The 72089-nt window shown below is 28.1% G+C and overlaps 1 protein-coding gene across 3 annotated transcripts; it reads right to left on the bottom strand.

Moving 5' to 3' along the window:
- Positions 1 to 18661: 18661 nt before the first annotated feature.
- On the bottom strand, positions 18662 to 48641 carry LOC145837723 (mediator of RNA polymerase II transcription subunit 12-like). 3 transcript variants are annotated; one of them, XM_082945149.1, is made up of 42 exons: positions 48501 to 48641; positions 48090 to 48248; positions 45868 to 46086; positions 44920 to 45046; positions 43752 to 43996; positions 43149 to 43351; positions 42341 to 42673; positions 41165 to 41253; positions 40282 to 40400; positions 39854 to 39970; positions 39494 to 39605; positions 38760 to 38894; positions 38547 to 38668; positions 38190 to 38311; positions 37786 to 37963; positions 36983 to 37139; positions 36539 to 36698; positions 35685 to 35888; positions 35182 to 35292; positions 34883 to 35023; positions 34167 to 34349; positions 33638 to 33773; positions 31699 to 31855; positions 31146 to 31349; positions 30633 to 30760; positions 30008 to 30144; positions 29325 to 29442; positions 28609 to 28757; positions 28125 to 28278; positions 27460 to 27705; positions 27052 to 27213; positions 26557 to 26658; positions 26235 to 26354; positions 25723 to 25905; positions 24906 to 25069; positions 24295 to 24556; positions 23854 to 24043; positions 21088 to 21170; positions 20439 to 20583; positions 19563 to 19770; positions 19215 to 19371; positions 18662 to 18931 (listed from the first exon to the last, which is right to left on the bottom strand). In XM_082945149.1, exons 1-42 carry the CDS (start codon positions 48585 to 48587, stop codon positions 18854 to 18856), a joined length of 6606 nt encoding a protein of 2201 aa, XP_082801275.1. In that variant the 5' UTR covers positions 48588 to 48641; the 3' UTR covers positions 18662 to 18853. The 3 variants fall into 3 exon arrangements, with proteins under 3 accessions (XP_082801275.1, XP_082801276.1, XP_082801277.1); XM_082945150.1 differs by having other exon boundaries at positions 19215 to 19368; XM_082945151.1 differs by having other exon boundaries at positions 36539 to 36695.
- Positions 48642 to 72089: the final 23448 nt, after the last annotated feature.

Genomic DNA, 72089 nt, shown 5'->3' with positions numbered 1-72089 from the left:
AAACCTTAAATAAAATGTTTACATATTTAATATTTTTATTAAACTTCTTTATTTCGTTTATAACTTTTTTGATATCAAGTAACAATGATAACAAAAAAGGTTAAAAAAGTTTTTAACTGTATATGTAAAATGCGATATTATTCATTCTTATAAAAATTATATAGTAAGAATAAAATAATATTTAAATTTTTAAATCGTTCTAAGGTATGTCAACTATTTATTGTGATCATTTTGTCTTATCCTTGTTACTACATATATAAACAATTATGTTTAGAAAATAATCTACAAAGTTATTTTTTAATCCAAACAACATGAGTATAAAATAAAAACTTTGTTTTTTTTTGTTTGAAATATAATTGTTTTCATATATAGAATAAAAATTCTATAGGTAATTAAAAAAAGTAATCTCAGGTTTCTACAATAGTTTTATTAAAGATAATATTTTATTGTTGCTGCCTTAAAAAAGTATGCAAAATAAAAACTGACTTTCTTGATTTAATTTTCAGATCTACTGAAAGAACTTGCACTTAAACTGACGGAGAAGGCGCTTAAAGGTGAACTAAAACTTGATGATGAATTTCGACTGCCGGAAGATACTTGTAAACAAGTAAAAGATGAGCTAAGAAATCTCATCGAACAAGGCCGTAAAGAACAGAATCAAGCTACTAAATACCAATACCAAAAGAATGAAGATCAGAATCAAGAAACAGAAGACAAAAATCAAAATACAGAAGGTCATATTAAGGATACTGGTGTTCATAATGATACTATTAAAGCCAAAAATAATGAAGTTAAAAGTAAAAATAGTGATATTGAAAACACTAATAATGATATTGAAGATAACATTATAAATATTGAAGATAAGAATGCTGATATTAAAGATAATGATAGTGATACTGAACATAACGAAATGGATATTGAAGATAAGAATAATGATTTTGAAGATAATAATAGTGATACTGAACATAACAAAATGGATATTGAAGATAAGAATAATGATATTGAAGATAAGAAAAATGATATCGAAGTTAAAAATAATGACATTGAAGATAATAATAGTGATATTGAAGATAAGAATAATTATAGTAAAGATAATAATAGTGATATTGAAGATTATAATATAGAAATTGAAGACCAGTATTATGAAAAAGACGGAAGTGGTAAAAGTTATTTACGTTTTAACATTTATTTTTTAGTAATGCTATTACAATTAGTTATGGTTTTTAGAATTTTTTTAATCAGTTTTTAAGCTTTACATTTAGTCTTTTTTGGCCTTCAAAAAAATTATCTACTAATATTCCTAATTAGTATAGTTTATGTTTTATTAGAAATTTTAAAACAAAATATAATCAACTAATTATAATCAACTGCTCTTATTGATTTAAATACATATGTGTAGATAATAAGTACACTAAAAACTATAATTTACCAAAAAAATGTAAAACATTAACTACATAATAACACTGATATATTTAAAACTTAAAACATTTCGAAATATATATCGCCGCTTACTGTAAAGAGCTAAAATTATAATTTTTAGGAGTATTTGTTTAACTACTATGTAGGTGTAAAATAATGTTAAGATTCTTTATTTATAGTGACAAATTAATATAATTAAGTTAATTATTTGTATTTACTCTCCTAAAGTTTTTTTTCTAGTATTTTAATAGATACCTAAATAAAATAGTATATTTATTAAAAACACATTTAAGTTAAAAAAGCATTCTAGTTTGCATGGCAATTAAGTAATTTGATGAGTTCCATTTAGTTTCAACATATCTAGAATAAGCGTTTAAATTCATATTAAATTTTAAAGCAGGGTTTCCCAAACTTTTTTCCAAATGGCTCCCTTTAAAGAAATTAAAAAAGCTATTGCATCCTTCAACAAACTTACTTAAAAAACTACCATTAAAAGCACCCAAAACCTTTTTTTTTCTTTACAACAACAATTTTAGAATATCTAAGTTTCAAATTATGACCTTATGATCCCCTGTGCCTCCTTAACTACATGGCTCCCCTTTGGCCCCTTTGCTGCTCATGGCCCGCTGAGTATCTGTCATGGCCCATAACTTTGGAAACCCTGCTTTGAAGAATTTGTCGTAAAATTGTATTTAGATAATTCTCTATTCAAAAATAACCTACCAGTTGGTAAGCATATTAAAGATTTAAATACTTCCTAGAACTACTCTCGTCTTTAATAGACTAAAAATTATTTCAAAATTTAAGTATTTAAAAGTTGTATTTGTATCCTATTTATCAACATCTTTAATACCTGTATTTATTATTAGGCTGTAAACACTTATGATATATCCAAACGAAAAAAACCAAATATTTTGTTTCTATTTACTGTTTTCATTTAGATACAAAATCAAGCAAGAGATGTCTGATGGAAACAATGATACAAAACATCTGTAATAAAAGTTTTGATGGTTAGTAGCTTTTTTTTTTGTATTAAGTAATTTACGTACTCTTTTGTAAATCTTGTCGCAAACGATCGATGTTAAAGTTTTACATTCGTAAAAAGTAATCGTAATAGTAATCGTAATAATTTGTTTCTGTACTAGAAACAACGAAAACATCAATTGACTACTAGTTATTTTTAAAGGCATAAGGGTATGAGGGTTTGTTTTACAAAAACTAACATTGGTTCTTATGTTAAACCATAGAGTTTCAACTATAAGTCAGTTTTTAGAAATGTGACATAATTTAGATGTATAGTCGTTCTTGTAAAAAGTTGCAGATATGAACGTATCGACCAAATTTTTTATGGTTAATATACTAGAAAATTAAAATTCAACCATATTTTTTTTTAAGTTATTGACCTTAAGTTTTTAGAAATTTTTCTTCCATCATACAAAAAAAATTCTATTGTTACGATTTAAAAAAAACAAAATGACTTAATATTTTTTTTTTTATTAAGAAAAAACATATTTTTACTATAGTATTCAAAACTGCAAGCTAATCGTTTGTTAATAAAGGCCCTATCAAAACAATCTCGCTGGAATATGTAAAAAAAACAATTTGCACAGTACTTTTTCTTAATTAAACTGACGTATGTTTTTTCTGTGATAAACAAGTTAACTTAGCTCCATAGAGTCGTAAATAAAAAAATAATACTTACTGCAATAAAAGAATAGAAGATAACGTAGATGAAAATAGATCTTCACTAAAGATAATCTATAAGCATTATAAACTAACATAAAATAGTATACAATACAATATATGTTGTTTAATTCGACTCCTATTTTGTATAACTTTAAACATGTTTAACTACAATAACATGTTTTTCATGATAATTGTATGGCATTTTATAGTACTTTAGTATCTAAACTTATTAACTAAATCATATTGATCTTTTGATTCACTTTTTTAGTTCCATAGTATTTATTGTATCTAGTACTGACGATTAATCTAAAGTAATTTTAGTTTTTCTAAAGTGAACGCACGTATTCACCTAATTTTACTCCTTTTTTTTCTTGCAGTACTTACTTTTTTTTTACAGGACTCTGCTGAACTGTGTTAACTTGTTTAAAACAGTCCAAGAAAGCCCTGTAAAAACAAATGACAGGTTAATATTGTAATAACATCAAAAAAGCGCTTTAAATAATTGGTCTTGGGACCTGGTGCACGAAAAACCTTTCGGTTATCGAGTCGCACACCACTTGTGTACTTTTAAGTCTTGTCTAGGAGGACAATAAAGAAAATTAGTGTGCAAATTGTTTCACCCAGTGCTTTTTTAGTCCTACATTAGTATTATTTATTAAAAGTTAAGATTACATTTTAAAAATTTAATACAGAGTGCATAAAAATTGTAGGAGACGATATTTTTTAACTTAATATAATTTTTTTTACCATTTTAACTTAGACCTCCATAAAGATCCTATTGAACTGTTAGCGAAAATGAAAATCATTATATTACATCATCACGTAAAAAGTGTCTAATCTCCTATGCCCTTATAGTATGTTTAAGTTAAGGCATTTATACGTGTTTACTGATAATTTTTGTGAAAAAAATTATTTTTAAACTGAAGCTTAATTTTTATATTTAATAGATTTATGTAAGTAAGAACAAACAAAAAGTCAAAATAAACTAAGTTAAAAATTTTCGTTAATGATATTTGTCTGGTGTTTGATGTTGTTTTATAGTTTAGTTTTAGTTTCGAGTTTATAATTTTTTTTTATGACTTTAAAGAAAAAATGTATGTTTATTTACTGTAATTATAACAATTTTTGCACATTCAAGTGCTTTAAAAGTTTCAAATATACAGGTTTTGTTTAGAAACATTTATTAATTTGCTAAATAAAACCCGAATACAACATTTATAAATGAATTAGCTAAGAAAGTTTCAAAGATAAAAACTACTGAGGAAAATTCAAGTAACCAAGACCAAGAAACAAGAAAAGTTTTCTCTAAATTACCTCAAGAAAAAAGCAGTAGTCCTACAATTAAGTCGAAGAAAAAAACAAAACTTAAGAGTAAGAAATACTTTTAGACACTATGCTTTACGAGATACATTGTTCATAATTAGTAGTAGAAATAATTAAATATTTAAAAAAATTATCTTGATTAATTGTTTTTAAGAAACTACAAATGACTCTAAAAGTAATGGAAAATGTAGTCTTCCTAACGAAACATTTGAAGCAAAAACTGACACAGAGGAAAATCAAAGTAAAACTTTATTTATGTAACCGTAATCTACCTAAAATTTGCAAAAATTTATTAAACTTTAGATAAAACTTAAGCAGTATATGACTATTATAAATCAGATTAGTCTATCTTTTGTAAAGAAACAGATGTGAAAATTTAAAAATCAAGTTTAATTTTTGTGTTTAATCAACACTCTTAGCAGAATGATTGACTCAAAGCAAAGTGCATATAAGTTCGAGTGTTTTTTTATAATTAATAAATATATAATGCATTTTCCTTTTTTAATTTATCTAAGCAATTTTTTCTGTATATGTATTAATTTTGTTTATCAAAGTATAATTTTTACAAAGGCGTTAAGTAGGTGTTTACAACTGAGAAAAAATGATCAGTTTTAAAAGTGTAAAATTGCTTTTTTACATATTTCGTACCTAGTAATAGTTTTATACCTATCATTGAAATTATAACAGATTTAATTATCAATAAAAAAAACTCTGTTTTTATAATATTCTTAGTTTTTTTACCAAAAAATAAATAAATATACTGTTGCTGCTTAGTATAAAACGATAAAACATATGGCTAGTTTAAAAATTTAAAACTTTTATTGTAAGTATAAATGACTTTTTAGATAAACAACTCAGTAGTACTTCAATCGAAACCGAAGACTATCAAATATTAAAGCAGTCAATAAAAGGTACCTTTTAATCTGACTACATTATTAAAAATGTTTAGATATTTTGTAATCTTCAGTTTTTATTTTTAATTATAATTTTGAAATATTTAAAACTCATAATTTGAATTTAATTTCTAGCAAAATTTATTATTTTTTACTAGCTTTCTATGAATTATAGCTTAAAAGGTTTCGTTCAATTATTTTAAAATGTTTTGCTTGTGTACTATATAATCTTTAATTTATATAATGTATTATTAAAGTCTCTTAAATAATAAATCACCGTTTGTATTTTTCGCCGCCTAACTAAATAACGCTCCCTTTTAAACTAAATTTCCCTAAAATAGATATCATTATTAATGTTGTTTTTTTAAAGTCGGTTTGATAAAATAAATTGGGAACGTCTTGCTTACGTATTATATATTTAAAAAAATATGTTATCATAAGTTTTTTTTTACAAACTTCAATTTAAAAAAAATAATTTTAATTAGTATTGTCCATTTTAGGAAAATTCTTGTTAAAAGGGGGCGTTGTTTATAAGGCAGCAAAAAATATAAATGGTAATTTACTAATAAAGAGGCTACAATTTTTAAATTTCCGTCAAAGTTACGTTTGTGAAAATGAGTTTTTGAGACCTTCGTTTAAATATATAGTACATTAAACAAAAAGTTTATGTACTTATGTTACTAAAGAGTGTCTCGCAAAAATAGCAACTACCTCTCTATTCTGAATATTTTTTTTATTTAAGAGCGTGATGTGTGAACTAAATTTCAAATATGTGTTTATAAATACAACTAATTATTTGTTTTGAAAAGGAATAGCTGCTAATTAAAGTTTTCATAGTATCAATTTTGGACTTTTATAAATATATAGGTTGTTACACAGTTTATATTTATAGTTTAGAATATTTGTTAATTAAACCCTTTCTATTAAAAAAGTACTTTTAACAGATAAAATTAAAGAAAAAAGAGAGTCAAGGATGAAGAAGCAAAGTCAGTTTTGTTACTAAAAATAAATATATATATATATAAATTTTGACTTATTTAGCTACAAAGAACAACATATAGAAGTTCAAATTTATCTTAGCCAAACTATTTCCTCTACCGTCCAAAAAATGCATGTTTTAGGTTTTACCTATTTTATTTTACAATTAAAAAAAGCGCTTTTTATATTAGCTACACAACTAGAAAAGCAGTTGTATGAAATTTTTTGTTTTTAAATTATCAGTTATCAAAATATTTGCCTAACTTTCATTCCTATTGACAAGTCTTTCACAACAGAACAACGTGCTAAAGAAACTAAAAGACCTGAAACTGAAGTATTTAGTGGCAACACACCAGGTTAAAATGTATTTTAGTTGCATAATGTGAAAACACTTTACTATTACTTTACCTTTTTGTTACACAACCTGTTGATATGTATTTAGCATAAAGAAACTAGCCTAACTGTGGTAGATATGAACATGTTTGTCGAACTAAACCGTTTTAAACATGGGTTTTTGTTTTAGTTCCTTTAACACAACCAAATCACTTTTATTACAGATGAATTTTTCACATGGCTAGCTGACCATAAGAAAAACGTAATTGTAAGTTAAAAATATCATTACTTTGTTGAAAACAGTTTACGCGAGCTTAAAAAACACATTGTTTTCTATCAGTTTCAAGCTAGCCACCCAGACGAGCTGGAGTTGCAATTGTTCGTGGATAATAAAACTCGAGTTATTTTAAGCACTGAGGATTTTGATTCTTTGTATACAAATCCAACTCTAGCTTTGGTTGGTTATTATCATCAATTTCTTAAGAAGTGCTACCCAGAACACAAAGACTTTGAAATTAGTTTGCTTGGTGAAGACGATGAAACGTTGCACGAATTTCGTATAAAAGTAAGTTTGCTTTTTATATAGTTATATAACAATGACTAATTTAAATGAAGGTTTTGCTGGTACCTGTTTTTTTTTTTCTTTCTCAATGTCACTTATTATTTTTTCAGGTCAGTCACTCTAGTCGTATTTTTTTTGATGAGTTCGTTTTCAGCAAGAAACAGTTCGAACCAGCAAGATTCACGTACATTCAGGTGTTTAAACCAGTTGAAACTATATTTGTTTTAGTTTACCCTCAGTAACTGAGGTTATAGAAACTTTCTGATTGTCAGTAACTATTACTGCTAACTTAATAAAGACCTAGTATTCTAAACCAGGGTTTCCTAAACTCATTTTTGCAATTGCTTACTTAACAAAGTAAAAAAAAATGTATAGCCCTCTTTGTTAGATTTAGACCCTTTTTTTACTTAACTTTATATTTGCATGTTTACCTCCTTTCTAATTAATGCCTGTTAGTCAAAAACCACCCACATCGGGGAAATATTGCCTGTTTTTGGGAAACCCTGTTCTCTAGTTTTTCTCCTAATTATTCTCTTTCTAGTAAATAGATGTACATTGTATAATAGCTTAGTACAAACGAATACTTAATAAAACAATAACGCATTGCAGTTTTTGGGTCAGTTGTATGAAAATTATTTAAAAGAACTTTTGATGCCTGTTGGTGATTATGAATATTCTATGAAATATATTTTTGAACACGTGTACCTGAATGGACCAAAAGCAACACATTCTCATATTGCTTGTAGAATCAAAGCTTCCCAATTTTTAGGTTGAATTTCGAAATTATTTGTTGCCGGTTTATAATTAACAAAATTCAATACCTTTAAAAATTTAAAAGACTTAACTCCTACAATCTACTTGTCCGAGAAAAAAGTGATTTTGTAAATGCTTTAAACCCTTTTCTACTTTAGCTAAGAGTTTTTCTTTTGCTTTAATTATACTTTTGATTTAAATTCATGAGCTTAAAGAAATTGAAAATGTATTAATTTCTGCAAAATAGGTTATAAAAACTTATTATCAAAGTAAAGTGAGCTAAATATAGTACATGTAAGTTAAACTATAACCAACATTAGCAAAAAAAGAAACAATCAAAACATAACCATCAACATTGTATTGTGTCTTCTTAATAAATAAAATACTTTTTAAAGATTTAAAAAATTTTGTTTTGTTTTTATTTCTTAATTAAAGTTTAAAATAAATATTTACCATATAACTCATCTTAATGATATAAAAAAACACTTTAATTTAGTTTTTATTCTATCAAAATCAATTTTTAGAATTTAAATTTTAAACTAATTTATTTAAAGTTTATAACTAAAAATTTTAGCCTGTCTGATCTATGAAGTTCTCAAAATATAACTTACTTTCATATTTATTTATAGGATGCAAAACGTTTATGCTAGTATAACTTTGACTTCGAGCTACATAAAAAAAAATTGGTACAGTAATAAAGAACTATGATATTTACCTTTAATGTCACCGAACTATCTATTTAATAATTTTTAGGATAACACTCTAAGTTTAAATACATGTGGTTTACTAACTTGTGTAATTAAGGATATTATTGAATTAAAAATAAAGGTTTTATCTATCTTTATACATAAGTTTACTTTTTTGTTGACCTTAATAATAAGTTACACAGTAAAGTTTTCTTTTCAAAAATTTATCTTTTTTTTTTTTAACTCATGTCTTTATGCGTTTAAACAGTTTTCACCGAATTAAGAATGGTGTTTTATATATAATAAGTATAACAACATTTATGTATATATATCTTGAATGAAAACGAGACTTGCAATAATCATGATATGAGTAAAAATAAAAATTTTGTAAAACACTAAATTTTAGGTTAAAAAGTAGTTGGTATTTTTTAATGAAACCATGAAATATAGGTATTAAACAATAACTTTATTTTTATTACAAAAGGTCCTAATCAACTGAAGAAAACGTTTCCTTTCTTAGTTAAACCAAAAGATTTCGACGACAGTAAAGCAGATGAAGTTTTAGTTAGCTTGAACTTTAAATATTAGTTTAAATAAACTTTAAAATATAAATTATAAAAAAAAAACTTTTTATCTGAAGCTCTTTAAACTGTTTTAAATGGAGCAGAGTTATATTAGTTTATTTTAAAGTGGATAAAATAAATATAAATTATAAAATTTAAAAATGCTTTGAAGATATTTTGATAACTCTAAATTGTTTTTTTAAAGCTTTGCTGTTGTGTTAATACATTTAATCCTGTAAATTAATTAGTTCAACATTAAAAAAAAACAGGCAGACGATATGAAACTACCCGCAGTCACTGAAAAAAGTCGGTTTAACTAGAGTATTAAGTTATTTGATGCTTTAAGTATTTGTCTTGTTGAAAATTTATTTGTCGATAAAAAAAGTAGCTACAAAAATAACTTGTTTTACAAAAGTCACAGTTTCATTGTGCTGTGTTTATCAATGTATTAGAAATAAAATTTATCTTAGACCACCTTTTTGCACACATCCAAAACAGAGAATATAAGTGAAGATAAACTGTTTAATGGTAGCTATCCAGGTTAAATTTATACGAGAACTAAAAACACTGTATCTTAAAACTTGATAATTTTTGCGATGAAAATTTGTTATTGAAATAATTTTAAAGTATTATTTCTATTGAGCTCGCGCTATTAAGACTAAATGTTTGTGCTCGAAATGCAGTTTTTCATTTAGAATGATAGTTTTTAGCTACATACTACCTGTTGGCTGTTCAAAATGCGTTCTTAAGAGGAAGATTACTTTATATAAATACGAGTATCAATCTATTAAGATATCTACGAGCATATGCAAAAAAAAAAAATTTTTTAACTTTACTTTAGAAAGTTTAATAATAAATATACACTGTACACTGTTTATGCTTATTTATTTTTTATGCTTGTAACAAATAAAAGTAAAAAGTTTTTCATTTCTTGAATCATTTTTTTTATATTTAGATTTTTATACATGTGTACCGGAAAAATTAAACTTACCTAAAGAACTTTTGCTTTATACCTACTATTTAAAATCATTACTGTAAAAAAATGTATTATCAAGTATGCAAGAAGAAACTTTTGTACAGCGTCAATTTCGCACAGGTTATTCTTACTTGCTTATTTTACTGTTTTTAAAATTATTTTTTTACTTTTTTGTATTTTTACCATCACTGTTACCTCTGAACCTTAACCTTGGTCAGTAACTTTTTAATTTTTTCTTATTACTATTCTAACTTTATCTTTTTATTAATTATCAATCTTACCATACCCTTGGTCGGTAAATATTATCAGTGTTTTATTTGTTTTATATATTTTTTTCTTACTTTTTTTTCACTGTTACCCCTAACCCTTACTATCGTTAACTTTCGTTATATCATTCTTTACTTATATTTTTATTTATTTACTCTTGTGAAAAATTGACTTATTGTAAAATAATTACCCGTCGTGCAAAAGTTACCTTTCATGCACAAGTTTCAAAACTGACACCTCGTGCAAAATGACGCTGAACAAAAGTTTCTTCTTGCAAATTTAATGATACAGTTATTTACACTTATGATTTAAATATTTTGTATAAAGCAAAAGGTTAGATTATACGTAGAAAAAGTTACTAAACTCGATTCTTTTTTTTTTGATAAAATCTTGTACAAATAATTCATAAAAAACTGATTTAACAAAAATAATGGGTGCTTTAAGACAGAGCTTTACTAAAAAAAGTAAATTTAAAGTTTAATTTTAATTATACGCTTTAAAATTTATTTTATTAAGAATTTTGAAACACAAAAATTTCTTATCAATAAATTTTATTTTTATTACTACACTGACCTATAAGTTCAACTTAGAAATTACTATTTTAATATTTTGTAACGTAGCATCAGATAATAAACTGTGTTTACAGTTTCTTACTATTTTACTCTTACTATTTAGACGAAAGTTTTATGAACAATCCTGATAGAAACGCAATCACTAAGAAAGATACGAGTGTGGCCAATGAGCTTGAAATGATGAAATTAAGTAAGTATTAATCTTTTTTTTAACAATTTGTCCTGGACAAGACGTTAAAACGTATCCGTGGTGTATGGCTCGATAACCTAAAATTTCTTCGTGTACTATGTCCTAAACCTATATGTTTTGAGCGCTTTTTTGTAATTCAATTAAGTATATTTTCAAAGGTTATCAGACTCTTCCAGCATAACAAGAAATTAAAATTTGAATTTCAGAACGTTTTAGTTTTAATTTTTTTTAAGTTTAAACAAAAAGTCAAAAAAACTATTATTGCAAACTATTATCCTATATTTTATCGTTTTAATTTGCAGGTAGATATATAAAGACCATAAATGAAGAAAAAAAGTTTAAAACAGTGAGTTTCAAAAAGTTATAATTGCATGTTTTTTACTTTAATATATTTTTAAAAACCGAGAAAAGCTCAATACAGCTTTTTTTTCATTTTAAGTTTAATTAATATTTTATCTAAGTAAGTGAGAAAACGAAAATAAGTTATTAAATTGTGTTAAAAATAAGTACTTGTAAACAAAAAAAATAAGTCTCAAAATACTATCCATAGCTAATATCCCTAATCGTATTTATCTAATTGAAACTGTATATTATAAAAAATATATACATAGTGATTGATCAATTTACAAACATTTAATTGAAAACAGATAGCATCTTATCATTTTTAGTTTTAAATTTTTAGATAAAAATCTCATACTAGTTAAGATAAATTATCAAAAAAATATAGGTCAAGGAAAAAGTAAAGGCTGCCAAAGAAATCTTAGGTGATAGATGTTTAGTAGCGGGAGTAAAATACAAAAATGAGAGCTTATACCTGATGAAGAAAGATTTCGCAACCTTGAACAACAATCCGTCGAAAAAATTGATAGAATTCTACATACACCTGATGAAGTGTATACTTAACAGCGAAAATCATGACAACATAAACATATCTTTCAAGTTGATAGATCTGAAAAGCGAAAGCAACACTAAAAGCTCTAAGAATTCAGAATATGTCTTGATGGTTAGCAATTTGTAGAGATTATTAATTTTTGACAACTAATTTTTGGTTACATGACAATTTTAATTCAGAAATTTCAAATAAAGAAAAAATATTAGAAAAAGGGTATGTTTTTAAAAAAATCAGTATGTGTATAAATGTTTAAATAATAACTACAAACAATTATTTTTGTTGAAAACAAAATAAAATAGAGTTTTTAAAATTACTAAAAAGAATAAGATAGTTATAAAAATAATAACAATTTTTCACAGTACTCTTTCTTTATTAAACTTACATATGTTTATGTGTCCTAAATTGTAACTTGTTAACACATAGAAACATATATTAATTTAATAAAATAAGAGTGCTGTGAAATTATTTTATCATTTATTCTAGTGAACTTGCTTCGCTACGATCTCATTTAGCATAATATTATTTCTAATCTTTAAATAGTTGTGTTTAAAACATTTTTTGTGTATCTTTAAAAATATTCAAAAATATTCAAGAAAAAAAGTTTCTAGGTGTTAGTTAGACATAAATACGCATTTTTTTCAAATAATAACATGTTTTAACTTGTGACCCTTTAAAAGTTTTTTAAGAATTTGAATTGTCAGAGTTAATATGTCCGAATTAGAATTGTCGCGCAGCCTTATTTTTTGCGCATGTAAATTAAACATACGTTAAAGCATTTAAAACGGTCAACTGATTAAAACTTTATATATTGTTTTTTAATATCTATTTATACAAATTTCTAAAAAAAAACTGCTAGATAGTTTAGTATATATATATATATTCAATTAAAATTCTAAACTCTTAATAAGAACTGTTGAGGTTTATTTATTCAAAAACTTTATTGAAGTTTGATCTTATAAGTAGTTTCAGTCTACTAGGCATACTATATAACTTTTTCAATTAGTTTGAGAATTTGAATCTAGTTTAATACTTTCTATAATATATTTTCTTACAAGTTTTTATTTTACATTTGTCAATAAGTTATAAATATTTTACTTGTCAAGTTTTAAAATTTAATTCTAAATAGTAAGTAAACAACTTCAAGAAAAGTTAAATGTTATAAAACCACAAGCATTTTTATTTTGATTTTAAAATTAAATATATAAAGAAATACTTAGACTGAAATTTAAGTATCTTAAACATAGCTTAACAAATGTACTCAATTGCTTTTACTCAAGTGCTTAAGTATAAACTTTCTCCAATTTCCAATAGTATAAGATTAAAACAAGTAATGTTCGTTTTATTAATAAAACTACAAAAATTACTTTTTTTTTCTAAGTTTTTTTTTAAACTTAGGCTGTTAAAAATGCTGTTATAATTCTTTTTTTTAGAGTTAACATACTAATACAGTGTTTCAGTTTTCTTAGTTTTTAATATCACCTATACTTTATTTTTAACACAACTTTAGAAGTTTACTTAATTCTAAACTTGAAACTAGATTGACACACCTGGTTCTGACGAAGTAAAGTGTTGGTCTCCGTACATGCACCACAATAACAGAAGAGATGCGGTAAACTCACAATGCCAAAGTATAAACAAAAGATATAGTGAAATTAAATGGGATGCGATTGATAAGATAAACGAGCAAACGAAAGCGTCTTTGGAGGGCGTTCTGTGCATGAAGGTATTACAAAGGAATTTTGTTGCTATCATTATAAGTTTGTCTTATGAACTGTAACCTATATAAAAGCATAAATGACTTAGTTTTAATTTTGAAACAGCTATTTTAGAAATAAATCTGCTAAGTGAGTTGTTAGGATTTGTAGTAATTAAACATACTCATCGAGTCGTAGTCGAGTTTTTTGATCTGTTTAACAAATAACTTTGTTCTCTAAAATGTTAGTTCCACAACTACTTTATTTAATGATTTTCTTCTTTTCTGTTTATTAAGATGACCGAGAGTTCTTTTCACAAACCGAAGTCCTTAGACGGAAACTTATTTTGAGCATTTTTGCTTTTTTTTGTTCTTAAACAAACTTTTATATTAACAAGTGTTTTGTTTTAGTTTGCTGAACACTTACTTCAGCATTACGTGGAAAACAATTTCGAACTACCCGACCAAATTGACGACGAGTCTGAAGATGTTCGATTGTTGAAACAAAAAATTGCTGCCGTTATTCTTGTGTACCAAGTTCATAAGAACGAAAATAAAACCAAACTTACAAATAACAGTAAATACGTTAATTTTATGCAAACAAAACTTTTAATGCTCACTCAAATATGCTCTAAACAGTTACACTCGACGATTCTGTACTGATCGACGTAACAAAGCTCGACCAAGCAGAAATAGACGCTATTTGCGAGGTTGGTGCACAATTTTTAGTGACTTAATAAACACTGCTCCAAAAACAAAACCTTTTTCGTAAAGCAGCTGAAACTTTACATGCTTTATATCACTTTTTAATTTTAAAACTTCAACACTTTTAAGGAAACCGATGGTGTAAGACCTCAAACCGAAGATGAAAGAAAGAAGTAAGATTTTTAGAAAAAGTAAAATTCGACTCTCAACAATTTTTAATTGTATAAATAAATCGTTTTATAATTACAATAATACTCTTAATTAGATTACAACCGAGATAAAATTGGTAAATAAGCATAAAGTTTTGATATATGACTCAAAAACTATTAAGTAATGTCAAAGTTATAAAGTTCTATTTACAAATAAGAGACTTTTAGTCAAAAATAGTATACAGTGGGTAATTTTATAAATTTTGTCGTAAGATTTTTTTTTTATTGCTTTTACTCTGCTATTACGCTAATAAATTTACATTTTACTCGCTTAAAATTCATATAAATTGCAATAAAAATGGCTATTAATAAGTCTTAAAACTAATACTTTGCTAAAAAACTTCAATTTACATTTGAACTCACGAACACTTTAAACTAGTTTTGTCGAAAACGTTTTAATTACCAAACTTTAAAGTTTTATTCACAATACAAAAAAGTAGGTTTTTAGACTTTACATTTTAAAAGTTGTAGCTAATTGCTTTTAACATTTGATTTTAAAACAGAAAACAGCAAGAAATGAAAAAGAAAACTAAAAAGAAATGAAAAAGATTTTTTTTTGTCTATAATAAAAAAATACAAAACAATCTGTTGAATAATTTTATTTAGGAATTTAGTTATCAATCAAATCATTTTTAAGTGTCTACTTAAACTTGTTCCGAATACTCACTTAAACATTTTCTTAACTTTTAATATAAGTTGTGGAAACATTTTTAAAGAAACTATAATTTCAAGAACATTTAAAACATTTTTTAAGCGAAAGCTTAAAATACTTTTCTGCAACATTATTATATTTAAGAAATTCTCTAGGTAGGCCGTTGAATTTCGTTAGCATACGTCAAACTAGTAGAAATAAGAATTTAATAAAAAGTTATTTTTATTAAAGCAGGATGTCAAAAATCATGTATTTATTATTTCATTTCATAATTGTAGTAAAAACGTTTGCCTCTTTTTTGGAAAAACTTGTTATAAGAAATATTAGATACGTTATTGCTTATCAAGGTAGTAAACTTTGGACAGACATAACTGCTAATTTAAAAGACCAAAGCCATCTTGAAAGGTTCCAGGTTGATCTAAAGGATTATTTATTAAATGATCAACTAATTCAATAGAGTTAACATTAGATGAACATGATTTTCTTATTTACTTATAAATAGTAGATTAGTATTCTTTTTTCATCTGAGTAGATATTTATATTTTTTTGAGTATATTAACTGGGTTTTAATAGCATTGGTCCAGTCTAGTTTGTAGAAAGTTGTAATATTTTTTCTTTCCGGTTTGTAGTTTGTTAATGTATTAGTATACAATTTCATAGTCTACATTTTAGCTGTGTAAATAAAATTATTAGTCTCTAATTATATTTTTACCAGAAAAAAAAGAAAGTTAAATATTCAAATCATTAGCTGAAATCACTGATAAAATTTGAAACTAGTAATAGGTTGACTTATTTTATGATTATTAGTGTTTTTTATTTAGTTTTTAAATTTTTCAAAAAAGACTTATTTAATATTCTAAGTGTTTTTTGTGGTTGTTTACATTATTATTTTAAAGTAGCTAAACTCCTATATTTAGACTTTTGTTCAAGTTTGTAAAAACTGACAGTTTTAATTAAAAGGATATATTTGTTTTAGACTTTTTATCTAGTTTAAGCTTTTTTTCCTTATGAATATAGCTGTATTTACTATTTTTTTGAATGTTGCAGCTTTATATTATAAACTTGTTGTTACTTTATTTTAATTTTATAGCTTTAATTCAATTTTTTTTAATAAGTTGATAGTAAAGTCTAAATTCGAAAACATACTTACAAAAAAAACTTCAAACTTATTTATAAAAAAAATATTTTTTATTTTTTTTCCTCTTTAACTCATATAATATAAAAGGTTAAATTATTTGCTTAAGTGTTGATAAATTTGAAAATAAAACACATTTCAGATTTTCTTTTGACGTAGAGTTTAATATATATTTTATGTGTAAAATATTAGATATCTATGTGCATAAAAAATATTTTTTTTTAGAAAAGTATATAATGTTGTAATGTAAAGCTTAATTGTTTCATTTTTTATTTAGTTTTTCGTTTTTAGAATTTAAATTTTGACCGTAAAGTTTTTTTTTTCATTCGTAGCTTATTATAATTTTGACCAAGTTGGGTATGCAACCCGATGACCGAGAGGTCTTTTTGCTTATCCAGGTTCTGAACTAAAAAAATTTGAGCAGCTTATTGATTTGTTCAATGACCCACTAAAAGTCAAATTTACAAGCAACATATTTTTATCATCCTCTGCCCTTAACACTGACATACTTAATTCTTTTGACAAAACCGGTTATATGTGTAAGTCAGCTCAGGATTACATGCTTGACTATGTTTACTGGCACCCAACGCCTTTCAAGCAGTCTGAACACACATAGCGTGCTTATTCAAAACTTCTGAAAAGCTGGCGGTAGAAAAAGGAACAAGTGACTTACTGATGGTGCTCATGATCAGTAGCAAGGGTTGTTACCACTGACAGAATTCTATGTTTTATCAGGTTTTTTTTAGGTTCGTTTTTGCTAAAACAAACGGAATTGTATTAGATTTATGAATCTATTAAATTTATAAAAAACATGTAAAAGCTTTGAACTTTATTGATTATTTATGTTTTAAACAGTAAGTAATTAAACGTACAAGCATTACTTTTATAAAAAAATATTTTTTATATGCTTGTGCTGAGTAATATCAAGTTTTCTAGTAGACTTTTGTACCTTCGTGTTACTATTAGATAATTTATTCAAACAAAACTAACTTTTTTACTATAAATTAAAGAAGTCGTGGACATAGATATCGTTAAACATTTAAATTGTACAGCTAAATAACTGTTTCAAAATAAATCTAAACAATTAGTTTTTTTGTTTTTACAGAAAGTATATAGCAACATGCAAAAGTAATGTGATTTTGTTGAATGTCATAAGATATATTCATAACTGCAATAAAAATGTTAAATAAAAAACAAATATAATCAATTAAAGAGTGTAGCTTCAAGCGTATAAATTTTTACTAGTTCTTTATAAGCAATTAATAAACTATTTTAAATTTATTTGAATAAAAAACCACAAATAATTAGCAATATAATTTTTATTTAGTTATGTTGAAAACATAAAAAAATATAACTTTTAATTTAAATTTTACTCGTACGAAAGGAAAACTTGTTTAATGCTTAAAAGGTTTTCCAATTTTTAAAACGGCTTGGGAAAACTTAATAACTAAAAAACAAGTTTATATATTTTGATTAGTGTTTAATTTGTAAGCGTTATGATATTCATAAGTTAGCCCACCAAAATACACTTGTTACAAATAAAAAATGTAACTTTTTGAATATTTTTTTTTATGAATACAAGAATAAGCTCTACAAAGAATGAAAACTACATTAACTCTTTGTTATCGAGTATTTGAGTTTTTATATACCTAACATTAAAAACGGTTTTTAAATTAATTAGTATTATATTGATCAAAACCCTAACAATATTGAAGATCTGAAGTATTTTATTGAGTTTTTATTAAATGATAGACGAATAAAATAAAAATAAATACATACTAGTTTGTTTCAGACAAAACAATTATTAAAAACACTGTCACCACATACTTCTAAGTAGTTTACAGTAATGTACAATGTTTTTAAATAATTTACACTAATTGAAAACTTAATGTGACATTTTTAGTTTAATTTATAAAGTGTTCACACGACATTTTTTATAAGTACAAGGATACACGAAATCATATAAAAATAAAAAGCAGAAATAGTAAGCGATTGAAATTTATGAATTTAGAAAATGATATATTAACAATCAAAATAATTTTTATAGTTAAAGTAGATAGTCATCAATAACCTTAAACAAATTAATAAAAACAAATGTTACATATAAGCAAGTTCTAAAAACACCATAACAGTTACTTCTTTAAAAATATAAACAAAGTTTATTCAACACTTATTTACTTTAACTTTGATGATTTATGTACACTTGTATTATAAGAATTTACTGGCTAAAAAAACAATTTTCAAGCTAAAAAAACCAACGTCTAATTATAACAACATAACTTGTCTTAAAATTTAATTTCATATTCACAAAGTTAGATATGCTTGATAAGGAAACTACAGAATCACTGACAGAACAACTCACGTGTTCATTGAAACGGTGGCGGCATGTTGTTCGTGTTCCTCATCATTATATTCTGCTGCCCGGGATAACTTTGCTGCTGGCCCTTTTTATTATTTAATTTACTAAATGTTTAAACTTTTAATAAACTATGAGCCACAGAACAGATATCCGAAATAGGTTTTAATTGTTATCAAAAAAAAATTCATTAATGCTATGAGGTAAGACAAGTTTGAGAAATTGAATAACTTCAAATTCAAACGAACAGTTTTAATAAAGTCATACAAAAATAAATAATTCAAAAAATAGAACATCAGTTAGGATTTTTATAAAATCTACAAGTTTTAATATTTCATTTTTTAACCATAAAAAAATCAATTCGAACGAACAGTGTTGATGATTCTTCCTGGTTGTTGGGCTTGTTGCGGTTGAATGACCTGCATTTGGCGGGAATTCGAAGCCATCTGATTGGTTCTCTGAACTGTAGCTTGCTGCTGATTGGCTCCCATCATCTGGTAACCGCTCTGCCCGCCAACTTGCATCCTGCTTATTAATCATTTGATATTAAATTATAAATTTGCATTTATGACCCTAAAAATAAAAAGAGTTTCTAAAAGTTTTGTTTTTTTTTGACTTCAAAAAAGATTAGTTCTAGGTTTTAGAAAAACACTGTTTATAAAAATTAATTATTTCTAACAAATAAAATAAATTTCAACACAAAGCTCTCATAACAAAACCTGCTAATCTGATTGCTCCTGCCAGGTCCTGTTGCCACGTGACCGGCCGACATGTATGGTGACGTCATCATTGGGTTGATGCCGGGTTGCTGGTACGATCCGGGTTGCGGGGTGATGCGTTGCCCGTGGTAACCAGCGCCCTTCTGCATTCCCTGGTAACTCGGCATCGCCGGTTGCTGGGGATAACCTCGTTGCACTGCTGGGTAAGCTGCAATAATATTTTGAATTTAGTTGAAATTACAGAAAAGTACATAGTTCACATGTTCTGAGCTTGTAAATAATTTATTGAACTCTAAAAATTTAAAAAAAGCTAAATAATGATACTTTTTTTTAATAAAATAAAAACCTAAGCAAACATTTTATCATAGCTGGAGATTCCAACTCAGATAGCATAATTTATTGTCTGTATGTATATATAAAATATTTGGTAACATTTAGACTAAATTAAAAATAAATATTGAGTATGTTACACAATTTTTCCCAGTTAGAGAATCAGTCTACATACTTTAGTTTACAAAACTTATAAATATTTTAATCAACACAAAACTTTAACAACTTTTTAGTTTAGAATATCAAAACTAAAACTATTTTAAACAATACCTCCTCCTGACTTAAAACTACCTTGGATGGTGGTAAACTCATTGTTTTAATGAGAAAACATATAAAAAAAATCAGTGACATTCAGAGTAAATTCTGAGACACGTTATGCAACATATACAGCTGCTTCATCAATCTCATCAACTGCCCCAACTGATAACACGATTATCTTTTGTATATTTAGATAAAATATTTGGTAAAATTTAGACCAAATTAAAAACAAATATTGAGTGTCTCACACAAGTTTTTCAGTACTATTACATCAACAACTGAACGAACCTCTCTGAGTGGCGGGGTTGTGCTGCATGATGCGCTGGTTGGTGTGTGGCGACGATTGGTAGTAACCCTGCTGCATCTGCATGTTGGCGTGCATCTGACCCGAGCTCCCCTGCTGCGCCCTGTACGGCATGCTCATTCCCCCCGTCTGCACAATGAGTGAGTTTCAAATATTTGAAAGGTTAATATTTCTGTCTAATAGAGGCTGTCAAACAAAGTTTCGGTTAGAATTTGAATGAAGCGTAGTTTTTTAAGTAAATATGAGTTTATTATGAAGATGTTTGTTTCTGTTTAATATAGGTTTTTAAATAAAGTTTTGGTTAAGGTTTGAATTGGCCTCGTTTTTAAAAGTAAACACGAGATGCGAACTTTGGGAAGTGGAGATAGAAATTAAAAATAACGTTTTCTGGCAAGTTCACACAGCTTAATATTAAAAAAAAACTAAATATAATGTGAGTTTATTAAGAAGTTGTTTGTTTAATATGTGTTAGGTTGTTACAAAAAGTTTTGGTTATGGTTTGAATTAATCGTATTCAAGTAAATATGAGACGTGAACTTTTGGAAGAGGAGATAAATTTACCAAAAACGTTTAATGGTAGGTTAAAACAGCTTGACATTTAAAAAAAATTTTTAAGTTGATTTTTAAACTTACCCCATGCGGTCTCGCTGTATATTGGTGTCGTTTGTTTTTGCTGTTGTTCAAAATTGAAAGTCGTATTTTCTCATTGACAACACCTAAAAAAAATGTCATGTTAAATAAGTTCTAGTGTTAATTACAAACATTTATATTATTCAAAAAATCTATTTAGTAAAAAACAAAATTTTATGCACTAAACATTATTTTTTTAAATACTATTACTCTGCTTTATTTATTAGGTATAAGCGCTTCAACCTATTTCTAAGTAAAATAACATTTAATCAAGAAATTTGTACGTTAACTACTTGAGGGCATAGGGTGGTTCCACCTTGTTTTTTACAAGTTGATCTTATTTTATAGAGTTTTATCTATCAGACAATTTTAACCGCTTGAAAAATCCAACGTAATTTTTGAGATATGAGCGATCAAAGTCGGTGACCTCAAAAGGTTCCTCATAGAAGGCGCAAACTAAAAACGCGAAAAAAGACCATTTCACTAAAATTATATCTCCTCCTAAATTTTTTAAGCAGTTTTCTTTAAATTTTCACAGAAAATATATTATTAAATTTTAAAAAGATTGAATGCAGAACTTTTTAACCTTGAAAAACAAAATTTTTATAAAAAAAAAACACTTTTTTTTTTGTCAAAATTTTTTATTTTATTTTATATTTTTGAAATCGCAACTTTAAAAGTCTTTTAAACTGTAAAAGGAACGTTTCCTGAAAGTTTGAGGTCTCTAGCTCAAGAAATGAAGGAGAACATAGATTTTTAGTGACTTTTTAAATTTACGAGAAAACAGACCTCGAAAATTTTGCGGATCATACGTTTGTATCGGAAACTTTTTATAGAAATTACAAAATCTCAAAAGTTCAATAGGACGATTTTACTCTATAAAAACTGGCTCGTAGTTTTTACTTCATATAAGATCCAATATCATTTTTGATTAAAAAAAAATGTCGGACTTTCCCCTATGCCCTTATTATACTATTCTTATAAAGCAAAACAGAATATCTAAAACGCTAGACAATTAGTTTTTATATTTTTTTATTAAACTCATTACAATTATTTACTTATTTTTAAAATATATAAAAAAAAATTAAAACGCCAACTTTTAAGTTTTTTAACAATATAGTTTCAATTATATTAGTAATTTATAACATTTATAATCTTAACTAAAAACATATCTAACAGAGTTATGTGATTATATAAACAAACAACTAGATAAGTTGTATGATAATTAAATTTTTATTTAAACTACATTAAATTATCAATTTATTTTCATTCTTATTAGCAACTTAATATAAATTTTAACTATGTACATTAATAATTTAAAACATTTATAAACTTTAATAAATATATAGCTAACAAAGTTTTGTTTTTATGAAAATATAAATAAAAAACTAGAAAAGTTAAACAGCAATTAAAAATATTTTGAAAATTCATTAAATTATCAACTTATTCTAATTCTTACTAACAACTTAATTTAAGGCTAAATGGTATATCTAGACTATGGAGGGTATGGAAAATGTTTATAGAAAATATAAAGTGACATTAATTGTAAACCAGTTAAAAAAGACGAAAATTGCATGTTTCGTGTTTTGTTTGAAAGCCTCACGAAATCAAAAAATAAATAGTTTGGTTGTCGTAGTTTGAATTGTCCGAATTTGAACTTTCGTAGTTTAAATTATCCGAATTTGAATTCAAGTAGTTTGAGTTGTCCGAATTTGAGTTGTCGGAATTTGAATTGTCGAGTTTGAATCGTCGTGCACCCAACATTTCACCATTCTTTTCAAATATACGCTCCTTGAGCAGCAACTCGTACTCTAAAAAACACTCAACCGTCCCACGCAACCAATTCTGCCATGTTTTTACCACAACCAATTGTTCACCACTTCCACTACAACCAACGACTCCGCAGCTTTTTGTCGTAAGAGCTGTCAGTTTTTGAAAAAACACTAAATTGGGTGAAGGAAGCAGCGATTCCATCCGCGGGGAAATTGTCTCTGCGCCAAGAGGTGTCAGAAAATCAAATTTTAATTTTTAGTAATCTTTCGAGCAAAATTTCATAGGTGTGTCGAAATTAGCGCTCTGTTTCACAAAAGCAGTAAATATGTTCAAGCTTTTAAAACTGCTGATCATGTCATGACAGATAGGAAAGTTTTGTGGTGGCGATGAGTTGTAACACGTCTTCAGCAACTTCATATGGGTTCGAGCAATTTTCTGTTTTACATGTTGAGTTTAAACTGGAGCGTTTGGGGTCCCTTCTCAAAAGCGTTTAAACTTTTGGGATGATCTGTTGTATTGCCGAGATCTTCGTATTTCCTCACTACATTATAAAGTGCGGGTTTTGGTACTTTTAACTGTTTTGTTGTCTTAGATGTGCGTGCCCTTCCGCAGTAAGGTCAAAAGCAATATCACGCATAGCCATTCAAACAGCAAAATAATGAATAAATAAAACATAGCTAAGTAGAAATAAAATTTAGAAATATAGTTAGTATTTTACTGCAAACTTGGGGCTTTAAACCATAAACAAAGTACATTATTCAAATTTTAAAACAAACTATGGGAAAATTTTCTAAACCTTTTGATTTACTAAAATTAATTGTTAGCCTCTTATATCAAGTGCTAAAAGTTTTCTTTGCACCTAAGAACTAGAAATACCTAGTACAACAAATAAGATGACCTAGATTGAACGTTTTTAAACAGAGTATGGTTTTATAAATTTTGAGACTACGCTAAAGTACATTAAATTATGTTAAATTACAAAAAAAAATCGCAAACTTTTTTTGCTGATTTCGGTTTGCGCGCCCGGGTAATTGTACCTCGCCGGCATGTTGTAAGTTCTACCGGCCATCATGCCGGGTTTCATGAACGGATCAGTAATGTACGGTTGGCCCATTCTAGATTGCATGATGTTCGCATTGTGCAAGCCCAACCCTCGATTTGGCAGAACATTTTTCGGAGGCTCGAACTGAATAAAAAAGTAATTACTCAAACTTTTTTAATTGTCCATCGCGCAAATTAACTCCGTTTTCTTTTTACTGACAATTATGTTGCTTCGTGTTAAATTTTTGAGTACAAAACAAAGAGTTATTTTTTTTATACATAATGATAAATAAAACACGATATTTTTGAGCCTTGATATAACAACTATTCAAACAATTAGTAACTCTCTCGTACGTATCTTGAATCTACACACAAACTTCAACAACACCGACTCACCTTCTGTTTTTTCGGCCTCTTGGGCTGCTTGGCGGTGTTCCTCCGCTTCCCCAACTGCTGCTGCTGCTGCTGAATGGACTGCACCTGGCTGCTCATGACGTCGTTGTGCGCCATCTGCCTGCCCATCGGGTGCTTGATCTGGTGCAGGTGGCTGGCGGAGGGCGAGAACATCTGCTTCTGCTGGGGAGGCTGCTGCTGCACCACCTCCTCTTCCGGCTCCTCCTCCGGGATGTTGGGCGGTTGCAAGAAGTAGGCGAGGTCGCTGTGTGAGTGTGCGACGTTTATATATAAAAATACAGAAAATAATTTAAGAATTTAAGAAATAAGAAAACATTGCACGCAGTCGTTTAATCGTGTTCGCTGTGAATTGTTAACTGATCAAAACCATTATTGCGTAAAAGACAGGCTTTGCTTCCTTAAACTATTTGTAACAAGCAGGGGTAAAATTGAAACTTGGTTACAAAACACTACATGCAGTCATGTGATCATATTTATTAACCCAAAAAGTAAACCTTGTAAAGTAAAAAAACAAATTAGGCCTCGTTTTATAAAGTTACTTTTAATTCTAATTAAAATCTCTCTCAATTTTAATTCAAAATATTTTCACAAACTGAATTTCTTCTTCTTCCTGCTGCATCAACTTGACGTGTTCTTTCTCATAATAGGGGACTTCCTTCATTATCTTTTTGGCGCCAAACCAGCTGAGGCACATTGGCGCCGGAGATTCGATCCCCTCTATCAGGTCCCACGGATTTATTTTCACTTTTGAAGATATCTACAAAATAAAAGCTAACTTTCTAAACATCAGTCTGAGAAGTTTTATTTTAATGAAGTTGATATACTGCAATCGCTAGCTTTTTCAATTTTTACTATAATTTCGTTGGCAATGAAAAAAAATAAATAGCTTTCACATATAATAGTACTAATATTTAAAATCAAAACACAAGAGATAGTCTAAAAAATAATCATAATAGTTTAAAAAATTTAGTCATAGTGAGTTCTTAAAAACAACTTGATTTTCTTTATCTAGCCTTATCATGCTGAAAAAGTCAAAATGTTATAGAAGCTAAAGTTTTTTTTTTAATAATAACATTTAACATGCAGGGGGGCCGCTTGTTTTCAAGAAATTTCTTCTAATTACTCTGAAAATCATTCAGGTTTTTAAAAGTACACGCTTTTGGGTCTACTTTTATTTTAGAACCAATTTTAAGTTTAAAAACTGTGTTGAACGTATAGCAACATTGAAAAGATACTGTAAGGCTACCTTAAATGTGGTTGAAAAAAAAATTGATGACAGCAAAATGTTTTTATTAATATGAAAATTTTTTTAATTCGAATCGAATTTTCACTACTGTTTAAAACTTCAGGTTTTTCCCGGGTCCTGTATGTTTTGTGGCCACCCCCCGAACACGAATTTTCAAATCAAACCTGCAAGCCGCGCGACGGGTCGGAGGGGCAGCTGAAGTTCTGCGTTTTTATCGAGTCGTGGTTCCCCGAGCTCGACCCGCCCGCGGTTTCGAAGCACAGCACGAAGTTGTTGTCGTTCCTGGAGAACGGAAGCAGCTTCCTCAGCTTCTTCAACCCGTCCGACTGCCGCTCTCCCATCTCTTTCTGTTGGTTTTTTATGTTTCAAGTTTATTCTAGCTGTTTAGTTTATTGGCAAGGTAAATAACTATTCCTAGTTCAACTGGCTTACTTGTCCTGTAAGTTAACTTTTGTGGTTGTTTATTGTTCAACTTTAAACAAAGTGCAAATATTCAATGCCTAGTTATGCACAGTTAGATATGAATAAAATTTATAGCAGTGCGTTTTTGCTTTAACAGTTTTCATTCATGTTATAAGAAATTCTTATTGTTTAATTAAAATTCTGCTCTAGAATCATAAAATTTATGCATTAGTTATCAACACTTACAAATAAAAATTCTATTAAACTTTCAAACCTTCATTTTTTTAACAATGTTAGTGTAGTCTCTCTTGTTGCAGTCAATGCCTCCTAAAGTGTGGTGAAGCAACATTGATATCATGTCGAACACCGTGTTGAACAACGTCCCTTCGTTTGCCTTGTTATTAGCAATATTGTTTTAAACACAAGTTTTATTTTGAATATATGTACTAAAATTCTAACAAATTATTTCAAAAGTAATGTGTTTTTTGAAACAAGCAATCTATTTTTCAGTTATTTTTGTTAGATATTTTACAAAGTTATAAAAAAATAATACATCAATAGATTTTTATGTAGAATACAGTAATTTTATCATAAACCTTAACATCAACCATTTCATAGCTGATGAGTCTTGTGAGCAGAATAACAATTTCACTAGTAAATGTTGTATTATTTTCCACAGTATCAAACATTCCTCCCACCTATAAAAATATATAGTTTTATTTTTATTTTTTACTTTAGAAAATTTTTATTTATCTAAAAATCATTAATACAAGCGCGATATTAAAAGATAGCTAGTCTTCAGTTCAAAATAATTGTATCAAAAAATGTTAAAAACAAGACTTTTTAACTTTTTACTACTTTTTTTCTGTTCAAACATAACTAATTGAAATACTTAAAAAGCAACCCAGCATAAGATTGATGCATATAGATAACTACCTACTTTAAGATATTTTAAGTAAAAAACAAGTCTTACTGTTTATAAAACAGCATAAATTTTTAATAACAGTACCAAAAACTTTCAAAGACTTCTAAGTTACGTTCAAAGAGTATAAGTATGTCAAACTTTAAAGGTATTTGAAGGTAAAACAAACCAAGCTCAATCTCAGTTTCAAGCCGTCGTGAAGCGCGGTGTTTTGTGATTGTGACGTCATAATTTGCGCGTCTTCGCCCCTCGAACACTGCCACTCGGTGATCAGCATCGTTATCTGCGACTTGAGCGAATCCAGCAAAGTGTCACGTTGGTCTTCTTGCCCCTACAAATATAATATAAGTTTTAAAAAAGTACAATATGATAATATCACTATTAATTACTACCTACTAACTTAAATATTTGTTAAATAGCAACTTAAAACGGAAATGCAAATATTAGTTTTATCAAACAAATATTAGTTCAAAATTTTATTTGTAACTGACTGAATTAGAACTAATCAAAACTTAAAAAACTTTTTTTTTTCAGTAAAACCAAGTATATAATTATTATTTTTGGAAGCAAAACCGACTTTCAAGCAGTTTAGTATGAGTATCAGGAACGCGTGGTTGTTGAGGAGCGAGAAGCCGTCGCCGCCCATCACGCTGGCGTCGTCGAAGCTGGTTGCCATGGCGCTGGTGTTGCTGCGCGACCCGCTCCTCGTCTGCGACTGGGACGAGTGGTGGGGGGAGGCGTGGATGTGGTGGGAGTTGTGCGCGTTCCAGCTCTGCGGCGCCTCCAGCAAGTGGCTCGCCTCGTTCAACACCGTTCCTTGCACCTTTGATTGTTTTTTGATTTTGTGATTTTTTTAATTGTAATTATAAAAGTTCACTTAAATGTAAAGAACAGATTGTATGATTTACTTGGTAAAATATTTTTTAGATTTAGACGCTTATAAATGTAGATCAGGGTTTGATGAACTCATATTTATAATCGCCCCTTGGAACAAAACTAGGAAAAAATATCACTCTTCTTTTTTTTAATATCGCCCGTTTACTGTTTAAATACTTATTTACTTCGGCCCTGATTGCTGAAATTTCCCCCAAAGGAGCGGCATCACCCATTTTAAGAAACCTTCGACAAAGACAAACTGCAACTTAACTGCTGACGCCACTCAACTCTCCAAAGCATCAAAGTCTCAGCTTTAGTGTGCGGCTGACTTGGCCTTATTGAAAAATATTCACAACGCAAACAAACATTGGAATCGAGCTTGCATATGAGCGGAGCGATGAGCCACTGGTTGCACTTGTCGTCCAGATCGCTGCCGCTAATCGCGCTGAATTGGGGAGTTTCTTCCGCCAGGTTGCTGTCCACCTGCTGCTGGTGCCTCTTGAACACTTCGACCGTTGCTCTGTTGATAAATTTAAAGTTTACGTCTTTTTTGTAAGCAAGCTTTTAATTTAAAGAAGAACTTGTTAAAAGTTAAACTGAACTTAATTAGGAAGAAAAAGACTTATTTGTGCTTCAATTTCAAAAAATATTTGTAAAACCATGTTAAAAAGTATAATTATTTAAATTAATATCATCCTTAAATAAACAAATAATATTTACCTGAAGATTTAAGTTGCAAAAATATACTTTAAGAAACGATTTAGTTAATCAAATACATATACAATAAACACATATACTTTAGAAACAATTGAAAATTTTAACAATTAAAACAGTATATTACGTAACAGACTTGGCGATTATTTCCGCGATGTTTTTCTGATCGTGCTGCTTGAGCATGACGGTCAACTCCAGTATTCTCTTTCTCATGTTCCACCTGTTCACGTTGCTCAGTATGTTCACTATGTACGCGAGCTGGTTGTTCTCGTAACTCTTCAAATCCTGCGATTGGTTTGGTTGAAAATTGAGAATTTTTTTTCAAGTGATAAAACTAATGATTAAATACTATTTGTTTTTATTTGTTTTCTTTTTGAAAAAATTAGTTTGTTTCACCTCGCGTCTCACTTCAATTATTTGGCTGAAACTTATTAAGTGTTTGTTAACTAAAACAGAACACAAAAGTTTTTTTTTTTTCAATTGGGTTGTATTAGTTGAATATATGTTGTATAATACTTTTTCATGCCAATATCTCTTTACAAAAACTCAAGTAACTCGATGTTGACTTTTTTCAAATAATAACTACAGAGGGCTGCAGTGACATCGAAAATATAAAATTTAAAAATCAAATGACTGAGAAAACGATTGATGAACCATATATTTTATAACAATAATAAACTTCAAAAGGAAGTGCTTTAAACCCCAAATATTTTGTTATCAAGTTATGAACTTTAGAAGGAATTTATAAAAACTTTTTGCAGACTGCAAATATACTGGCTTTGTTTGTCCAAATTATCAGCAACTGTAAATATTTTAAAAATGCGTAAATTACACAAAACTTATAAAACGAACCTTGAGTTCCTGGTCGTTGTAGCAGAGGTGCTGCAGCAACTGCTTTCTTTGCTCGCCGTTCAACTTGTTGTCCTGCAGTATCGACAGCGGATTCCCTTTCACGCTTCTCTTCAGGTAGCTGCAGAAGTTTGTTATTTGTAATTGAAAAGTTTATAACAGTCTATTTAACACATTGAAACTTGAGTTAATATAAAAGAAAGTGCTTTTGCATTGAATTTTGTACACAGTTTATAAAATTTCATATAAAATAGTATTGATAATGTGTGTGAATCATTTTTTCCAAATATAACTAAAAAATTATTAATTTTCTTCTTTACTTTTTATGTCCTCAACTTAAAACCTTTTTTTTTTTCATCATATATTTTAATTTCAACTTGTTAGTTTATACTTAGTTCAAAAAATTAAGAAATACTAATACACACCTTTCTACTAAGTATTGCTTCACACAGATATTACAATCAAAAATAATAATAAACATATATAAAACAATATTTAGCGTTCCAAAAGTTACTTAACTTAACTTCTTATCATATATAATATTGCAAGCTTGTCATGGCATATCTATATCAAAAAAAGTAAGACTAATCTAAACTTTTTTATTAAACTTTTATTGCTTCATACCGATATTTCAATCCAAATAAAACAATAAATAAATATATATATATATATTAAAAAATAAATACCGTTCTGACAACCATCTCTGAGCGCAGAGCTTTTTAACGCACTGCTTAGCGAAATCGTTCACTTTTTCCACGTTAACTTTCATGTTACTTAGTGGTGAATTCGTGCTGGACGGAACTTGTTTTCTACCGTTTTCCCCCTTAAAATGAAATTTACATGTGAAAATAATAAGCAAAATAAAGATAGCTGAACTCAAAAAAAAGTGATTTTTTCACGTTATCATGATGTACTAGCTGCCCATATAACAATTTTATGAACAGACTAACAAAATTATAATCTAATTTTTTCTAACAGTTTTTTCAAAAGAAACAACATCAAATGAAATTTATCAAAACTTAAGGTAGAGAAGATTCCTTTAAATTACATCTTGTGAATTTAAAGAACGTTTTAAAACAACGAATTATTTTGTTCAGTAAATTAATTGTTTCTAAAAGTATTATCACACACATAAATATTGCATGGACGGATGCATGCTACGATTTTTCTCATACAATATTTGAAGGAATAAGAACTTCAATATGCGTAACAACTCTGCTTTATTGACTTCAACCAAAACAAAAGCTAGAACGTAATGAGTTTGTTTAAAATCAAAAACGAGTTAGTTTAATTTTAATATGAGCAACTCACCGGTGAATTGTCAGAAATGTCGTCGAAAAAATCGTACCAAAAATCCGTGTTCATCGGTTTGGAGTCGTTGTTGTAGTTTTTGGACTGGTTGTAATTTATGCCGCTCGTTTTGGTGCTGACCACATCACCTAAAAAAAATTTTTTATTCTAAAAAACAAACTTATACAAATCAACCGTGGTACAACGGTTTTTATTAAATAACTGCCGTTAGATACAATCGTCAAACTATAAAAATGCTTCTAAGGTTTTTTTCGTAGCACAAAAATATACAACTTTTATGGTAACACTGGCTAAACCAATCAATTCTAGTAAAAAACATCATGCCTATCGTATTTTGCACAACGACTTTTAAGGTTCTGGTTGTGTACACCAAGCAAAACTTTTAACGTTTTTGTCAAAAATAAATAAAAATATGCCATAATGTCTATCTTGAGTGCGCACTTTGCGCCCAAATGCGCGCTCTCGACGGTAAGATTACAGTACAGTATTTTTTCTAAATATACATAAACTCACCCAGATTCACCATTCCCTTCAACACGGCTATGATCGCGCCGAGAGGCAGTTTCGCGTGCTTCGCTCCCAGCAGGTGCTTGTCCGCCGACGACAGCTGACCGAAGTCGTCTTCGCCTCCGTCCGCGCCCCGTTCCGCCTCGGTGAGCAGGCCGACGTTGGGGCTTCTGAACAGCCGGACCAGCATGTGGCACGTCAGCAGCGCACCTAATATCTCCATGTTTACTAACAGCCGAGATTTCAGCTTTTTTTTTACTACAATTTTGCTTTGTTTTTATAATGTTCGTTTATGGCAAAAACGTATAGGAAATAAGCTATTTAGTTTGATAGGTTGAGAAATATGAAAACAATTGGATATCAGAAAAAAAATTCTATCCTATAAGTTTAAAACAACATTAATAACACAGAGTTCAACAATTAAAGTTTGCGAAACCAACTGTTATTGAAAATAAAAATATTTGAGCAAAAACAATTTACTTCGCCTTTAGCAGCTGGTAAAAAATCAAACAAAAAAATCGCAGCTAGCTAAAATCATTTTTTTATAACTCAACCGAACCTGAACCGGGGGACTGGTTGCCGTTGGACTTGTTGTTCTGGTTGAGGATGGAGCCCATGGCCACGTTGTCGATGAACGCGTCTATCGAGAAGCAGTTCCTCGTGATGAGGACGGTGAGGAACAGCGAGAGGGGCTCCCTGATGCCCGGGTCCGCGATCTGTGGAAAGGTTAAGTTTCCGGAGGGCCTGCAATGCTCGTTCTAATACAAAGTTGCAAGTTAACATTTTTGTGTTTATTACATTGAAGATAGAAAACAGTTGGTTTTTAAAACTTTATATGTTAAGGTTAACAAACAGTAATTGGTTTCAGCAAATCAAGTTGAATATAGCTAAAAATAAAGTTTGAGCGCAAGGATGGACCAACGTACGGCCCGTCGACGGTTTCAAAAGTCAAGTGGGATCGTAAAAGGTAAAACTGCAGCCCGCAAGTATGTAAACTAAACCGCTAAGCCAAGTTTTGAGACTTGCACTAGATATTCTTTGATCTAAAATGATAAGCAAAATAGTCTTAGGTACAATTTAAGGGAGATTTGAAACTTATAATAAATGTAGTAAAAAAGGTCACATAGTAGTTTTTTTCAAATCGAATTGGATAATTGAGTAACTTTTGTAAAGTAAATGAAATTGAAATGCTCCGGTCCTTCAAGTACTAAATTTTCTACAACTTGCCCGCCAACTAAAAACGTTGCCTATTCCTATTTTAAAGTAGTAATGTTTGTGAGTATGTTTGATTTCTAAAACACTATAGTAAGTATATTTATATAACATTATTTTTGTTAACGTTTTGATTTCAAACATTCATGACCTAAAATTTGAATGCTGATTATAGAAAGTTTTTATAACTTATAAAAACAATACTAAAAAACTTGCATTATTTTGATTTTTTCGTTTTTTTTTTAATGCAACATACATTGTTCATTTGTATAAAAAATACTATTTTTAAATTTAGTCTTATACGAATAATTAAAACTACATTAAGTTTATCAAAAAGTTTTTCTTACATGAAGTTACAAGCACAAATAAAGAAATTAATAAGGAAAACATTTCGCACAAACAAAGTATGTCGTAAAAAAAGATATAAAAATAGTTTTTTATAATGGATCGATATAGTATTGGACGGTAATTTGCATATCACAATCAAAAACACAGTACATTCAAATTAACATTTGGTAGTAGACAAAAAAGTTTGCTTTGAATACATTCAAATGACTCCAAATATTAAATAAAGTATTTTGAAGTAGCTAATAGATAATTGTATAGAAGTTTAAATTAAATTATTTATCATAAAACAATATACAGACTTATTTCTATAAAAAAAAAGTATTAAACAAATAAAAAAAAGAATTTTTTTTTATATAACTTTGAAAACAATGTAGAAACTAAATCATAAGGCAAGTTATTGTTTGTCTTTTTACTCTATAAAAAAGGAGGTTGTAATTGTCATGTGTTATCATTAGTGTAATTGTTAAAAAGAGTACCTTTTATTGTATTACTACGGTTTTTTTTTATGTTGTTTAAAACTTTTAAAGGGGAGTCAGAATAAAAAATCTGGATTTTAAATAAAAAAATTTATTTTATACAAACAAAAACCTTACTTTAAGATCTAGTATTAGAGAATAAAACATAAACCGTTTTCTATATCATTAAATGTTTTCAATAACAACATTTGTAATAGTCGATCTTAGTTAAAAACATACAGCTGCGCTTACAACATAATTAATTACAAACTCAACCACACAATAAAATATTACAATTAAACTTTGAATGTTTTTAAAATACAGAAACTTCAAACTACAAATTTGCAATGTTAATCCATATTTCAACTTTTCACCTTTAATACTTTTCAACCGTTCTTTTGCAAAGTAATATTTTCAAAACGAACAAGTTTTGAAATTAAAAAACAAGCTAAACTCTAAAACTACTACTTTTAACAAACAAACTTGCATGTCCACTGTGACGTCATTGTAGCTCGTGTTGTTCGACGTGCAAAGCGTGTGGAAGACGCCGAGCCACTCGGCTCCGAACTGCGGGAACCTCGTGTTGATTTCAGCACACAACAAGGATAACGACAACACCCTGTTATTGAATACCTTAAATATAAACAGCAGTACAGAGTTTGGTTAAGCCTAAATTACTATGGCTTTCAACAGACATACCATTTGGCTAAGAAATTTGTATACATTGTAATCAAGCCAACTTTAAAGTTTTTTTTTTTAATACTGTACAAAATTCTATTAAAACCCTGAACTTGTTCACTTTTGTCTAATAAAGGAGCTAAAAGTTGAAAACGTACAACATTTATTTTAATAAAAGTAGTTATAGTAACTTCAGTATATTTATATTAAAAAAACGATATTATTTTAAGTAATAAACTATTTTCCTAAAACACATATTTAAAAGCAGTTCTGTTGAACAAAAAGCATAAAAAACAACCAGAAAAACTTTTTCAATTTTTTCCAGTCAACCAACCTGTCCAGGTCCTGCCTCTCCTCGTAGATGGCCAGTATGACGGAGCAGACGAACGAGTAGCGGTTGTCGTTCTTGTTCAGGTCCAGCCGGGTGCCCGCCATCGCCTCCAGCCGCTCCACCACTTCCAGCGGGTCGTACCGGTCCGGGTGCCGGATGAACTCCTGGTAGATCTCCTGGGAGTACCTTTTAGAGTTTCTCTTTCGAGTTTGCGTTCTACTACGCGCGTACAAGGTTGTTACGTTAGACATTTCAATTTGCTTTGTTTTGAAAATGATATTCAAAGTTTACGTAAAAAATATCAAAGCAAAAAGATATACAATATTTAAATATTTAACACTTATTTTTTTTATTAAAACAGTTTATCACTTAAGGTTCACAGCAGATTAATTGCAACAAACAAAAGAGAATATACTATTTATTAAAATAAGGAATACATATAATATTTAGATCGGTAACACATTATCAGTTTTTATTTGGTTTAATAACTTACTAAAAAAAGTAAAAGATAAATACCTATTTGAAGCAATTTAGTGTGCACTGTGCATAAAGCTTTTAAATCAATAGTTTTAAATAAATGTTTAATTAAAGTTTGTATTTAATTGTTTAAAAATATGCCAAGTTATTAAAACACAACTTAATTTAATTACAACTAGTTATCAAATAACTTTAAATATATTCAAAAGACAAGTTGCTGATATTTAACATAAACAACAAACTTGCAATTAGAAGAGGAAGGTTTAGTCTTTCCGAAATGAGTTATGAATTTCTTCAAACTTTCAAACTGAGGCTCGAAATCCGGGTAATTTTGCTTCACTTTCGGTATTGGGTACAACTCGTACAACAGAAAAAGTATATTTCTGTGAACACAAACAACATTATGAAAGTTATCTTAAAATATTTCACATCTAAACTAAACAAAGTTAGATTACTAATCATAAGTTCAAATGTCTTTTACTTTTGAGCAAAAAAACTAAATAACAGATACATTTCTAAGTACAGTTATAAAAAACTATACTTTTCTGCAGAACTTGTTAACTTTCCAGTGGTCAAATAATTTCCAGCCTTTAGCACAGAATATCCACTCTGAAACGCTTTCTTGCCCAAGTTTGAATCGAGCATCAAGCAACTGTAAATATTGAAAAAAACTAGTATAGTAACTGTTTTAACTTGTAAAAATATAAAACAAAAAAAAAGCATAAACTACTGCTTTCATGGATTTATTTACGACTAAAATAAAATGTTTAATTAACAAAAGTCAAACAAATTATCGTAAAGTTTTTGTTAACTGAGCTAAAAAACACATAAAACTTTTCAAACATATATTTTAACAAACTAATTAACTAAATCAAAACTGACGAGAGGTCCATCAATATCAATGTTTTTTATGGTTTTAAACATAAATAAAATAGAATAATGATTAAACAAAAATAAGAATAACTATCATTAGGCTTTTATAACTTAAGCTTAATGTAACATTTTAACGTATGTACTATCAAACTGCATCAAATCAAAACTGACGAGTGGTAGTATCTGAGGGAGGCGACAACGCTCTGCGTGACTTGCGCGAAGTACCACTTGTTTTTCCCGCCATTTTCCTTCCTTATGGTCGCCAGTTTTGCCAGCAATACCGAGCACGTGTTAAGCAAGTTCCATATGTCCAACGATTCCTCCATCATGCCGAACAACAACGTCACTATCTGCATGTCTGGCAGGTTGCTCGATCTTGAAAGAAAATCAGATATGAAAAAAATAAGCTGTTAAGTATTTGTGTTTTATTACTGAAGCATTCTAGTATGGGAAACTATAGACTATTATTTGTCAGCGTTAGAGTTACAAAACTGTATTTAACAGGTTATTTTTAAAGACATCCTATAAGTTAACACATATCAATTCGTTTTAAGTATTTATTGAGAGTTGAAACTAAATATAGTAAATTTGAAGGTAATTAAGTTATTTTAATGCTATTATTTAGATTCAATATGATAATTATGAAAAAATCTTCATAATACAAAATAGTTAACTAAACACAGTTTATCAAAATATTTTTCTGTTCGTCGTTTTGACTAAGTTTAAAAAAATGCTTATTATTAACATATTTAAAAGTTAATAAATTATTAACCTATTACATGATTTTTGAATTATGTTTAACTCAATTAAGAGTTAGTTTAAAATTATTTTTCATAAATTTTAAATGCATTTAATTCGATATTTCAATGCGTTATCTTTTATTACATAAACAAATATAATGGTGATGTGTGTAGTTGTTCTAACAACTAAAACACACACTTAAAATGTAATCAATATCATGACTTTTTTTAAACTATCAACTTAAGCAAGTTTTATAAATCGGCAGCTGTAATATTCAAACACACCTTCCAACCATGTAACTGTGAAACATGTTTTGCAGCGAAGTCGAAGCGCTCATGGTGACAACTCTCCTGTCAAAATACGACATTTTCATGAACTTTCCGATGAACTTCTTCTTCGTGTTTGTGCTGCTGGGTTGCCACTTGCCTTCCCAATCCATACCTTCTGTTGATTTGCAACTTTATTCGACTTAAATTATAACCAAACATATAATTTCTTGTAAAACGTCATTTTATTTCTTATTTTGAGAACAGAAAATGGATCAAAAAATTTTATCACCTTTTTTACTATTTTACCAATTGGAGGTTTTCACAACAGGATAAATTAATTTCCAATATATAAAAGGCTACCAAGATTTAGCAATGATGAAGAAAACAATGTATACTTTCGACTTGTTCAATTTAATCAACAAAACAACTACGTGATTATATTATGTAAAAGTAGATTACCTTTACTGGTCGAACTTTTATCGAAAGTCCTCTTTCCTTTCAACAATTTCGTGAAGAACTTGCAAGTCCTCTTGACATTCTGCATAACTTCACTCCTTCTTTTTCCGGGCCCGTACAAAATCATCAGCCTTTCGTTCCAGAACTCGTCGTCATCCAACTGGTATATGAACTTGTGTTAAAAAAGTGATCCGTTTTAAAATATAAAATGAATTAAATGAACCTGTATGTAGGCATATGTTAAATTATTTGGTAAGTAAACTTTGCTAGAAATAAGCTAAAAAATGTCTCTATTTCGGTAGAAAGTATTGGTTTCACTTTGTTGCAATTTAATAAAGATTTATAATAATGTAAACAATTTTTTTTTGATAAAAGCATTAGACTGCTATAAAAAATCTATGAATTTAGGTTAACATTTATAATTTTTTAACACACGTTGAATTTATAACTAGCTAAATAATATAATTTTTGTAATAGTAGATCCGAAACAATTTTGTTAGTATATTAAAACAACAATTTTCAAACTACTTAATTTTTATAAGTCTAAGTATGCACCTAACAACTTGGTTAAAACTTTGTAGAACTGTGTTATTTTAACAACACATAGAAACTGAAGAAGTCTTAGTAAAATTAGTACTCAGAAAAATTTAAGCGTAGAACAATAAAAAAACTGAATTCGTCAAAATATCAAACACAAGCACAGAACAGTTTCAAAGTCGCCCGACAATAAAACTTAATTTTAAAAACAATAAACTATCAACTCATCTACTAATTTTTTTTTGTGTTCCAACCAACAAACTACTAACGTCGGTGTCGACGGGAAAGTGCATGATGTATTGTGCGTGGCGCGTTTCTCCATACCCCCACAACTCGCTTTCCCGCCCTTTTTTCCCGCCACTGCTGCCTAACGAAGGCTTCTTGTTGACGGACGAAGGTTCCTGCTTCAATTCGGAGCTCACTGAAGGCAGCGCGTCGGTGAAGTGTCTTGAAAATTGAACACAAAGTATTTACTTTGTGTTGTTTTATAAAATATTTTGAAAATATTATTCAAAACATAAAGCAGTTCGTTTGTTATCCGAAAACATCAAGAGTCTGATAAATAGCGACAATGTTTTTCGAATATTTTTATTTACTAACTGATAAACGCTTTAACTAAATGTCAACATAAACTAATCAATGTTTTCATTGATAATGTAGTATAAACTGATACCTGGCACTGCCGCAAGTTTCGTTGGCAAACACGTCAATATCAAGAGCTGGAGTGTCCATTCCCAACCCTGCCCCGTCGATGTCTGAATCCAGTTGACCACTCTTCTGGATCGATTCCTTGCTCTGATAAAATGAGAGAACACGTTAGAAAACGAGAAAGACGCAACTTAATGTCAGACGTTAAACGAGTTTGTAAACATCAAAAACAACTTAATTAAAACTTTGATAAATTCTATTTTATATTCATGAAGAATCATTATACATTTTACTATTGAAGTAAAAACTATCTAAAACTAAAGCTTACAGATTAAAAAACATTTTTCAAGTTTAATTTGTATGGTTTGTAAGTCAATTTTACTTGTCGGAGAAGACTGGATCCGGACGTTCCGTACTGATGAGAGGTGCGGTTATTCGAAGACATTTTGTTGGAACACCTCAAAATTTCATATGTGGGCAAGCTTTCCTTGTGTTTTATCTTGTCTGCAAACAAATAAAAATCTGAGACAACAACATCCTGCAAACAAGCCGAAATGAAAAAAACATAAAGTGAACACGCTGGTTTTATCATTACCCGGGGTCAGTTCGCCCTTGGTGACCAGGGTGTTTATGTAGTGTTCGTAGGAGAACACGTTGTGCTTGATCAGCTCGCCGTACAGGTAGACCAGGTTGTTGAAAGCCTGCACCTCCTCCTTGTCGCTCGGATCGCCTGCGAATGTAAAACGTAACTTTTTTCAAATTTCAGCTTTTGTGTATATTTTGTTTTAAATTTAAATAAGTGATTGAGCATGCTTTATTTGGATGTTCAGAAAAGAAAAAAAAACACCACATAAGCTTAATACAGGGTTGCCACTCGTTTTTTCAAAATTGTTTCCAGGTTTTCCAAATTTCTTCCAGGTTTTCAAAAGTATACATTTTTGGGTCTATTTTTAGTTTTAAGTTAATTTCTTTTTAAGAAACTGTTTTAAATAGTATAAAAATATTGAAAAGATACTGTAAAGTTACTTTAAATGTGTTTTTTAATAAAAAATAATTTGATGATGACAAAAAATCTTAATTATATGATAGATTTTTTGTATCAAATCAAAATTTTACTACTAAAATGTTAAAATTATTAAAAATTCCAGGTTTTTTGATCGAAATTCCAGGTTTTACCAGGTTTTTTTTTTAATTTCTCAAATTCCACGTTTTTTCAGGTTATTTTAGCCTAAATTGTCAAATTCCAGGTATTTCCAGGCTTTTCCAGGTAAAGTGGCAACCCTGTTAATAGCCATCGACGAGTAATAACTGAAACATATTATTTCAAACTTAATGTCGGTGCGTTTTTGTCGAGGAAATTGTAGAGCAGTTGTTGGAAGAGCGGGCTACTCCTCCTTTCTTTGCTCTTGTCAAGATTCTCCTTGTAGTTTCTGATGTTTTTCTAAAAAAAAAATTGTTCACAAATTTCAGTTTTGACTTTTAACGTTGAAGTAAAAAGGCTATATAAATATTTTAGTTTTGAGTCACAGTTATTTGAATTGAAAACATAAATTCAAATAACTACAATGATTTCGTCAGATTTTAAAAAGTTTTATTTTTTCAAACATATAAACAACAATTTAAGTTCTTTGAAAACATACGGGTAAATGTTCTTTAAAAACTATTGAACAAAACTTATCAAAAACAAACCTCTCTAGTTTGTAGGAGGTTTACAACGACAAAGGTCCTGTGGATTCCACTCCTTTTTTCGGTGATTCCCCATTCACACAACAGGCTTATTATGGCTTCGTCGCACTGGTCTGATGTCTGGAAAGTTGATTTTATTAAAAAACCTATATAATACGTTTAAACATTGGTTTTACATACAACTTTTCTTGTCAATCTAAAATTAAATTGAATTTTAAATTTTGTTTTATATAAAACCACTTATATTCACGTAAACTAATTTACAAAACTAAAAACTGTAGAAGATATAATTTGATCAAGCCGTTAATGCTGTTTCTAAAAACAGATAATAACAAAAGCAGATTGATCTTGAACAGCGCATTTTGAAAAAAATATACTAACTTACACGGCTTAAACATTGATTGAATTTAAATCTGAAGAGAAAAACTAACATCGTAGTAGTTGTTGTTGAGGAAGATTTGTTTGTACAGCAAGTCGGCGGTCTCTCCCTTGTAATAGTAAGACTTGTCCAAAGTTTCCAACGTGCCCAACACTCGTTTGATTGTGACACCTTTTAATTAATTGTTCATCTACTTTGAGTGTGGTTATTTTTATTTATTGTTTGGGACAGATTTTCAGTTAGGTTAAAGTTGGCATGATTCGTTCAAAAATAACGCGTTCTTCGTTTTATAACTTTAAATAGTTTTTTTTTTCACTTCTTTTAAATCTATTTAATTTAAAGTCGGCTTTTTCTCTTTCAAGCTAGTGTAAAAAAAAAATATTTTAATATGTTTTACTGCTATTTTTGACATCTAAATGCTCTTTTTAACAATTTAATTTACTAATTTTTTTTTCTGTAATGTCTAATAGTCATTTCTAACTTATATGAACCAAAACGGATTACATATTCAAAACTGATACCATTATTTTTTTTTAATTTACCGAACAGAACTTTTTAAATTAACTTAATCACTGCTTGTATACAAAAGAAAATACTTGGATCGTAAAAAATAAAATTATTTTAAAACCGATAAAATTTCATTAGTTTTGTTCAATAAATATTTAAACCCAACAAATCTAGATGTACTTTAGCTTCCCAACACATAAAGCCAAGATAGAGTTCCTAAACAAACTAATTTGGTGTGAATAATAAATTTAATTTTTTAACTATAAAACTTTATGCTTTCTTGGGTAGAAAAGACTTAAAATACAATTGATCTAGTTCAATCAATAAGTTAAATGCTTTCAGCAGTTAATCAAAATCACCCGTTCGACCTTTATTTCAAACCTACCAATGCTGAGTAGCAAGGTGTAAATTTTTTTTTTGCTACAAACCTGTTACCGAGTCCTCGTACTCGTTCCACTTGGACTCTGCGGCTTTCGATCTCTTCTGTATTTCCCGCTCCCTACACCGCAGACACTTCCTGTTGTACAAAATCTAAGTTCATTGACAAGTTCATGAATTATACATCTCAACAGGGTTGCCAAGTTGTTTTTGGCAAATTTTCTCCACGTTTTCAAAAGTACACGTTTTTGGGTATGTTTTTTATTGTTTAAAGTTAAGTTTAAGGTAAGAAACTGTGTAAAATAGTAGGAAAACATTTAAAAGATACTGTAAAGCTATCTCCATGCAGTAACACGGCGTGGTGTCTAATGTAAAATAATAAATGCAGAAGGTTTTATGGGTGTAAGGGAATAGTAAAGTATAAAGATTAATACAACAATCGAAACTAAGCTTATATTCTATTAACAAGCATTAAAAAAACACAAAGATACATTATAACTACATCACACTATACTAAAACCACAGTTAAACAAATTATCATAGAATACTAATAAGTTTCATGGAAAGCATCTTAAATTTAACGTTTTTGTAACGCATCATACTTGAGCACATCGCCTTCGCAAATTACTGCCGAATGCTTATTACTTTCAAAATGTTTTTTTATTTTTTATTAAAAGCAAAGAAAACTACTTTATTCTTACGTATTCATTGGAAAGTAATTAACTCTTTCGAATAAACAATGTTGTTTTGGAAAATTGAGTAAATTGTTTTGAGAAAGCTTGTCATTGATTTTATTGTTACAAAAATTCCATATTTATTCACACGCTTTAAAATTATAAAATTAAATGTTGATTTCGTTACAAAGCTACTTTTATTGTGTTTTATAATAAAAAAAAATTTAATGATGAAAAAAAAATTATTTATATGATTTTTTGCCTCAAATCGGAATTTTACTACTGAACATGTTAAAATTGTTAAAAATCCCAGGTTTTTTAGTTTTTTGGCAACCCTGTCTCAAGTAGACTGATCAACTTTTTACAGTTTTATACATTGTAGCTTTCGTTAAACAAAAGGATTTTCGTAAAAGAAAATATTTTTAATCAAAACAACATAGTTTTATTCAATTTATCATTTACTTGGTAGCTTCACCACTGAACGAGCTTGCAAACAAGAAAAAGTTAAAAATTATTCAAAGCTAGTTTCAACATCAATTTACAACCGCAAACCTGTGCAGGTCCCTGTTTTTTAAATAATCCTCTTTCCTGCTCAGCTGCGACTCCTTGAGGTTGAGGAAGAGGAGGGAGGGTGGGCAGGGCAGGAGGTCGAGGGGCGAGCCGAGCAGCTTGTCCGGTTCGAACGGCTGGTACCAGACGGCCGCCCCCGGGCACGACAGCACGGTCGTCTTGACGACGGTGCACAGGATCTGGGCGATGTTGAGCAGGGGCGCGGGGCACCTCTCGGTCAGCTGCCTGGAAACCCTCTCCTCCGTTTCCTTGGTAACCGGCTCGTTGGCCTGAGCGATCTTGTAAGTTTCCTGTTGAGACCTCCCAGTGCTGCTTCTGTGAACAAACGTTTTTGGTATAAACCTTTATTTGTATAACAGAATCATATTTTATAACATTATATATGCTTAGTTATAGAGCTTGTTAACTGACGGTTTGAAGGTCTGAGTTTAACTAAAGTCTCTAGTGACTTTGAATAAATTATTTAATATATATGTCAAAAAATATTTTTTTAAATGCTTATTATCAATACAAATGGTATAAAAACACAAGTAGAGTTTAAAACGGTATCTACTAAACGAAAATCCATTGCAAATATGTAGCTTTATATAATACTAAACAATCCATTCAGCAATATAAGAGCTTTTATTAACAATAATAAAAAATTTGAGAATTAATTATACTTCAAGTTTTAAAATACGGTTTCAGTTTCATAGCCTCAACCTGATAGCTCAAAAACGTTTTATACCACATATACACATATATCCAAAAATAACAAATAAAAACTAAAACCAAACGACAAAACACTGACGGGTTGTCTTCCGCGAATATCCACCTGAGGTGGTGGCAGGCGGCGAACATGAACTTCCTGGCCAGCAGCTGGTTCTGAAGGACCTCGTTGTTGTACATCAGCACGAAAGACGAGAAGTTGGAGAGCGCGTGCACGTCGTACAGCCTTATCTGGCTCATCTCCTCCACCACCCACGACAGGAACTCGTGCCGATCCAACAAGCCCTGGTTTGAATGATTTTTTGAACGTTTTCATACTTTTTTTTAACTCTATACGCAACAACTGAATGAACAAAATTGGAGGTCTATAACACTGTTTAAACTTTTTTTGAACCATTGTTTTTCTTACAAATTGTATGTAAATAGAGCAATGTAAAAGATAGTAAACCTAAAAAGGCTAACTAATATATTCATAGACTAATTATTATTAAAATTATGTTTGAAATAAATTGTGCTTAAAACATATAAGGTTTTGATTTTAAAAGTATTAAAAAAGTTAAACATTTTGAAAACTACATTGAATTTAGTTTTCCCTCAAACACACATGTTAAACTTTCATTTCCAGCAAGCTACTTTAATCCTCAAATTATTCATCAAACACATCAACGAAATACAGTCCACTCACTTCGACGTACATGTGGCAGGCGAGCTTGTTCACGTAGCAGACGATCCTCTCCACGCTCTGCCGGCTCAGCTGCTTCTGCTGGTGGAACGTCGTCGCCACCGCGCACACGCTGTCGCTCGGCTGGAGCGCCTCTGAGCTCCTCTGAGGGCTCCAGCCGCTGGGGGCGCTGGGGTGCGGCAGGGGGTTCCCCTTGTTCAGGTTCTGCAGCTGCTCCCTCATGAATCTCGTGATCGCTTGCGTCCACTCTGCGGTGGTAAAGGAGAAAATAAAAGCTGTTGCGACTTCGAGGACGATAAAAGCAACGGTGCTGTGTCAGTGAAACGTTTGTATTTTTTTTCTTCTATTAAAATACCTTGTTAAAATGTTAGAATAAATTGTTGTCAGTGAAACGTTTTCTTGGGAACTTTTTTTTCTTCTATTAAAATACCTTGTTTTTGTTAGTTAAATCATTTATTTTCTGTTTTAAAGTTAAATGAATGTTTTAATTTCACTTATTTCACATTGATCAAGTTTTAAACAATGTTTACAATTTTTTGATAACTAAATTATCATATATTTATTTATTGAGGGTTGCCAAATGTTTTGGCTAATTTTTCCCCAGGTTTTCAAAATTTCTTTCAAGGTTTAAAACGTTTTAGGTTCTATTTTCAGTTTAAAATTAAGCTTAATGTAAAAACTGTGCTAAATAGTATAATGGTATTGAATAGATATCTCAAAAATTATTTAATTGTAATTTTAATTAAAAAAACTTGATGATGACAAAAAAAAATTATCCATACGATAGACTTATTGAGTCAAATCAAAATTTTACTACTTATCATTTAAAAATTGGTTAAAACTCCTGGTTTTTCCAGGTTTTTTAATTAATTTTGGTCAAAATTATAGGGTTTTCAAAATTTCTCAATTTTAGGTTTTCTAGGATTTCAGGTTTTTTGGCAACCCTGTTTATTTTAAATAGAATTGACAATGACTAAATAAATAAAATATTTACATATTTTTAAATAAAATTAAATATATTTATTTAGTTTCAGGTGAGTTGTCAATAATTGAGTTTTGCAATACTTTTACAACCTTTTTTTATTATCAAGTATACAGATATTCATTATAAATTTTATTTACAATAGTTGAGTTAAAAAAAAAAAAAAAATTAGTATTAACGTCAAATCACCTGTGTACGGATCGAAATTTGGTCGCTTTTTCGGCTTGCTGACTTCTTGTTGCACTAAATTGTGTGCAGCTTGCATTTTGATGAACCACGTTGCTCTCACCAGTGGCACTTTATACTCGGCTAATGCCTGTTGAAGTTAAATAAATACAAGTGATTATTTACTGACGGTTTTATTACACAAATACAGTTAAATGACATAAATTAGAAAAGAAAAAATAACAGGACATCTATAATTATGACAGGTAAATTTTTGGTCATTTTTTATTCAAACAATTACTTTTGTAATTAAAATGACAAAGTTTATATAACAGTTTTGTTAAGTTAAACTATCAACTTTAGTATAGAAAAATCATAAGTTTTAAACTATCAGTTTACTTTATTGTAAACTTGATGATGTAGGGTGCTATTTTAACTTCTATACATTTTAATATATTTTCTCTTGCTTTTAAAACCTTGAGAGTATGAGTTAAACTTTTTAACATTTAAACAAAAAGATACAAAAAAAAGTTCAAAAATCTACAAGTAAGTGTTGCATTGATTGAAGAACACAAACATTTCTACACCCTTAATAATAACGTTAAATAAACCTTAAATGAAAAGATATAAGTTTAAATAACAAACATTACATCATTTTGCTTATTTTAATAAACAATTTTCATAGAACAAGATTCTTTAACAAGACATTTTTAAATTGTAAAAATAACTTTAAAACCATAACATTTTTTATTATGAAGTTTTAAGAATTTAGCAGTTCTGGTACCATAATTTTAAAAAGTTTTTTTTCTCCCTTTGTCATACTCACTATTAAGCATTAACAATTGTTTAGAAAAAGTCTAAAAGTTTCAATTAAAAGTGTAAATTTAAAAAACATACCTTCTAGATTTTTAGTATTAACCTAAATAATAAATAAATAAAAAATAAAAACTTTATGAAACATTGACAACTTACATAGAATATATCATCCTTTTTAACCATTATTGGAACTTTTCGAGTATCTTGAAGAGGCTTACTGCCAGCAAGCTCGACAAATACTGCTTCGAATTGACTTCTGTTTTTCAAGTTGAAAAAACATTCTTTGTTAATAGACGGGCGCTTTTTACCATTACCAGTTGCATATCCAAGTTTATTCTTTTTGTTGTTGAGTATTTTTTCAAAACTTTTCTTAATCTGTTAAATATAAAATACACTAAAAAATTTCTTAATTGTGGTTATCAATGATGTTTTATCAGGACAAATCAAGTTTGTTGGTGTATAATAAAACTTATTTAGTTGTTTGTGTTTTATGTGCCTAACCAAAGCAAAAAGAAATCATGTTATAACTTAGTAAAATATGCATCGGTGTTCTGTTTATCATCAAAAAAATGCTTACCCCACAATTTATTATCAAAGCTTTAATTTTGCAGTCAAAAATTGTTGGTTTTTGTATACCCTATGACTTAATTGATTACCATTTTTAATCAAAATTTATAAAAATAAACAGACTATATCTAAATGCATTTAAAATTATTATATCAATACTCTAAGAAGTAACAACATTTGTTTGAAACAAATTTAAACTCATACTTAATTTTATTTGTTTGAAGTATACCTAGCTGTTATCTTGTGTTAAAAATGGCTATAAAATTTACATAAACTTTAGAAAATAAGATGTTTTACAACTTTTTCTTTTTTTTTCATAAAACTTACAATAAAATGTTACTGCAATAAGCTACATATAAATATCATTACAATATATAATATGTATAAGTTTTTTTTTAACTAAATTTTAGCTCTTTTTATTTAAGGGAATAGGAAAAGGGTAAACTTTTTTAGTCTTTTTTTTTACATAAATTACTTAACAGCCAGTTACTTATTACTGTTTGTTAAGATTTTAAGTATATAGTAGTTTTGAGATAGAAGTGATCAAAGTTATATAGTTCTAGAGTTCCTACATGTTCTGTTGGGAGGTGCAAACTAAAGGGCAAAAATTAAAAACATGTTTCCTCTTTCAGTTCTTGAGATATTACTTTTAAACTAATATAATGCTTATAAAATTAGTAAAGCTTTTAGGAAACAGATCTTTTGATTTATATTTTTATTTGGAAAATAAACAAAAAGAGTGTTTAATTCTTTATCATAGAATTTTTTTAAACGTTTTGCTAATAATCTGTTCTTTACAAGTTGTTTGTAAAACTAAAAAGAAGAAGTCGTGAAAGCTTGAGGTATTTTAAATTAAAAAACGTAACAAAAGATATATTCTTAGTGATTTTTTTATTCATTGTTTTATTTTTCTCACTTAAGGAACTAATTGTTTACTCTGACTTTAGCCGCCTATACCTCAAAAATTAGTTTGAATGTTCAACAGCTGTAAAAACGACTTAGAGCTTAATTAAAACTCTACAAATGAAGATTAAGTTGTAAAACTAAAACTAAAGTGTCATATATATTAACTTTTAAGAACTGGCAACTATCAAAAATTAGTTGTGGAATTCCTATTTTAAATTATAGTAAAAATAATTAATAAAATAAACTTCAAAGATTTTCACAATAAATAATACACTTGACAATTTTCAAGTATTTATGAAATATATTTCTCAGTTTATAGTAGGAGTTCAAGAATTAAAGGATATAGTTCTAATACAATAATATCTCAATTCACAAAATAAATAAAGATAACATAAAGCATATAAAATTTTCATTTAATTGATATAATACAGATAGTAGTAATTGTTCTTTATTTTAAAACAAACATTTTTTTTTTTACTTTTTTTTTGTTGGTTCTGTAAAGACTTCAAGAAATTAAGTAGTCTAAGACAATAAAAGTTGTTTAACTAAAACATTTAAAAGAAAATGTGATATTTTACGGGACATATAATTTTAGCAACAAGCAAAACCATAAAATAATAAATATTTTGAAGACTTAGTTAACGAAAACTATGTTTATAACAGTTATAATTTAAGGATATGTAAAATAAATTAAATTCTTAGAAAACATTAATTTAAAAGTATTTAAACGTAAAGTTTAAATCTCTTAAAATCAAACAAAAATTGGCACTTAAAACTACTCATATCCATTGAATATTTTTATTAAATTTTATAAAAAGTAAAGAATAAAGTTAAGCTTAATTGATCAACATTAAAAAGTACTACAGCTATTTTCAATGCTCATTTATCAAAATAAAATGTCAAACCTTCTCCCTATTAGCCGTCACAGTTGGTTTTTTCAAGTAATTGTTATCATGCAAGCTTTGGCTGTTCTTTTGAGCATCTTTTATGTCTTTGAGAGTTTGGTTCAAAAAACCTTGTTTGACATTGACTGATGTTAGTTCATCTTCTTTTTGCTTATACTCCTGCGTAATGTTTAATAAAGCAAATAAATTTGAAAGTTTGACATAAAATGATTAAGTATTTTGTAGCATACATTATGCTTTGTCCTAATAGATATTTCAACTAAAACAAAAACATAAATTGAACAGAATTCAATATCAAAAAAAATATGAAATTACAAATAAAAAAAAAACATTTATAAAACTTAAGACAACTCCATAAGTTTTTTACAAAAAAAGTAAGTTTTATAAGTTAAATACATCATAAATGGTAACCTGCGGATAGACATCAGGAAATATATTGAGTTTTGAGTTTATCTTCTTTGATAATTTAGTATCTGATATAAAGCGAGCTTTGCTCATTCTTTCTTGTATTTCAATGAAGTAAAAAGTAAACCTTCATTCAATATGTTTTACAACTCTAGATATATATATACATATTTTAATACAATAAAATTTAAACTTTAATATAAGTGAAAGAAAATAATACTTTTAGCAATATTTAATAAACTATTTCAAGTATGTTTCTAATATAGTTTGTATGTAGTTTTGTTAAAATACAAATGAATTTTAGAAAATGCTTGCAAAATGACATTTCAATGGGACAATGCAACTTAAAAGGTATTAGAAGAAGAAAATTTAAAACTAGCCTTATAATGTACTCATCAAACTGTAATTATTTTAAAATATAACACTAGAATTGGATTACACAACCTCTATATATTTTAATTAAAAGCCTATAAATTGTAGACTTTCAATAAGTAATAAGTACACCATGTCTTATTAGAACACTCGTATATTTTTAATTCCACTACAAAGTTATGGAGAAAAAATGTTGTTAAAATAAGTCATGGTTATTAAATAAATGGTTTATTTTTGTTAATTTAATTAGCATTTTTGAATCTTAGTTTAATATATTTTAATTCTTCTAACTAAATTAATTTACAGCTACTTTAACTTCAAAATACTGATACTTTATATTCACAATTAGTTCTTTTAATTCAATTCATTTAAAGCAAAAAGTCTAATTAGAGTCTTTTAAGATCAACATGAATGGCCAAAAACTAGCATGAGTAAGAATACAAGAAAATGTTTTAAAATACCTACCTAAGACTTTTACTTTTTTTTACACCTTTGTAAATCAAATACCAATAGAAGATGAGTAAAGACAAAACTAACAGAATAAAACTATTTTATTCAAACTAAGTTTACAAGTAACATTAACTGATGATCTCTTTACTGAGTGAAACATTGTTTTGAAAATAAAATACTAAGATATTGAAAGTTCAATACAACAGTACAGCAAATGTTATCATCATTACACAATTTATAAGTTTAAGTTTATTATGAATATATGATCACAGGTTTTTTAAGTAAACTTTTCTTCTCAGCACTAGTATAGGAGCACAAATAATTTAAAGAATCAATTTCATCAGTTTATTTTAAACTTTTCCAAACCAAAAGTGCTTAATTTCAAGCAAATTATCACTGGGTAATTAGTAATGCATCACAAGTTATTTAAGTAAACCAAACAACTTACTTTGACTACTGTAATAAAAAAATGTTTATAACATTTTAGTTAAAGTGTTTGCAGCTGAATAAAACATTGATTTTAAATGTCTTTTATAAGATCACATTAAAGTAAACATCACAAAAAAAAATTTGTGCAGAATTTAAGAGGAAAGTTTTATTGAGGCACATCTCAGTTTTTTCAAAAAAACTTAAAACTAATTAAAAATGATAAAAACTACCATAAATCGAAAAAAACCCATGAAACTTTATTTATGATGTCTTAAACTTAGCACAACTTGTTTTTAAATTAGTTGCCACATGTAAAACAACTTCCAGCTAAAAACTCAACGGTTGCATTTAATAGGCACCCTACTGCACATTGTAGCTATAAAAATTTGCATACACACTATTTGAAACTATTATGTTACAATATCTTGGTTTCAAGTCAATCAATTCAGTAATTACAACAAAACAAAATAAATAATTTTGTTAAAATGAACACAGTGATTTATTTCCTCTTACTACTTTCCAATAAGAATTCTATATGTACTTTTGATGGAAATAGAGTTCTGAATTAAAAAAATTAACAAATTACCACAGTGACAACTATAAAAACTCATATACATAACTCAAAAAAGTTTTGATTTTACAGCAATAAAAATTACAGTACACAAACAGTTAATATGACAAATATGTGCTTTTAGCTAAACATATAACCATCTTAAAAGCTACTGCGCATATAGTTCACAGTGGGCTGAATACAGGGTCAAGTAGCCATTGATTTAAATGAAATAATTTTGCTGAAAAGAAAATTATACTAAGTGCTAAACATTCTCAGACAGAACTCGATTTCATTGTTTCAAATTGTTTTTTTTTTCTGCTTCAAGTATTAAACAAACGTTGTAAGTTTAAAATCCATCCAGTGTTTACCTTTTACATTTTAAAAACTACTCCAAATTCTTTAACAGTTATTGTCAAAAATTGCAAACAGAAAGTTACAGAAAAATACATGTGGTGAGACTTATTTGTATCTTAAAATACAATAAGTTATTTAAAATTATTAAAAAAACTTTTTTTTGTTTTTAAAAACTGATGTTTTCTTTTTTTTATAAAAAATTAAATAGGTATCAAAATATTACTTGTATAAACTTAAAAAGTAGTTAATGCCTAATAAAAGACTTTTTAATAAATTTGTAAATAGTATACTTGTTATATTTGCTGACACATAAAAAAAAAATATTTCAGCACTAAGAAACTGAGATATTCTCTCTTAAAAATGCCCTATATAATACTAATGAAATTTTCAAAAGAATAGCAGTTGTTTTAAATGAAAATTAATAGATTTATATTATAATATTTTTTAAATTCTAACTTTGTTTAATCAACAATAAACCAAAGAAAGAAAAAAACCTAAGAATTTTTTTTGTAAAAAAGCTGTAAGGTATTTTTTAGCAGTTGCTGTAGATAGACCTTAATTTTGACATAAGTTTGAGGTTTTTTAAATTATTTTCACACTTAAAAACAGCAATATTTGCTACAGTTAAGCTTTTATAACTCATAATATATTTAAAGCAGAATCGAAACAAACCCAGTGTTTTAAAGGGGAATCCCAGCTTTAAACAACCAAATAAATCTCTCGATTTAATTTTTTAGTCAATAAATGGTCAATGACCACCTGCCAGCCCACTGTGTATGAAAGTTTGCATTTGTACTATTGATAACCTTACTTTTACAGCATCCAAAGTTTAAGCTGATATGTTCAGTATTAATGACTCAACAACAGTCTAATTTTACTTTAAGTACACTCTATTAAGAACAATGCTTTCCTTTTTTTTATAAATTGAATTTAAATTTAAATTATATAAAATAGTGATTTCTTAAATTATAAACACAAGTTCTAAAACTTTATATATACAGTAAATTTGCTAAAATTAGGTTCTAGTGTTATGCCAGAACTGTCAATTTATAAGAAGTTCATTGATCAAAGCCTGAACTTGACACGTTTACAAAAAAAGTATTTACAAAAACTAAAGTAAATTCTAATCAGCTATTCTCTAATTTTGACTAAATTTCATTATTATCAAACAAACTTTCTACCCAGTTGGTATCTAACCATTTACTAATTAGAATAATGTCTATCTATTAATAAACTATTCTTTTTGGTTTTATATTGGTATTATAAACCCTCCAACACCACATAGTAACTAAAAACATTAGGAGACTATAATTTTGTGTTATAATATTTTATAGAACTAAACGCTTTTTTTTTGAACGTTCTAAGGGCATAGGGGAGTAAACAATTTTTTTACAAAGATTAACATTGGCTCTTATTTCAAAGTTTAAAATAAAAAATTCTTTAAATTTTAAGATATAACAAGTTTTGTAAAAAAAAATCCAATGAAATAGTATGGAATCAAAAACTTTGAAGTCCAATTTTCTCCAAATTTTGAAAAATTTATCTCCTCTTTCGTTTTTAGTGTAACTTAATTCAAACTTTCAGGAAATGTACTTTTATTTTACAAACAACTTGTAAAAAAATGTTTATTTTTGAAAAAAATCTATGACCAAAATTTTAAAAAATCATTTAGCTTTGTTTATTTTTATTTTTATAATTTTTTTACAAAATTAAAAATCTGTTTTATACAAGTTATTTAAAATTCATTTAATACTCTTTTTAAAAGTTTTAGAACAATTGCTTTAAAACTGAAGGAGGAGATATATTTTTAGTGAAATAGTCTATTTTTGCCCTTTTATTTTGTGTCATCCATAAAAAGCCTATTGAACACTTTAATTTTTATCACCTTTAGTTATTTTGCATTTTAACATGCCATAAAAAGTAAGAAGTTGTTTATCTAACTATGTAACAAAAAAACTAAATTTAAAAAAAAAGTTTTTTACCTCTTTATGCCCTTAACTAGTGGGTTTCAACCTTAATATGCTCAACTGTTATTTTCTAATACTTCCATTATGACCTCACTGAGTCACACATACTTCTTTTACAAGAAATATTCAAATAAATTTTACAGTACACTTTATGGTAGTTAATTACCTTAAAATTTATTACTTAATTATTAAGTAATTTATTATTTCTTTGCACAAACCCGTTGGACCATATTTGTGAACATTTACATTTAGTTTCTTACATGTTTTTTAAAAATAAGAATAGTTTTAGGGTCATTTTATGGAAAATCTAATTTAAAGCAGATAAATGTCTTAAAAAGTATATCAACATCGAAAATACATTGTGAAGCTGCTTTGAATGTGTTTTCTGATAAAATAATAATAATGATATATTTTTTAACATGAGAAATTTTTTGTATCTAAATAAAATTTCATTATTTACCATCTATAAAAATTTTCAAAAAATCAGGTTTATAAGTGATTTCTGTATGAACATTTCAAGTTTCTTTTGTCAAATTCCAGGTTTTTCCAAGTTTCTAAGATTTTTGGCTACGTTGTTACATTTTTATTTCTTAATCTAATTGCTAAATAATAGTTATTTACATAATAACAACAGTCTTAAAAACTTTGTGCTTGCTTTTGTAGAAAGGGCAACAAGAAAAATGTGAATGCAAATGAACATAGAAAATCAAAGTCTAGGAGGAGACAGTGTGGAGCCAATGATAGACTATGGTTTCCATGTAATGTAATGTGTTAAATAAGGATGCCAACCATTTTTAAACTAAATTCTATTTTTATCAATCTTTATATAACTACTTATTAAGTTTTTTGTTTTTTAGTTATATATTTTTTAATATTGTTTTAAAGTTAGCTTTAAGTACAAGTTATAAGCAAATGTTTTGCAGCTTGATGACATAAAGGTTTTTCTCCACACCAATCCCTTGATATTAGTTGTGAGCGTTCACATTTTTCTTTCTTTCTTTAAAAAATTTTTAAATTAAATTTTGACCAACTTATCTTCATAATAATTAAAGTTTTTTATTAATATGAACATCGTTTTAAAACTATGTAACAACTTTATAAAATGTCAAAGAAAGTAAATCCACAGTTATCTGCTGATAGGAGATGTGCAATTTATTAAACTTTAGGAATTATTTAGATTTATGTTTACTATAGGGCTAATGTAGTAGATAGGTCTCTTCATCACAAAATACCCTAGTTTGAAGCAACTAAACAAAATCATTCAAGCGTAAACTTTTCGACGATTCAAGTAAACAATAAATAAAGTTTACTCAACGTACAAGCAAAACATAATAGCATTTTTTAAAATATTTTTTTAATTGCCTATGTATTTAACAAATCTATTTAACACTTAGGCTAGGTTTTTGTTTTGACTAGAAACTAAATAGCTATAGTAGGTTTCAATTCAGTATTATTAGTTTTCGGTAAAATTTGTAATGTTAAAAGTTTTGACAAAAAAGAGTATGTTCGTCATAATTTGTTGAATAAAACAAAATATTTACAAAATTAATATTATTAAAATATTTACTAAATTAGAAGTTGTTATAAGCACTGTTAAAAGTAATACAGAATTTATAAAGCACAATTTTGATAGGAATAAATATTTTCTATCTCCGTAACTGGCAATTAAAAACAGTAAAGCGTAACGTAGAGTTAGAATAATAAAAGTAGGCAATTAGGCATCATATAATTTCCACATATAGCAAAGTTCGTGTGGCTGTTAATACTTAAGTTACTTATGTTAAAATTAGCAAGATTATAATCAAAACAAACTAAGGTCAAAAAAAAAACTTTTAAATCAGCTAAATTTAGTTAAACTTAATTTAAAATGGCTCTCGTTTAAGAAAAAGAGTAAGAAAACCATACTAGAACAGATTTATTTTGACAAGTGTTGTAGGCTATCGCTAGGCATTATAAGAAAGTTAAAAGGATGCAAGTGCAAATTTGTTAGATATATTTAAATTTGATTATTACTTAAATGAAATTTATATTTTATAGAACATTTAAAACATTAAAACCACTAAACGTGAATATACACAAATATATATTAATGTATTGTACTTAAAATTGTTTAAAACAACATTTACTTACACACTTTTATTGTTTACATTGTTTCATTTAAAAACATGTAATTCACAAGTTTCTGGGCTAAAAAACGTATACACTTTTTGTAATAATATCTGTACAAACGCAACTTACTAGTTAAGTTTAAAGAAAAATACGATATAAGTAAATGAAATCTATTTTCTACTCTACTCTATATGAATTGATTTGTTATATAAAGTATTCACCTAATTTGAAAATAATAATTAAAAAGACTTCTTTGTTATTTTATTTTACATTCCTCTTAGTTTTTGAACGGTTTGCTTTAAATGTAAATATATCTAAATGATATAAGTAAAGTAAATGAGTTTATAAATATTTTACACATCGGTTTGTCTAAACACAAGCTTCAAACATCTTTGTTAGAGCTAAAAAAACAAGTAAAATAAAACACTAATTGAATATACTTGTTTATTTATTTTAAAACTATAGAAAATATACTATTTCAACTTATAACACCAAAAACCAACAATGTTTAGTTTTTAGTTTAAGCCTTTTTTTAACACTAAAAAAATGTGCATTACACATAAAACATTTTAAAGAAAAACTCATTGATTTAACATATAATGATTGTAGACTACATATTTACTTGCTTCTCAACTACTACTTCTTACTACAAGCGCGCTTGCTAGCTCGTGTCGCTAACATTGTATCTTCAACTTCTAGCTGACATGCTTTAGTTTTCGTGTTGCTGCTACTTGGCCTGCTACTGTTGCTTCACTTGCTGGCTTCATCCGCATGGGTGGGCTGCGCGTTTGCTTGCTTAAATGTTTTGATTTTATCTAAACTTTTTATTTCTCTGTCAACATTTTGTGCATTTACACTGTCAGCAGCTGCAGATCTAAGACGTTTCTGATTGGCTATCATTTTACTTAATTTTATTTAATTTCTATAAATTAATATTTAAAGTAGTTTAGTTTTGTAACTTATAAATTGAATTATAACCAACAAAATTTATTTTTGAGCCTTATTACTGACAAAACTAAACACAGGAGGAATTTTGCAAACAGAAATGTGTAACAGATAATCAATGTATCAACGGAATAGAAAGACACATAGCGCATAACTTATAAACGTAATTGACAAGTTTCAAAAAACAGTTGCGTATTCTTAACGGAAAAGTAATATTTATTTATCTGCAGCATTTATAAGGAGATCAGACGGCTTCAAGCAAAAATCTCCATCTTTAAAAAAAATCTCTGAGATCTCATATATTCTGCTGTTTTCTTTTTTCCTTGAAAATGATGAGGAAGAGCAGTGTGATGTTGCTAAACGTCGTTTTATTTTACTTTTTTGAGAAACGCACCACCAAGAGAAGGGTTCACGTTTTTTAAGAAGAGTGAGGAAGGAAAGTGTAACGGAAACTTACTTAGTAATAAGTTGTTCAACTTTTTAAATTGGAAACAGCTTTGTTTACAAGCTTGCCCAACAACAAATAAGATGTTTACAAGTTTTACTAGAATAAATTTATAATTAGTTGCTATAGCGACCTGTCATCAGCTAGCCTAATCATTTGAGCTAAAGGACTGTAGAGTGTAAATTTACTCGTCATAAATATACTTATAAAATTTCATTGATTTTGTTTGAGACAAAGTTTTTCAGTGAGATATTTGACAAATTTATTTATTTTCTCTTTTTATGATAACATTAATTTTTTAATTTTAATCATCTTTTAAAGCTGAGTATTTTATTGTGGTATTTAAATTTAATAATAAATTTATATACTTTTTTATTTTAAGTTTATATATATTGTTAAAAATTGGTTTACTTTTGAGTTTTTAGTATATAAATACCTGTTAATTGACTTTAACAATTTATTATTGTAACGATACGTTATTTAATTCCAATTTTCTATTTTTTACTTGGAAACACTTTGTTGTTGGGAAAGCTAAAAACAACAACAAATGAGATGTTGACAAGTGATAGTATAAGAAATTTGAAATTGTTGCTATAGCAATAGTCTTTAGTCAAGGCAAGGACTATTGTAAGCTTGAGCATTGTTAGAGAGAGTAGTCTGAGTTCTGAGGAAAGAATTGGAGTAAAGTTTATTGTCTTCCAGTAGAATCACCTTTTCCAGTGTGCTAGTGACTAATTTTATTGACTTTTTTTATAAGCAAGATACTTAAATTGTTTTTAGACAAATTTAAGTATTTTCTTGAATTTTGTTAACATTGTATAAAATTTTATAACAGTTTATAAAATTTTATTGATTTTTTCATACCTGAGTTTTTTATTGTAATATTTGTCTAATTTTAACTACTTTATTCATTTTAAGTTTTTTATATTTTGTTACAAATTGGTTTACTATTAAGTTTTTAGTATATAAATTTATCTCAACTGCTTTGTATTTTATATTATTAAATAATTTTTATTAAAGTAAATTTAAACTATGTCACGGGTCAGTCCAAATCCAGAGTGTCTTCCAGACACTAGGATTCAAACTCGGGCTAAGAGTGCTCGCATTCAGAGCCAAAGATCTCTTAGCCATGAGTCAACCATTGACCCTCCTACCCTCCTAAACAAACCCTTGGAAGTTGGCATGCCAACCTCCTCTGGTTTCATTATAATTATTGCAAAATTATTTCATAAACATCGTGTACATTTATCCCAACTATTTTGTGTTCTATACGAAACCTAATCATAGTTATCAATTAGTTTTTGTTTAACGAAATTTCCGACTATGACAGAATAACATGTCTCGTGTCGTTGGTCCAAATAGAGAGTGTCTGTCAGACACTATGGTTCGAACTCGAGCAAAGAGTGCTTGCATTAACAACCAAAGTTCTCTTAGCCAAGAGTCAACCCTTAAACCCCCTTCTTTTACTTAAACCGTTGGAAATTGGCGTGCGAACGACCTCAGGTTTCAATGCTAAAATCTTATATTGTAACAGCGTGTTGCATATGTATCCAGTATTTTAGTTTCGTACTGATTGTTTAAGACATTTAGTTTAATTTAAGCATTTAATAATTTTATTCTGTTGAGTGATATTTTTTTTTAGTTTTACTGATAAAATAATTTAGATTGTGACTATAATCAAATTAAAATTATTACTGATTTTTGTTTATTTTGTAAAAATAATTGTACGAAAACTTTTGTCTACAATTAATATTCTAATGAGTAATATTATATAAAACTTTCGAATTCAATCTTAAAAAAAAGAACTAGAAGAACTACTTAAAAAAAAAACAAATATAAATAATCATGTTATGTTTATTTTATAGTTGGTGCGCTCATTTTTTTGACTTTTTTTCCGTAAAGCAGTTCTTTGATTTACATGCACAATCAAAGTCACGAAAGTACTCTTCTCCGTACCATATGAAGATTTGCTCGTCAGCTTTAATAGCGCGATTGCTGATGATAAAGTTTCTCGGAATTCCATCGATCATAGTGTACTCTGTCCTGCAGTTCAATTTATCTTCGCAATCGTGGTTGATGAACCTGGTATGGTTGCCCATTGCGCCCGCGTCAATATCAAAATTTGTGCATGTGCTGAAATAGTAGTTGGTAGCTTTTTTATTCTCACGCCACCTTTTAATCTTTTCTTCTTTTGAAATAAGCTCTCCTGTGTACTCTCCTATTATTGAGTCTGAAAATCAACAGTTACTAAGTCAAATATAAACGTTAATAGTTTACAAAAAAGATCTTCCAGTCAAAACTTTAACAGTAAAGTAAAAAGGTTGTAAATTGAAAAAAAATTAATACTATGAAACTTACTTGCTGGTATTGCATGCTTGGCAAACAGTCCACTACCCATTTTATCACTGAGATCCTCAATATAAAAATGCTTTTCAGGATCGTCAAGGCATTGTTGTTTCAACCTTTTCAAATCTTTCATTTTAATAGGACTATCAACACGTTTCTTCTCTGCCAAATACTTTTGGAAAGTATCGCTTCCAATAACGAGGTGGTTCGTCCAAACGTGGTGCCTATCCGGATTATCTCTGTAATAAGGATCATAAATGCTGTCTGGCCCTTCTTGGAATGTCCTTTTAACTTCTAATGTTTCCTCCCAAGCAACTTTCTTCAAGCTTTGATTGCTTGGAGATGGTACTTGGACGCTAAGCGGAGCCAGTTTTTTCAAAGTTTTCCATTTTGGATAAACTTTTTTGCCGGTCTTCCTCGCTGTTTGCTTGGCATTCTTCCTCGCTGTTTGCTTGTTGGAAAATTTTATCCCCGTTTTCTTTTTGGGACTTTCTTTAAGTTTCATTATTTCGCTTGGAAAACTAACACAGCTTCAATTACTTTTAAAGCGGCTTTATTCTTTAACAAAAGTAAAGACTTTAATTCCGATAAGAGTAAATTGATATCAATTTCATAAAGTTGAATGTACGTCATAATAAAGACTTTTTACTTATTTTATATAAAAGACTTCAAAATCACTAAGAATTTGTTTATTTATTTACAAAACAACTTCATAACCTTAAAAAATCAATGTACATAGTATAAAAAGTTTTTTACTGTTGTAATACTTAAAAAAAAATAAATTCTAGGTCAGTTCCTATTTCTAGTCTAAAAATGATTATAGTTCACAGTGAATCCTTTTTTTAGTTCCGTAATAAAATTGTTATATGTGAACAAATTAATTGCTCACCATAACATTAAAATTAGTTTTAAAAACAAAACAACCTCCGACTATTTTTATCTTATAACCTTAGACTACAATAAAACGAAATAAAAAATACTCCTTACATATGCATTTCATAGCTAGGTAAAGGTTTGTTGTTTAGTTTTTCTACACTTATATAATAATTGTGTTCTTATATCCTACTTAAAATTGCTTTAAAGTTATATACCGATTTCTTAAAAAATATTAGACTTTATTATACATATATTTTTACTTGTATTTTATAAAAAGCTTTAAAATTGTCAATAATTTTCTTTTGTATTTAGAAAGTAACTTTTTGTTATTATTAAACCGATATAACATACTATTTTTTAAATTATTTATATTTAACAAACGCCATTTAAGAGTCAGTTTTCTATTATCAATTCAAAGCTAAAAAGAATACACTGCATAGTGCATACTGTTTATTAAGTTCCGAATGTAAATATTGATGTATAGTTTCACGCTAATTGTCCTTAATATAACTTTACAAAAAAGTTTTAGTAACAGAATAAGCTCAGACTATTTAAATCTGATAACATTAGGTAACATATAAAAAAAGTGCTATGGACCATTAGCTAAAATTTTATATGAATTTAATAGATATGTGATGAATTATAATATATTTTATTGATGAGTTTCTTCATTTTACTTTTTTCAACAAAATGCTTGTTACATATGTTGATGAAATTTCTGCCTATGTTTGTTTTTACTTCCTTGTCATATGGTGGTTTGAACCGCAATACTTTTCATTTTCTATTTTTACCTTTTTCGGATGTAATATTATTCTTATCGACGTATTTAATCTATTTGCTGCACTCGCTTCTTTCTAGTGCTTCATTGTGTACTTACTTTGATGAATCGAATAGTTCTCTATTACTTGAACATTTTTTGACTTTTTTTTCAATCATACTCGGTATTTTCCTTATGATAGTGTGACGGTGGTTTGAGCTTACATCAATATATTTGATTTCGTTGTTTGGTTTTCGGTATGGGTGGAGTGTTCCATTTCTTAAGTTTAGGTTGAGATCCAAGGTAAATAATTTCGTATGCTGGGTTTTCCAATTCAGTTTTATTCCCTATTTCGTTCGCATATTCGTGCATTTTCTTCATGATTTTCGTGGTATCTGATCCACTTGAATATTTATCTAAAAGCCCATCGTTTTATAAATGACGACTTTTCTCCATTTCTTTTACTTTTTATGCCATTCAATATGCATAAGCCTACAAGCTCGCAAATCTCAGCACCGTGCTTTTCTCCCGTGGTCATGTAAAATAGTTTACTGCTGTTGTGATTGTTTGTTTTGATCCAAACTTGGTTTTGGTGGTAAAGTTTAGATTTTGTTGCACTCATTATTATTTTTATGTCGTGATTTTCTATTTTTTCATATACTTTTCCAAAGGTTAATGCTTTTCTCAATAGATTTTCACTGATGCTAGGATAAAAATTGACGTTGTCAAGTTTAAGCAGTTTATATTTTCCTTTTTTTTATTTTCTGAACCAGGTTAAGACCTCCTCAGAGCTTATCCATTAATTAAATTTTTTTATACTTCTTATTTGTTGGTTTATATTGTCGATTATTCTCTTGCTAATAATTCTAATTTCTGAGCCTGTTGGGTTTATTAGACTTGATTGCATTTTGCTGCTGAAGTCATTCTTATAGTATCTCAAGGTGATGTTGCATTGTTTCAATGGGACGATGCTTATTCTATCATCTAGCTAAGTATTTTAGCAATTACAAAAGCTTCTGTATTAATTTCGTCAATTATGCTATTAACGCATTTTTTGTATTCTTCTCCTATTTTCTTTAGTAGTAATCTGCTGTAATCATCTTTTGGAAATTGGTAGTAGTCTGTGGTAGCAGATGCATGATTAACATTGAAAACATCATAAATATCATAACTCCAAGATCCTCCAAGCCAATACAGATAAAAACAGTTCCAAAAAAATACGAATGTCCATAAACATTAACAAAAAAAAAAAGTCACATATGAGGCAAAAATATAGGCTAACAACGACCAAAAACTATATATATATAGGACTAACAGAAAACGAAGTCATAAAAAGAATCGCAGTGAATAAAACAACATTTAAGATCGACCCTGATAAGAAGAACCACCTAAAATATAAGAACTCAACCGAACTATCTAAAAATATTCACAAATTATGAAAAGAAACAAGAATATGAAATCCTTTGGAGAATAATCAAACAAACCCGAAAAACCAGACAAAAAACCTGCAAACTATGTTTTACAGAAGCCCTAGCAATTCTAGATGAAAAAAGGAACTGTATCAACAGAAGAAACGAACTCATGAACACATGTACACATCATACAAAATACCGACTTAAAAACTGAAAAAAAAAAAAAAGTGCTCTATATAATTTGTAATGTCTGTTGTACTTATTTTTATATTTTTGTACCAAAATTTTTTTTCGTTATTTTAAAATGTAATTTTCGTTAAAGTTTTTATCATGAATTTTGTTACATTATCTACTAATTTCTTTTACCTATTAATATATTATTTATATATATTAAGTTATTAATTACCAATAGCAAACTAATTAACTTAATTTAAAAACAATTTACACAGCCAATTAGTTTTGTAGTTTTCAATATATATATAGCCATATGTAACTATTCAAAATATGAATTTAAGCGTTTGTTAACAAAAGATCCGAGTGAAACAAGTTCACTGGAACATATAAAAATGACAAGTTATACAGTATCCTTCTTCTATCACACCGACATATGTTTCTATGTGTTATCGGATTAACCCACTTCAACTAAGCTCTGTAAAAAATAAATACCGTAAGGAAAGAATAGAAGCTAAAGTTGGTGTATACATGTGTTCATTAAAATAAAAATGATAATTTTGTATTATATCTATTAATAACCATTAACCTCTAAGAATCTATAGCAATTATCTTAATTAACACATGTATACACCTAATTTAGCTTCTGTTCTTTCCTTACGATATTTATTTTTTACAGAGCCCAGTTGAAGTGTGTTAATCCGATGACACAGAATCATATGTCGGTGTAATAAAATAAGAATACTGTATAGTTTGTTATTGTTATAGCCATATGTAGTGATTTTGCAGTTTTATTTTGATTAATGAGCACTGATAGTAATACCACTGCGAAACTGTAGTTTTAGAATAAACTTAAAATCACTGAATCTTTTAGAAACAGCGTATATATTTATCCCCACTATCTCGTATCCCATACGAAACCTAATCATAGTTGTTAATTTTTTTTGGTTTAACTAAATTTCCAACTAAAACAGAATAATATGTCTCGTGTCGTTGGTTTAAATCCAGAGTGTCTGCCGGACACTATGGTTCAAACTCGAGCAAAGAGTGCTCGCATTCAGAGCCAAAGGTCTCTTAGCCAAGAATCAACCCTTAAACCACCTCCCCTTTTTATTAAACCGTTAGAAGTTGACGTGTCAATAAACTCTGGTTTCAATGTTTTATTTTTATATTGTAATAGTTCGTTACAGATTTATCTTATGTTTTTGTTTCTTACTGATTAATTATAATATTATCTTTAATTTGAACATTTAATAAATTTATATTCTTGAATTATATATTTTTTAAACTTTACTTAGAAAGTTATTTATATTGTGTCTCATAATAAATTTTAAAAAGTACTGTTAATTGTTTATTTTGTAGAACTAATTGTACGAACACTTTTGCTTATGACTATTTTTTTAATAACTAAAATTATATAAAACCTGAAAAACATTCTTTAAAAAAATAAATAGAAGAACTACTTAAAAAAAAACAAGTATAAATAATCATGTTATGTTTATTTCATAGTTGGTGCGCTCATTTTTTTGACTTTTTTTTCCGAAAAGCAGTTCTTTGATTTACATCCACAATCAAAATCACGAAAGTACCCTTCTCCGTACCATATGAAGATTTGCTCGTCAGCCTCAATAGCGCGATTGCTGATGATAAAGTTTCTCGGAATACCATCGATCATAGTGTACTCTGTCCTGCAGTTCAGTTGATCTTCGCAATCGTGGTTGATGAACCTGGTATGGTTGCCCATTGCACCCGCGTCTATTATAAAGTTTGTGCATGTGTCGAAATAGTAATTGGTGGCTTTCCTATTCTCATTCCACCTTTTAATATTTTCTTCTTTTGAAATAAGCTCTCCTGTGTACTCTCCTATTATTGAGTCTGAAAATCAACAGTCGTTTTGTCCAATATTTAAGCTAATAGTTTACAAAAATAATTTTCCAGTCTAAATTTTAACAGTAACGTAAAAAGATGTAGATTGAAAAAAAACTAAAACAATGAAACTTACTTGCTGGTATTGCATGCTTGGCAAACAGTCCACTACCCATTTCACCTCTGAGATTCTCAATATAAAAATGCTTTTCAGGATCGCCAAGGTATTTTTGATTGAACTCTTTCAAATCTTTCATTTTAATAGGACTATCGACACGCTTCTTCTCTGCCAAATACTTTTGGAAAGTATCGCTTCCAATAACGAGGTGGTTCGTCCAAACGTGGTGCTTATTCCGATTAGATCTGTAGTAAGGATCATAAATGCTGTCTGGCCCTGCCTTGAACTCCCTTTTAACTTCTAATGTTTCCTCCCAAGCAACTTTCTTCAAGCTTTGATTGCTTGAAGATGGTATTTCGACGCTGAGCGGAGCAAGTTTTTTCAAAGTTTTCCATTGTGGAGCTCTTTTTCTAGCGGTCTTCTTTGCTGTTTGCTTGCCGGTCTTCCTCGCTGTTTGCTTGTTGGAAGATTTTATCCCCGTTCTCTTTTTGGGACTTTCTTTAAGTTTCATTATTTCGCTTGGAAAACTAAGACAGCTTCAATTACTTTTAAAGCGGCTTTCTTCAACAAGTATAAAGATTTAGAATTCCGATAAGAATTAATTCCCGTTTCTTAAAATTGTATCTACGTCATAATAAAGACTTTTCACTTATATTTTATAAAAATCTTCAAAATTATTAATATTTTGTTTATGTATTAACAAAACAATTTTCTTACTTTAAAAAATCAATGTATGTATTTAGTATAGAAAATGTTATACTGTTGTAATACTCTAATAAAAACAGATTTTAGGTCAGTTCCTATTTCTAGTCTAAAACTTATTATAGTTAACTGTGTTTACTTTATTTAGTTCCCTAATAATAATATTGTTTTAAAAGTACACTTTAATTGCCCTCCATAACATTAAAATTAGTTTTGGAAACAATGCAACCTCCGACCTTTTTTATCACATAACCTTAGATTACGAGACAATGAAATGAAAAATATTCTTTATATATGCTGTTCATAGTTAGGTAAAGGTTTGTTGTTTATTTTTTTTTACATTTAAATAATAAATTAATACATATATCATACTTAAACTTGTGTTAAGATTTTGATCCCATTTCATGAAAAAGTTTTAAAGGTTATTATACTAATATTTCTACTTATATTTTATAAAAAGCTTTAAATTTGTCAATACTTTCTTTATGTATTTAGAAAGCAACTTTGTGGTCTTATTAAGCCGCTCTAATGTACCATTCATTAAATAGTTTACGTTTAACAAACACCGCTTAAAAGTATATTTCTATTATCTATCTAATTCGAAATAATCAATCAAAATCACTATAGTAAAAACTTTTTTAAATTTTCAATTCTTATATTTTTTTAACTTTACTAATTGGGTTGACGCACGAATTGGGGCACACCATATTCTACTATGTTCGCTTTCATTCTCTTTATCCTCTTTCTCACTTTTTGTTTCATCAGACTTTGCCCGGGCAAGAATAGTATGTGCAATAACTCTTAATTTTTTTTTAAAAACAAAACGGTTTTCAAGTGAAACTTGGAATAGCGTTACACTTTTTCTAATTTTATATGAAATTTAGTATATGTTTTTACTTCTAGGTCTAACATCATTAATAAAAGCAATAATGTGTATTATAACTCTATAACAGTTTGGCTTTATTTTTTTTTTTTACTATTAACGATGTAAATCAAAGAAAACATCGGCGAAAAACATTTAACAAAGCCTAGGTCTGGATTTTCGTGAGGTGAGAGACAAGCTCAAATTAACATAAATGTTTAATCATACCATTTCGATCTTTAGACCAAAACAGTATAGAAAAAGAATATAACTAATTAAATATACAACTGTACTTAAAATGATTTAAAATTATATTAATAAACGAGTAGAGTATTTATTTAGTTTGAATAAACAGGTTAATCTACTACAAATGGTTTTTACTAAAGTATTTTAGCACATTGTGGAAATTTAGGCTATTCACACGAACACACATTTCAAAGCTTGTTATCATACTTTACAAGCTTAAGTCCGGCTTACATCATTTTAATTGTTTTATAAGTTATTTATTTCTAATTAATTTGTTTCCTATTATTGGTTTAAAAGTTATCTTATTTTTATTTTACATTGATAAGATTTAAAAAAATTAAACAAGTAAATTGTTAACAAAGTTGTAATACATTATTGCTTTTATTAATTGGATTTTATTCATTTACTATTTTAACTTGTACCTTATACGGTTGCGTACCTCTTAATATGCGTACCTTACCAATGTCTTTACTTTTTAAAAACCTCATTCGAGAAATTTGGACCTGGTAATAAATATACATTGAATATCATAAAAAAATTGGAAAAAGTTTTTGCGAATATTGTTGAATATGGTGTCAGGTGTGCCTCGATTCGTGCGTCTAAGCACTAATTGGTGGAAAAAAATGCTTAAAAATTTATATAATCTATATAAATTAGTTTTAATATTTTAAGTAATATTTATTTACTTTTATTTTTTTGATTATTTCGGTTGATATTTTAAAATTCCTATTAACCATATCTTTTCAATACTTGATGTTGTATTTATTTTTGTTCAAAACTGTTCTCATGTAGTTGAATTAATTGTAATTTATTGAATAAACTGATACATTGCTCAATCTGAATAAAAAATAATGTTGTTTCATTGCATGTTCTTACATTATACTAATAACATTTTGTCTTAATTAAAAAATTAATATGCTTTTTAAAATCTAGAAAATAATATTTTATTTGTGTTATTACGTTGTTGTACATCAAACTAACTTACATTACAGTTTAAAACGTTATTATTGTTACAAGAAATTTGACTAAAGTTAAAAACCTTCAACTTGGTGTACTAAATGGAAAGTTTATAGCTCGATTTCACTTCTATTGATAAAAAGATCGTTAAACCGATATACTAATATCTAAGTAAGATACAACCCTTGTAATTAATAAAAACCTATTTTTAATCAGGATACCGTACTTAAGATTCGGAATTTTGTGTCGACATCAGAATATAAATTTTGCGACGCTCAACATTCATTTACTTACGTATTTTGAAACTTTTTAATCAGGATACACCCTTATAATTAAAATAAACATACTTCATTAGGATACAGTACTTAAGGTTCAGAAAATTTTCTGTCAACATCAGAACATGAAATCCCCGACTAAAAATTTTGCGACGCTCAAAATTATTTTGACTTACGTAACTTTAAACTTTTTAATTAGGATACAGCCCTTATAAATAAATAAAAAACATATTTAATTAGGATACCGTTCTTGAGAAACAAAAAATTTTCTGTCGACATCAGAGCATGAAATTCCTAATTATATGTCTTGCAACGCTTAAAGCTCTTTTTACTTACGCACTACATATTACAAACCTTTTTCCTTTCACGATTTTTTTTACATATTAATGCATCCAAGCTAACGGTTATTAAACGAATGAGCTTGTAACAAGTATGTTTTTTCGAAAGTTATTTAGAAATCATAACTGTTTGTTATACTTTTAAATGTTCTTTTGATTACACACGTTAAAACATTTGTGACAGTTGAATTTTATAACTATAATTCTTTTCAGTTAGGTCAAAAAAATACTCATAGGTTTAAATCAATCAAAGGTGGCACGCTAACTTTAAAGTTGCATTAAATATCTAAGTGTTACGAAATGCATTTTGTTAAGGTTACTCTTTTTTTACACTAATCAAAACTAATTAGTTTTGTCACTATACACAATATTCTTATAACACAACTTTTAACAAATTTTCATGAATCCAAGTTGTTTTTTTTCATAATGGCCCAAACTTAACGGATCATATGGTGGAACGACCATAATAGAAGCTTTGTGACCATAAAATAACAGGCGGAATTTGTGCGATACGGCATAGGAAATGTTTGTGACAAAGGATCACGATTTTCATATTAAGATGCCTGATATAACGAGGCGTGTTTTGGTAAGCCCACACCTACCCCACGTCTAATTGGGAACCGTTCAGTTCCAACCCGAGCACAACTCCCACCCGAACCAATTTCTATCATATCAATTCCCACCCGAATCAGTTCGAATTCGATTCAGTTCCAAATCAAATCACTTTCAACCTTTTTATATGTTATCCGTTTAGTCAAACAATAGTTTACGCATTAGTTCTAATCTCTTAAATTTTTGTACATGTAAATTTTATAAGAACGTTTAATTTTTTATTTTAGTCAAGTTCTGTATACAGTAACCTGCCAACTAAGTACTAACTGACAGTATGGTACGCAATTTTTAGCCTAAAAACGCTACGTTCAATAGAAAACTTTTAAAAAAACACTTTAACAAAAGTATTATATTGCAAAAAAAAATATTCTGTATAAAGTTTTAATAAACTAAAACTAGATGAATTAATAAGTTATAAGTTCACAAATTTTAGATTAAATCAAATGTTTAAAACAACATATTACAGTTTGTTTAACGAAAATAACGAACAGTGCAATTTAAATTTACATACGTCATGAGTGAAACATTGGACAAAAAATACTTAAAAAGTCTTACAAATTTTAGATAAACAAAAATATTTATTAGTGCAATTAATACTTAAATATCCAATAATTAAAACACAAAGGTTTAGTGAAAATTATAAAAAAAAGAGAATGAACAGTACAATTTACATTTACTTACCCCATGATTGTAACATAAACAAAAAAAAATCTAAATAATAAGTAAGCAGAAGTAAAGTTTTATAACCCTTTACTAGCTTGTTTAATTAAACACAATTTAATAAAAGCATAATTAAAATTTTGATAAATTTTTGTTTGTTTAAAACTAGCAAATAATTATATTTACCATGTAAATTTTTAGCGTTTAAGAAAATATAAGATAGATTTACCAACTTAATGGACTTAATATAATTATAAGTACATGTACTATATAAATACTTAAGATTTCAAACAAATTTTTAGAAAATATGTTTTGTTTTTAAGATAAAAGATTTCGTTTTGTGGTAATTAGCTTTAGTGATTACTTTTAAACTTTAGCGGCTTTAAACATATTTGTAATAGGCTTAACATAGGTGATAAAAGACTAAAACTTCCTAGATACGCACTGCCGGTTCGGTACGCACTTTTGCTCAGTGTTCAAAGTGCGAACCTATTTGGCAGATTACTGTATTTTAAATCAAAATTTTTATACTAGTTCATTCACATTCTTTTCTTTTGATCAAAAGAGTTTTATTTGATAACGTATATTAATTTTTAAATATTTTTCAAACTACTTATAAGAAGTAGAAATACTAATTTAATTGATTTTTTTATATTTTGTCTTCGATAAGCTGTACTCTAACGCAGGGGTTTGTTTAGACCGGTTTCGTGGAGTCTGAGCGACCCTGAAAAAAAACAAAAAAGTAAGATCTTATTCACTAAAAACGTTGTTTACACATATTTACTTGTTTAAGCAGATTTGCTTGTGATTTTTTTCAATATTGTAAATGCTGATAAAACGAGTATTACAAATGCTTTAATAATCATTTGTCATAACAATAGATAAGTTTAGAAGTAAACTTTTTCAATAGTTGAAATAATTTAATATTATAGTTTATTGAACAACAAAAAAAATTACGCTCAAAATATTAGTTCCTTGGACATGGAAAACAAAAAACCTTTCGGTTATCGAGTCGCACACCATGGATACCTTTGTAATGATATTAACATTTAATTTTATAATTTTAAAGCGTGTAAATAAATATTGAATATTTTGTAACATTAAAAACATTAGATAAGCTTTCTTAAAACAATTTTCCCAGTCCTCAAAACAATATTGTTTATTTAAAGGAGTTAATATTCATTATTCAATTCAATGCGCATATATTTGCGTTTGTCTTTCAAATACGCGGTTAGTTAGTTAATTAGTTATTCCGCACATCAAGTTACGATTAAATTCAATGTTTCATTAACTAGTTTCCAGAATCAAAAAAATGTCTACATCACAGAGTTGATGTTAGTACCTTATATAACTTTACCATTGTTAATACTTTTTATAGATATACAGTAGACTACCGCTTAAGTACGCACTTTTTTTGGTACGCACCTCGCCTTAAGTACGCACTTATTCAGAAAGACAAAAAAATTCTAAATTTTTTTATGTTTCTGTACAATTTATTTATCAAAATAAGAATGTTATATTAGAACTTCCAAGAAATTCCAGATTTTTGCCTAAATTTTCAATCATCAAGTTTTTCCATTATCTTATGTTTCCAGGTAGAATGGCCAACCAGCTGAGTTAGCCTGAGACTTTCACAACTTTTAAACTAGGGTGAGTAATCCTGAGTAGTCTAAGTGGCCTGAGATTGTGACAGCCCTGTTATTAAATGTTTTTAAACTAAATACTTATGTAGTGGTTGCAGAAAAGTGAAAAAAATAATGATATTTGAGCTGTAACGCTATAAAACAAATAAATCTAGATGACAAAGTTAAAAAACCTACAAATACAAACAGTTAAGTCATAATTTAAGTTAAATGTACACACCTTGATGTTTTGAAAATGTTTGGTAAACAAAATGTAGTTTGGTACTTTCTAACAAAACAAAATATGGAAAATATTGCTTAAGATTCTTTTTTATATCATTGACTGACATTGACTTTCTATATTAAATGTATGTATAATTATGTAGAAACTTTTTATAGAAAAAATAAATCATTTTAAATTTTTTTTAAAAATTTTGCAGGTTTGAATTATGTATTAAATTTTATTTAAAATAAAAAGACTTGTTTATTTGGCTTAATTATTTGGATGCTAGTTGTAAGAAAGAAAACAAACAAAAAAATTCCATATTATACCATGTCGTCAAAAAGTACGCACTACCCGTGCTAAGTACGCACTTTTTGGTCAGGTTCAATTTGCGTACTTAAGCGGTAGTGTACTGTAATTTGTGTCGTAGTTTAATAATATATTTTTTCAAAACTGAAAATTATTATTGAAAATAAAGTAAATTGCATTTATTCAAAGTGTGTTTTATTCATAACTTAGGAATAAGTTTTGTTACTTTATTACTGTAGCTACTCGTAAGTAAAGCAATCAGTTTAGTAAGTTACTAGAGACCACGTAGTTAAGACATAAACAAAACAGTATTAAAATATATCCTATTTAGTTAAACCTTTTAACGTCTTGTCCAGGACTAGTAGATTAAAAAAACTTTTGTTATCAAAATAGATAAAAATTATTTCAGAGATAAATAATAAATTAAACTGGTCAGAACACATTGTAATCATAAAGTGCATACTTATTGAAACAAAATTCTAAATCTACAAATTGTCTTTTCATGCGTGATTTTTTTAACTTAATTAAACAAATAGGCAAACGTTTATTAGATACTTAGTTTACAGATGGTATAACAAATATATAATTTTTGCAGCACTGGTAGAAAATAATTCATAAAAAGGCAATTCCTATTTTTAATAAAACTAGTTAGTTTTTAAACGACAAAAATTTATACATAATTTAAATATCACTTCTCATAAGTCATATAAGGTACGGTTTGTTGTTTTGGAGACGGAACTAATATAACTAATTTAATGAAGTTAACGTTCTGTAGTTTTTTGAAGTTAGCTAACATATAAAGATGGCTCTTTTGCGTTGTTAATAAAACATGTTTCAGCTCTTGCGTTTTTGCCAGTAGGAGAGGTAGCTGAAGCTTCAAGTATTTTGCTTCGGTTAACTTTCAACTAAATTATTAATTTTGATATCTTAATTAGTATATCTTTAAAACATACAAATTAAGTAAAATAGTATTCAAAAGTCCTATAGCGGTAGTTATTAAGTTAAATGAAATTTAATAAGACGTTTAAACTTAGCATGGAAGACAATTAATAAACATGCATTTAAAAAGAATTTAGATATTTTAGGTTTTTTTGATTTTAAATTATACTGTTAGACACACAAGTGCATTTTTACCTTTATTGTTAAACCATCTACAACAACAGTCTTTGTGTAACTGTAAGTTTTTATTAGTTGTTTAAAATCTATTTTAAGCATCCTCAATTTTTACGTAAATAATGAAACGTGTTGTTTACAAAAAAAAAATATTTATAAAAATATTAAGCTTATTCTTTACTGATTATAGTACACATGAAATTTAGTTGGTTTTAAAGCTTATATTTAGGAAAATAATTCTCTGAATAACAAATATGTTTTTAGCTTGATCTGAACTAAACTTAAGTAACAAGGGTTACTTTCTGTACTAGTAAAATACTTTTTTTCTATAAAAATCTGATCGTAGGCATCAATAATGTAAAGTTAATGTTTTAACCAATATTAATGTTTAAAAAAAATAGTTTTGATACTAAAAAACTGAAATGTGCTTTATTTAGCGTCTGGATTTAATTTTACTAGCCACAAAAGCCTTTTAAAAGTAACAGGCCAAATTTATGCTTCCCGCA

This window comes from Thalia democratica, chromosome 6 (genome assembly GCF_965202585.1).
Source record: "Thalia democratica chromosome 6, ktThaDemo2.hap1.1, whole genome shotgun sequence".
NCBI lineage: Eukaryota > Metazoa > Chordata > Thaliacea > Salpida > Salpidae > Thalia > Thalia democratica.
Note: the sequence above shows the minus strand (reverse complement) of the source record. Positions and strands in the feature narration are given on the sequence as shown.

Bases quoted from the DNA above. Each gene is read 5' to 3' on its own strand.
- LOC145837723 (XM_082945149.1), bottom strand. From the start codon at position 48,587: ATGAGCAAAGCTCGCTTTATATCAGATACTAAATTATCAAAGAAGATA. The intron at 40,401-41,164 runs GTTTGTAGCAAA...ATTAATTAAAAG, and splicing joins GTACGAGGACTCGGTAACAG to GTGTCACAATCAAACGAGTG. The intron at 26,659-27,051 runs GTTTGTTTTACC...ATATTTTTATAG, and splicing joins TGAAACTGAGATTGAGCTTG to GTGGGAGGAATGTTTGATAC.